This window comes from Gastrolobium bilobum, unplaced genomic scaffold (genome assembly GCF_033153095.1).
Source record: "Gastrolobium bilobum isolate Gb01-03AN ecotype WA unplaced genomic scaffold, APGP_CSIRO_Gbil_v1 utg776, whole genome shotgun sequence".
Classification (NCBI taxonomy): Eukaryota; Viridiplantae; Streptophyta; class Magnoliopsida; order Fabales; family Fabaceae; genus Gastrolobium; species Gastrolobium bilobum.
This window is the reverse complement of record NW_026899202.1, coordinates 709596-763200: the sequence shown is the minus strand read 5'-3', so window position 1 is coordinate 763200 and position 53605 is coordinate 709596. Positions and strand designations below refer to the sequence as shown.

The following is a 53605-nucleotide window of genomic DNA, read 5'->3' as shown; positions in this document are numbered from 1 at the left end:
CATGAAATGCCTTTGAATAATATACTGGAGGTGGAGATCTTTGAGGTTTGGGGTATGGATTTCATGGGACATTTTCCCTCTTCCTACGCAAACAAGTATATCCTGGTGGCAGTTGATTATGTGTCGAAATGGGTTGAAGCAATAGCCACACAAACCAATGATTCTCGGGTCGTGATTGCATTTCTGAAAAAGAACATCTTTGTGAGATTTGGAGTCCCAAGATCCATAATCAGTGATGGGGGAACACATTTTGACAACAGGTTGGTAGAGGCTGTCCTTGCAACATTTTGAGATTTCTAACAGGGAACTTAAACGAATACTGGAAAAGACTGTTGGAAGTGTTAGGACTCAATGGTTCAAGAAACTTGATGACACTTTGTGGGCGTATCGGACAGCATTCAAAACTCCTATTGGAATGTCTCCATTTCAGTTGTTGTTTGGGAAAGCATGTCATTTGCCTATGGGATTGGAGCATAGATCATTGTGGGCTTTTAAGTTTTTAAACTTTGACTCAAAAGCAGCAGGTGAGAAAAGTTACTGCAATTGGATGAACTGGATGAATTTCGTCTTTCTGCATATGAAAGCTTATACAAGGAAAAGACCAAGCTATGGCATGACAGGAAGATCACACCCAGGGATTTCATGGTGGGCGATCAAGTTCTGTTATTCAACTCCAGGTTGAAATTGTTTCCAGGAAAGTTGAAGTCCAGATGGTCTGGACCATTTGTAGTTAAGGACATGAAGTCTTATGGAGCGGTAGAAATTTGTTCTTGGGATTCTAACCGAAGTTTTACTGTCAACGGTCAGAGACTGAAATTATACATTGGAAGTGCAGTGGACAAGCAGCTTATTACAGTTGCTCTGTTGGAGGTAAACTAGATAAGAACCGTCGGGCTCATGACGTTAAACAAGCACTGAGTGGGAGGCAACCCACTATACCATGTATGTAATAATTAGTGTTAATAACATATATAAAAAAAATAGAGAAGAGGAAAAGTTTGTAGAAAATTTTTGAACAAAATTGACAAGTGCTGGGCGCTAAAACTTCTATTCTGGACGTTTTAGCGGTCTAGAGTTGTATCACAATGCAAAACTCTGGCCCAGAGCGCTAAAACGTTCTGACTGACCGTTTCAGCGTTCCCCGATGCATCAGAATGCAAGCACTCTGGCCCAGAGCGCTAAAACATTCTTAGTTACCATTTTAGCGTGGTGCTGCACATAGACGTGTGCACATTTTTCTGGTCTTGGGCGCTAAAACGTTTGGTTTCAACGTTTTAGCGCCTCGTCACTTATTTTGAAATACACGGTTTTTCCCTCACTTCTCCATCACTTTCACATATTCCCTCTCTCCATACTTCATTCATTCTCCCCTCTTGATATTGTCGAATCTCTCCTTTTCTCTTCTACACTCACTTGTTCCTCTCAACATCAAGGTATGTAATCATAATCTCTTCTCTTTTCAATTTTTTTTTTGTATTATTTTTGTATTTTTGTCATATCATCTAGGGTTTCCAACGCTTTCCTCCCATGAACTATCAATGTGCTTCAATGTTTTTAATTGTTATATGTATGTTCATATATGTGGGATGCTGCTGATTTTCCATTTTTGGGGGTAGAGAGGGCTTCCAATTCGTTTTGCACACAATGCATGTGCACACACACACACACAAGGTGTTCGACAAAATGGCTGACCCAGAAAAGCCAGGGCGCTAAAACGCTGGTCACTCCACGTTTTAGCGCTCGACCATTTTCTAACACGCATAAGGCCAGGACGCTAAAACGTTCAGTGTGAATGTTTTAGCGCCTAGGCCCTGTTGCATGCATTATTTAGTCTGCTAGTTTGACATTGTGAGGGGTGTTTACTTGCTTGATTTTGGATCTAATTGAACCACTTCTTCAAAATTAAATCTGGGAATTGGATCCATGAGCTCTCGAATGTTTTGAAAGATATACTGACTTATTCTTTGATATTTCAGGATCATGTCTACCCCACCACCAAAGAAAACTGGCAAGGAGAGGTTCAGGGTGTCTCAGGCATCAGAGCCTACACCACCTCCACCTGCTTTTGATACCCGACTGTGGAAGAGTGCTGCTCATGAGGTCAGGTTCAACATCAAGACCTCTTCTAGACCCTTTGTCCGGGAAAGGAAATTTGTCCTGGACAAAGATGAGTATCCAGAATTTCAGGCCCAGCTGAGGAAGAGGGATTGGGAGACTTTTGGTGACATTCTGGACGACAGCAGCCAGGCCATATGCAGGGAATTCTATGCTAATGCCTACAATGAAGATGAAGGTGGCCAGAGGCATTTTGTTAGTTGGGTGAGAGGGAAGAAAGTGAAATATGATGCCCACATTATTCAGAAGCTTCTGAAAATCCGACACTGTGACTACGTCCAGAACTAAAGTTGTGAGTTCAAGAGGAATTGGCAAAAGGTAGACATTCCTCCAAGGCGAAGCAGCCCAGATTTTGAGAGTTGGACCAAGTTGGGAGCAGCTGAGCCTGTGTTGCACACCATTGCAAAGCCAAATGAAAAATGGAAGATGACAAGGGATGAGGTGAATCCTAAGTTGCTTTGGTTGAGGTAACTGAATGGAAAGGCCAGGGTCTGGTTCCATTTTGTGGTCTCTAATGTTATGCCTTCCTCCAACCAGGCGGAGGTAATTCTGATGAGGGATGTGCTGATCTACACGATCATGACCGGGAAGAAAGTGGAGTTTCCCATCATTCTTCAGGACAACATCTATGACATGGCTCATTCTGATAGCAGTTCTGCTGCTTTGGGTCATAGTTCCTTGATCCAGCATCTGTGTCTGAGAGCTGGTGTTGATGTTACTGATAATGGGGTGTAGGTCAAGTTGCACCCTGCCATTGATGCAAAGCTCATCAGGAACCAGCTTCAGATAGGAGGAGGAGAAGCCACAACTCTGACACCAGGCAGGAAGAATATGAGTAAAGCAGAATCTGCAAAAGAAAGGCAGCAGCGATCTGGGGAACAGTGGCTGGTTAACACTGAGGTTCGTCTGGGGTTCTTACGTGCCGTCTCAAGTTCATGCAGACGGGCAAGCAGACATTTCAGACCCAGATGTTCCGGATGTTGACAGCCCTGTGTGAGGCTCAGGGTATAGAGCCGGTGGCATATCAGCCTGCAGAGTATCCTCATTCGGATGAGGAGGATGCCTTCGAGGAAGCTACCACAGCATTTTTTGAGGAACGTGCTGAGGAGTATGAGGCTGCGGTGGCTGCCATGGGTGCTGGTACTTTGGCTGCTGCTGCTCAGCCTACTGAGGGAGAGACTGTTGATGCCACTACTGAGGCCCAGACTGCTGCTGATCAGACTGTTGGAGATGCTTCCGCTATGGATGAGGACCAGGTTGCTGATGATGAGTACACTCCACTACCTGCTGATGACCCGGGATTAGATCTTCTTGCCTCTGATGAGGAGGATTCGAAGTCTCACATAGACTCTTGATTTTATTATATTTCTGTTTTTATTGTTTTATTTTGGTTTACATTGGTTCCATTTTGTTATTAGTTTTCTTATGTAATTTGGTTTAGTACATTGAGATATTTACTGTTTTGACTGATGCACATTGTGATAGTACTGATGTTATTGAGTTATATGTGAATGTGTTTCAGTGATCAATTGTTGTTTTAGATTTAAAATAGTTCCTGGGGACAACAACGTTTAAATCTGGGAATTGGGGTGTGATTGAATGGCATGCGAACTTCATGGAGATGTCACACAAATTGATGACCCAAAACAGAGAAACATATCAATCTCTTTTCTTTTCTAAATTTTCTGTGAATTAGATTTTAGTGTAATTTAGATGTTAGTTGTGATTCAGAATTTGGATTTCAGTTTTAATATGGAATTCCATAAGGATTTGACTGATCAGAAATTTAGATGATTGATCAAATTAAGGATACAATCTTATGCCTTGCATGTTGAGTAAATGAAATGATTGCATGACTCATTCAATGTGTAAGAGTAGAAACATTAGTTTTGATGCATAAAGAGAAAGTCAAGCATGCACTCTGAACTGTGAGAAAATTGAGTCTATACAAAAAAATTTATTCAGAGAGCACTTCACTGCATGAGTAACTCTAGAACTTGCCTTGTTTATTTTTTGAAATGGTTGATGATGTGTAGGGTAGAAATGATTGAGGCATTTCCTTTTTGAACCAAAAAGTCAAATGGCCAACCCTTAATGTGTACATTGCATGAAACTCTTGAGCCTAACCTGTTGTCTATAAAACCAAGAACCACATTTATTCCAATCCTTCAGATTAAAAGTTTCAGATAAGTGATAATGGATGGAGTGTTCTGTGGGGAGGAAAGTGTTTTCTGCAATAAGTGAATGCACAAGTGTTGGAAATATAGGAAAGAAGAAAGGAAAAGAAAGGAAAAGGTATGAGACACAAAGTGTGTAGAAGAGACAGAGGGAAGTATTAAAGACACAAAGTGTCTGAAAAGAAAAGAAAGAAGACAAAGAAAAAAATGTTAAAGACACAGAGTGTCAGGAAGAAAAGGAGGAAGAAAGGTTAAAAAGAAAAGCACAAGGAATGAAAATGAAGAAAGTTGCGGGAATTAGGAAGAATTTGATAAATACTGTGATCTCTTATCTTATCTAAATCTGATTCATTTGATCTGAACTTCCCCTTTAGCATAAATCCTTACCTCTAGTCAAGCCACATACCAAGCCTTATTACTAATCACACCAAGACCTTTTCGATCTGCCTTATAGATCATTGTTACTGTGGAAAGTGAGAAGATGGGCAAGCCTATGGCAGTTTGAGTGCAGTGAAGAGTGAGTGATAAGTGCATCCTTAAACACTAGTGTGCAAGAGAGTTAAATTCTCACAATTTTTGAGAAGTTCCTAGTGATGGGGTGTTGTTGTTTGGAAATCTCTATATATATCATCTTTACTGATCTGTTGAAAAGTCACATATGATGTTGGGCAAATCATAGGAGATAAGAGATTGCATGGTTATAAGCTTGTATCATGAAATGTGATCTGTTGTTAATTGAAGTCCATCTTCATGAGTTTCATCTGTAAAGAATCTTAAATCCTTCTCTGTTGTAAGTTCATTACTGAGGACAACAATGTCCAAATCTGGGAATTGTGATAAACTCCTAGTTCATCAGGTTTTTAAGCATGAATTAGTATCAGTTTGTGTGATTAAATGGATGGAAAAGAGGTTAATATCCTAGAAAGCCCTAAAGTACAAGTTCTAAAAGCTTTGTTGAAATCTACATTGTTTTGTAGGGAAATGAAGCTCAAAGAAGCAAATGAGAGAAGGAAGAAGATTCTGAAGAGTGGAAATTGCCAAGTGTTGCGTGCTAAAATGTCCACGGAGAACGTTTTAGCGCGCTGCTGCATAAAGAAGCCAAAAGTTGCTGGTGTCGAGCGCCAAAACGTCCAATGCAAAGGTTTTAGCATTCTGATGTGCAAAAATGTTCTAGTCTTGAGCGCTAAAACGTTCAAGGAGAATGTTTTAGCGCTAAAGACAGTTAAAAGCAGTTGAGCATCCGTCAAAGTTGAGCGCTAAAACATCCAACAGAGAACATTTTAGCGCCCAAGTCAGTTTTTGGCTGTTATTCAGTTGTATTTGGTGACTCTATAAAAGGGCAAGTGGCTTCATTTTTTCAATATCCTATTCAGATCCTCTGATTTGACTCTTCACTTTCTCTGACTTTCCAAATTCTTTAGGATTAGTTTTTTGTAATAGTTAGTACATCTTTATGTAATTGTAATTGAAGATTGAAGACTCAACCATCATGACAATGGAGTTTGATATTTCTTCTTCTCTTGTTTATATTTTCATTATGTCTGAGTAGAGTCCTTTGTAGTCTGATTCAATGGAACTCAAGTGTGAATTTATGAATGGTTAATTGAATATTCTGTTTATCTATTATGTGATGATATGAAGTTGTCTTTATTGATTCTTTCTATCAAGGGAATAGTGTAGAACATGGGTGTTTACATTGTTTCTGTAATTGACAACTTCATCATTAGTGTTCTAGTAGTCAAGGGATTGATGCTAGGATTCTGATGTGATCTTAAGATCTTAGTATTTAATGCATGTATTAAGAAGGGAATCACCAAGGGATTGGAGTTTCTGATTAATGTATCAATCAAGGTAGTAAGGGATTACATCTTGATGATAAGAAAAAAGTTGATTAACATCTCATAGTAGATAATTCATTGTAGGAATTGATTCATACATAAGTTCATGCTTGAGGGAAATTGATGACTGACTACTTGTTTAACGTATAATTCACATTTTATTTGTTTATCAAGTTTTACTTTCATTTAATTTAATTTCTGGTGACAAGAAATCAATGCAACTAATAATCTTTTGTTTGATTCAACTGAAGTATATATGGTTAGTCGGTGTTTGAATCCAAATCCTCGTGGGAACGATCTTTACTCTTCATTTTATTACTTGTGTGACTAGTACACTTGCTAAATACACAACACTTACCAAGAACGAAAACTCTGAATTCTTTTGCATTAGATAATATATACTATGTCTTTAACCATATTCAACAATATTTTTGACCCTAAAGACATTATACAATTTACACTTAACAGTGCTCCGGCACACGTCTTACAATAGTGGTCAAAGAAGATAGAATATTGTACGGAAGTGTGCACATCTTTTGGCTACCCTGAGAGAACCTGGGATTGGATCTTATTTAGTCCAAATGATAAGATGGTCTTAGTGGGCATTCACGTGACTTTCTTAGAGGAGGTCTTGGAAAATCATAAGCCCATAAGTAATGTTATTCTTGATGAGACTTAGATCAAGAATTTCTAGGATATCTAGAAGCTCTATCTTCTGTTCCCTTGATTGTTCAAAGAGAAGAAAAAATTCCTCTAGGTGAACAAACACGGGAACCATATTTGAAAATTTAATATAATAATATACAAGAGGAAATAGTAGAAATATTAGTACTACACATAGAAGAGAAATATCAAGGATTTGTTAACACGAAATATGTGAATCATTAAGAAATTGAAGGTCCGCCATCTGTCCTAAACTTGGATCTACCTGTAAATGCACAAGGTCTAGTATGACATATTCGTAGTGGGAGAGAATCTTGTTAACCCGTAAGTTTTCTCTTATTGAGTGACATTGATATCACTAGTTACAATAATACACTAGAAGATATTGTTGATCAAGTGTTGCTCAAAGCTATGAACCATAATGAGGAATACTTGTATTTCAACTATGTTTGGTGATTCAGTTTTTAGTAAAGGCACCAAGAAGGGTAAGGCCCACTAGGTGTATGTAGACCTACCAGACAAAGAGAGGTTAAAGAGGAAGGTGAAAACTTTCAAAATTAGTTTGGAGGCAAAAGATCACACCTAAGAGAGGGTGTGGATTAAGAGAAAAAACTTTGCCAAATTTCATGCTTGAGTTTTTTCAGATTCTCTTAGTTGTTACTACAAGTCTCAATTGTGAGATTTTATTTTAGGAGATAAATATCAAAATAACCTTTTTGAATGAAAATTTCGAAGATGATATCTACATGCAATAACCAAAAAGGGTTTATAACTAATGGGTAGGTATACACGGTACGCAAGTTTTGAAAGTCCATTTTATGGACTTAAGCAAGCATCCAGGTCATGGAACATTAGTTTTGATCATATTATAAAAAAAATTGGTTTTGAGAAAACCGTAATGAATCGTGTGTATTTGTATGTAAAGGATCCAAGGGGAGGCAATAGCTTTTCTGATACTTTATGTAGATGATATATTCCTTATTGGAAATAACGTGGAGGTAATGTCAAGCATAAAGAGTTGACTGAGTAAAAAATTTATATGAAAGTTCTAGGGAAACCAATTATATTCTTGGTATAAAACTCTTACGAGACCGGAAGAATAAGTTGTTGGTATCACCTTAGGCTGCTTATATTGACAAAACTCTTGTCAAAATTCAACATGAGAAATTATGAGAGGGGAATAATATCTCTCAGATATGCAATTCATCTTCCCAAGGAGGTAATGTCAAGCATAAAGTTGTTGGCATCACCTTAGGCTGCTTATATTGACAAAACTCTTGTCAAAATTCAACATGAGAAATTATGAGAGGGGAATAATATCTCTCAGATGTGCAATTCATCTTCCCTAGGAGTAACCTCTAAAGAATCTTGAGTAGGAAGAATGCATGAGTAGGATACTTTATGCTTTGGCAATAGATAGTCTCATGTATACCATGTTGTGAATTAAACCAGACATCTGTCACGCAGTGAGAGTAGTGAGACAATATCATTCTAATCCTAGAGGAACTCTAGATTGATGTTAAGCATATACTCAAGTATCTTCAGAGGTCAAGAGATTATATGCTGATATATTCTAGTGGGGGTCTTGAAAAGCTAAGTTTTCAAGATTCAATTTTTCAAGTGAATATTGACTCAAGAAAATCGTACTTGAGCTATGAGGTTCACACTAAGAGGTGGATCTTGCAGACCCAGTTACTAAGACTTTGCCTGAACTTATATTTGAGAGGCATGTTACTTCTTTGGGTCTTAGAAGGATCACAGACTTGTATTAGGCGAGTGGGAGATATTGTGTTCATTGTGCTCTTGGAGTAAGATAATTAAATAATGTAATCATTTTATGAACTTTACAAATAAGGTACTATTCATTATTTTGTGCACACAATTTACAAACATTAAGGTCCAGATCAATTGTGGAGTGTATGATCATTTGGATATGTTCGTGGAGGATGTGATCATAGGTTCTCACGATTAATGAATTGGTTCACAACTGTTAAATAAAGTTGGGTGCTTTACTAAGACTGCAATATTTTATGAAATGATTTTGTCCAAATCATTGTAAAATACTAGTGTGAGTTAACATTCACATTGAAAAGATCAAGGAGAGATTTGATTAAGGTTGTTTTTCTGTCATAAAATATCAAATCTCAGTTAACTATAGTTATATAATTGCTTTTAATCCTCAGTTTATTATAAATAGATAATTGAATAATGAGTTACATGGTCTTCGGCTTTGGGCTCAAGTTTATATTCAAGAACAAATGAGAGATTGTTGGGTTTATGCTCTTTCACTTAAAGTCCAATTGGGCTTAGTATGTAAGTAAAACTCAAGAAGCTTAAAGCCCAAGCACACTAGGACTGAGATTTCTTGGAAACCATATATATTCTTCTCTTTCAGCCATCAACCTCATTTGTTCTATTGCGTAGGCTGAGGTAAGGTCATCTCCCTGAGAGTGAGAAAGTGCCACACTACCTCCCCATTCCCCTTTGAGAGATAGTCCAGAAGATCTGCTACCACACCAGCCAGCCTCGAGGAGATTGTTTGTGCTGCGACGCAGAGAAGAGCAGTTCGTGAAGAGAAATCAAATACAAGGAGGTTTTGCGCTGATCTATACTACAAGAGGTAAATCTGAGCCATGATGATCTGTTGCATTCCAAACTGTAATGATTTTAATGCTTTTTATTATGTCTCTCAAAGCATCTCCTCGAGACCCTTTTTTTTTTTTTTTTTAAACATGGAGAGACGTAAAGGATTGAACTCTATATTACTTGGTAATAGACTCTAGTCATACAACCAACTCTACGAGAGCTTATGTCAATAGCTAGAGCTATAAATTAATGATTATTATATCTCCTAACAAATAATGCCATTTTTTATTTATTCATTTTATTTCAAATCGGTAAAAAAGTCCCTTCAGGTTGTGTTAACCCCCTTAAAAATAACACAATGGTGAACAGTAGCCATGATGGACAAGAAACAAAATCAATGGCAATAAATATCATATATATCATGCTTCGACCAAAAAATGGCGATAGTCATGAGTAGAGGTGGCAAAGTGGGCGGCCCGCCCCGCCCCGCCCTACTCCGCCAAAAAATGAGTCAATCTGTCTCGTCTCGCTTTTGAAAGTGGGCTCAAAAACTCAGCCCGCCCCGCTCGTTTGGCGGGTTGGGTGAGTTGGCCCGCCAGCCCGAGCCTATTTTACACTGATCCGTTTCGGCCTGCCTATGCCCGCCATCAACCTGTCAAAAAATGAACCCGTCCCGTCCCGCTCCGCCCCGCTTTTGAAATGGGTTGAAAAATTCAGTCCAACCCGCTCCGTTTAGCGGGTTGGGTGAATTGACCTGCCGAGCCGAGCCCGTTTTGCGGGCTCTAATCATGAGTCTATGCATTGTATGCACGTCAAAATAGGAAGGTTTCTAAGAAGAAGAAGACAAATGACATTAATATTCATCAAACTAACCTGTAAGAAGGAGGATTCTTAGGCCAGAAACGGTAGTGAATGGCAGAAGGTGGCCATATAATGTGAAATAAATGGTCCACCCAGCCTTTCTTGTCATTCACCTCTTTCTGAAGCTTTGTGCCATAACCTTCTATAGAATCAGACCCTGCAGGCATAGCATATAGCTCTTTTTCTTCTTGTGGTAGGTCAAAGAACTCTTTACCTACAGTTTGCAATTTGCTTATAACTTGGCTAGGTATCTCATGGTTCACAATTTGGAACATTCCCCAATCCCTACTTGCCTCCATAATCTCACGCATGACTTTTCCTTCATCTAGATTACTGAAATCAATAATGGGAACCCCAAGTTTCACCCCATGAACGGTTGTGATTCCTGGTTGCTCTGTCTCTGGCCTAACAAACATGGCAGGGATAACAGCATCTTTGGACTCGGAAGCTATGGTTTGCACCCTTAGCACCTCCATTTTTTGTTGCTAGCTATTTTCTTAACCCCTCCTTAATTAAAGGATCATTTATGAAATGCAGATTTCTTTAGTCTTAAATTTATAATAAGAAATCACTCTCTACCTACCAAAGAAAAAACAATGTTGCGTTAATGAGCACTAAATGTATGAATTAACATTCCTTTGCTTATTAGTGAAATGTGGTTGCAATCAATGCAATTTAACGGGTTAGTCATTTGCAAGTGGGTTTAACGTCTCATGTTATTGGAGATTATTTTATCTCATACACATACATAAAAGTATGTGGGTTCATGTTTTCTTTTTCTCATTCTTCTTTTCAGATGAACCTTATACACTTTTATAGATGTGTAACAGATAATTTCATCTTCTACAACATAAGAAACATCAAACCATTTACATATATGTGGAACCATTTTTCTCCATCAAAACGGGTTGCATATATATATATATATATATATGGGAAAAATATTTCTCAAGTTGCTTGAGACAATGTTATCTCCGGCCACTCTAAAACTACGTCGTTTTGTTTATTTATTTTCTTATATTAATTGATTTACCTTTGAATGGTTATGATTCCCTTTTTCTCTCTCTTCCTTTATCACCATTAATAAATCTTTGTACGGTTATGATTTTGTAGCCGAAGATAACATTGTCTCAAGCAGCTTGAGAAATGATAAGCCCTATATATATATAGGGAAAAATGTTTCTGCAGTTAATGCAGATAAGTTATCTGCATTTATTCTCAAAACGACGTCATTTTGGTATTAAAATCTTAAAAAATTATAAATATAAAGACTATTATGACCCTGAAATAAATTAAAATTACAAAAATACCATGATTTTCGCCCCAAAACGACGTCGTATTAGCTTACTGCAGATAATTTATCTGCAGTAACTGCAGAAAAAGCGAACTCATATATCTATACATTACAATAACATTGTTAATATTTTTATTATACCATTTTTATATTTTTGTAATAATAAAATTCAAAAAATATACATTTCAACCCACTATCTTTATTTATTTATTTTCTCAAATATAAAAGTTATGAATTTAGGAGTTCATTTTGATATTCATTTTTTAAAATATTGTATACTAACCTTTTATGATTACATATTTAGTAATATAAGTTTGTGTATTTTTATGAGTTTACAATATTTGTTACTTAATATGTAATTTCTGTTATTGTATTTCTAACTTTTGTGGTTAATTTTATAATATTTAACTTTTTTAAAAAAATATATATAATACTTTTTTATAATAAAAAAAGTCGTAAAATGTTATGGTTGTAAAAATAACAAAATTAAATGTATAAGCGGATAATTATACTTATATGCAACAATCGCATTTGATTGCAACATGCAATATCTCAACTGGTGTAATATAAAAGTTGGATTTTGGAAGTAGCTGAGATGTAATATAAAAATACATATTTAGGAATATAAGTTTGTGTATTTTTATAAGTTTATAATTTTTATTACTTAATATGTAAATTCTATTATTGTGTTTCTAACTTTTGTGGTTAATTTTATAATATTTAACATAAAAATTTAATTTAAATATATATATATATATATATATATATAGTACTTTTTTATAATAAAAAATGTCGTAAAATGTTATGGTGTAAAAATAACAAAATCAAATGTATAAGCGGATAATTATACTTTTATGAAACAATTGCATTTGATTGCAACCTGCAATATCTCAACTGGTGTAATATAAAAGTTAGATTTTGGAAGTAGCTGAGATGGGTGTGGTTCTAGTTATGCCACCGATGGCAGGTCGGTGAGATACATTCTAGAAACTCCATTTCAAAGGGTTCAGATTAATGTTTTCTAAGATATGAATATATCCATTACCCAAAAAAAGGTTGATCGTAAACTCGCTTCGCTAGTCGCTATCTACGACCGATTAAACTTTCAGTGCCTGCATGCTGCATGCAAGTAATGAACAGATAGAAGAATTTTCACTCAATACGTGATTTTTCTTAAAATAATTAATTTTAAGGGAAGTTTTCTTTATTACCTTGGTCCTTAACCATGGCTTTACTTATCCATCCCTGCATGTAGCCAAGTGTTTTTCTCGTTTAGATTTTAAGCATGTCAAGCATTTGTTTACTCAACGAAATACTTGATTTTTTTTTTTTTTTTCATTATTGTTTGACTATCCAATACATTGGCAAAACACATATTGGCGGTGGAAAAAAATTAATTCTATCTTTGTTCTATGATTCTGCCATCGTCATGACTCATATTCCACTCTTACCCTTCGCAACATTTTCTTTTCTCACTTGTGTCCCCATGAGATGATGCACCAATGGCAAACTATATCGGGTGTATATCCAACAATGAAGGTTGGTTTAGTAACCTTCATATATTATACCATTTAAACAAAATCAATTTATTCAATTTCCCTTTTAAAATACTATTTTTACATACAAATAATTTTTTTCATATCAATATTTTAAAATTTATGTTTTAATATCTATTCTCTTATAATTAATTATATTAAAATATAAACCAAATGGTGAACATAACTTTAAACTAAGCCATGATACTTATTTGCAAGGAGTTCGCTCTAAGATTGACAACGCCACAATTAATATCTGCTTTGGTTAAGATTTTAGCTGATTTATTTTGTAACAAACCACTCTCTAATTAAATCCGACTAGCGAATGTGGGGTGAAGTCAATACTAATACGCATTCTTATCCTTGCAAATAATTGTAAAAAGACTGTTTTCTGAATTCTAACCGATAACCTTTCAGTCATAAAGAAACAGTTTTATCACTGTTCCGGTTCATTTTCTATTATTTAAAAAAAATAATAACTTAAATAAACTATTTGTATTTTAGAATAATATTTTATGGGTTTAGTGTTTGTCATTTTAAATGACACAACTTTGTGTCATTTTTAATGAAACTACGTTGTTTTGATGTGTTTTGTCATTTTCTCTAAATTTATAAAATTAAAATTAAAAAGAAAATGGAGGAGAGATAATGTAAAAACTTACCGAAACGACGTAGTTTCATTAAAAATGACACAAAGTTGTGTCATTTAAAATGACAAACATTTTTCCCATATTTTAATAGCTAATTTAGAAAAAAAAATTATATCTTAATAAAGCAGATCACTTTTAAAATATAATCATAGGTATCTTTTTAATAAACTTTTTTGTTATATCCAGAATGAATTACATTATTCTCAAAGTGGATTTTTTTATAGGAATAGTTTTTCTCATTTTGTAAAAAAATAATTTTATCTCCTACACACATATAAAAATACGTGGAGCTCATATTTTCTTTCTCTCCCTTCTCTTCATAGTTCATATGACCTTTACACATACTTTTATATTTGTGTAAGAGATAAAATTATCTTCTACAACATAAGAAACAATAATCCCTTTTTTTATTTGGACGGTATGCCACATTAAACTAATTGAATAAATATACAATTTAGTTCCAAAAAAGTAGAGTAAAATACTTTTTGGATCCTCAACAAAAATTACGAGCCCAATTTAATCCCTTAAAAAAATTGACTTGTGTGGTCGCTCTGAAATTTAAAGTAGACCCAGCGAGTCGCAATCGTGGTCCCTATGAAATTCAAAAAAGACACATGTTAGTCCCTCAAAAAGTTTAGTATTGGTCTATTTTAAATTTCAGAAAAATCACGAATCGACTTTTTTTTTTCTAAACGATTAAATTGGGCATGTGATATTTGTTAATGACGCAAAAGTTAATTTACTCAAAAAAGTATTATTTGTGTATCTTTAGTACGTATCTGAAAGCTTCTATTTTTATAAACTAGTCCCGGAAATTGTTAACTTGTTAATAATTAGTGTATATTATCGAAATTTTCCTCGCTAATAATTTTTTTAAAACTAATTTATATAGACCAAACTTTCAGAGATCAACTACCATAAAACGTTTTTCAAGAACTTGAATAATATATTTATTTTAATAAAATATGTTTAAAATCTGATCACACACGATTGAACTTGGTTCAGTTGATGTTTGAGATGAGTCTGCAGCGAGATGAATTTTTGATGCGGGATACTTCAACAGAATTGTTGTACCAGTGCTTAAGGTCTTTGTTTGGAGAGAATAGATAATGAGAGATATCTACAAGGCACTCTGACGCTCAATCAGTATTTGATTAATGAGCTTAAGTTACAATAGAGGAGATGATTATACCTGAGCACTGAGCCTTCTTTATATAATAATGGTTTAGGGTTTAGCCTTCTTAGGTCTAACTGGAACCATGTGTCTGTCTTTAGTCATTAGTCGTTGAGAATGCCTATGAACTCTGTGATGCTGTAAAGAATCATTTCTACTCAAAAGCTTAAGCTGGTAAGTGATGAGTCTTCACTGATTTTATATTATATCTCTCACATTTCCTCATGCAAGAGCTCTTTCGGCTTGAAACATGGATATTGCAAAGACCCATTTTTTTGTTCTACACAGTGCTGACTAAATTTCACAAGAAAGTAGGGGTGATGAGGATTGAACTTGTGACCTCATGGTCATCTTGACTCTGATATCATGATAAGCAACCATTTTACCCAAAAGATTAAACTGGTAAGTGATGGATCTTCAATGATTTTATATTATATCTCTTCAACAAATGTATATGCACGATGAACACATTTCTTAACTCCTTAAGTCTTCTTTATTAAGCTTCCTAGACAATAAAATGGATTGCACCATTGATATTAGGGGTGTTCATAAATCGATCCAAACTGATTCAAATCATGGTGACATAATTGAAAAATCGAAAACTGAAAAACAAAAAAATGCATATTTTAGTTGGATTGGATCGATTTTCGATTTGGTTGGTGAAAATTGATATAATCCAATTCGATCCACTGTATTATGTATTTATTATTTTTGAAAGATGGTGACTTGGAATCTTGTTATTTTGTAGACTTGGAATCTTGGATGTTATTGAAAGAAAACTATCTTATTTTAGTTTTTTATTGTTTATTAATCTATTTTAACTCTTCATGAGTTTTAAGTCTTGTTTTAGTGTCAAGACTTGAATTTTCCAGTTATTTGTAACTTTGAATGACTTTATTTTGATATAGCTAGTGATTTATATGACGAAAATTTTAGGCTTTTTCAAAAATCAAAAATCGATCCAATCCAAACAGAATAAAATTGGATTGGATTGGATCGAATATAAAAAAAATCCAAACTGAATGGATGATTAAATGATCAAACCAAAGGCATTAGATCAGATGATTTTTGCTTCAAAACCGATCCAATCCAGACCGCGAACACTCTTAGTTGATATTGCTTGTGTTGGTCCAGATTAGAATTGATTATAGATGTTCCAAAGCAATTTCAGCCTATGTAGCACCGATACTTCAAAAAATCTAAAGTGTCAATGTCCGACACGCTCTGACATGTGGTCAACATTCTCGACACGTTGACCATTCAGACATGTTGACATGTTTCCCCTATGGGTGTTCCTCAGTAGATTTTGTTCTTCGCTCTTTTCCCTTCGCTTCCATCTGGATCACTCCACTTCATGCTCAAAATCATGAAAAGCAGTTCTTTTTTCAAAAAGGTTGTTCTAGGTTGCACTGAGCTTCGAGGGAGGAGGTGTAAAGGCTTCATTGTGCATACGATGACGTTCCGTGTGAGACAATGGTGGTGAAAATATAAAGGCTACATAGACCTCAGGTTGACCTTAGGAACAAAAGAAGTGTTCAAATCTGAACGGGTCAAATTCATAGTGGCTGATTTCCCATCAGAATATAATATAATTCTGGGAAGACCAACCATACACCAGCGGGACATGCTGGTTTCTACAAAGCACCAGAAGATAAAAATGGTAAGCAGTAAAAATGAAAAAATTACTGTTTGTGGAGATCAAAAGGAGTCCTGGGGATGCTATTTTGACACCGTCAAAGAAAATGAAAGCGGACATTCGAGTCCACCCCGGATTCATCCAGGGGATAAACTCGGCAAGAATACAATTCCTCAACACTCAAGGAAGCTGGTCAACGTGGTTGAACTAGACATGAGAGAAGAAATAATCCTGAGACCAGAGCCTGATGGAGAATTAGAAGATCTTGCATTGGGGAAGGAACCTGGTCAACTTACCCGAATTGGTAAGACATAGATCCTCGAATCAAACAAGAGTTAGTCGGGTTCCTCAAAAGCAACACGAACGTATTTTCTTGGAAGTCATCAGAGATCCCAGGGATAGATCCTGCTTTCTGCTGCCACAAGCTTGCAGTCTATCCCGAATCCACACAGTTTCTTAAAAGAAAAGGAAGTTGGGACTAGAAAGGAAACAAGTACTGGAAGAACATGTGAAGGAGTTGCTAGATGCGGGGTTCATTCGGGAAATACAGTACACAATATGGCTTGCGAACGTGGTTATGGTGAAAAAACCAAACGGGAAGTGGACAGTCTGTACTTATTATACGGACTTGAACAAGGTATGCCCAAAAGACTCTTATCCTATGTCTAACACAGACCAGCTGGTAAACAACTCTGCTGGATTTCAATTGTTGTCTTTCATGGATGCATATTCTGGTTACAACCAGATCCCAATGTACCCGGGGGACCAAGAAAAAACTGCCTTTATTGCTGAAAAGGCTAACTACTGCTATAATGTGATGCCATTTGGGCTTAAAATCTCAGGGTCAACTTATCAAAGAATGATGAATAAAGTATTTAAAGATCAACTGGGCAAAAATGTAGAAGTATACATTGACGATATGATAGTAAAGTCGTTTGATATGACAAATCATGTCCAGGATCTTGAGCAGACATTTCAAAAGCTCAGGAAATATCGCATCCGTCTAAACCCGGTAAAATGTGCATTTGGAGTCCTGGCTGGGAAGTTTTTGGGTTTCATGTTAACCAATAGAGGAATTGAAGCAAACCCTGACAAGTGCAAGGCAGTACTTGATATGAAGGTACCACAGAATAAGAAGGAGGTTCAGCAGTTAACCGATCGATTAGCTGCATTAACCTGATTCTTACCAAAGTCTGCTGAGAATGGCCTCCCATTCTTTAAATTATTAAAGAAGGAAGCAATGGAAGGATGGAACCCGGAATGTGAAGCTGCGCTCGAAAAAGTCAAGAAATGTTTAGCAACTCCACCAGTGCTCTCAAAGCCAAAGCCATGAGACAATCTGATCTTGTATCTGGCTGTGAGGGAGGAGGCAATAAGTGCTGTACTGATTAAGGAAATCGATAAAGGCCAAAAGTCGATTTATTTTATCAGTAGAGCCTTTCTAGGTGCAGAGGTCAGATATCAAAAGCTAGAAAAAGTGTCTTTCGCTTTGTTGATCACGGCTAGAAGATTGCGGCCATATTTTCAGGGACATCAAATAATAGTCAGGATCAATCAGCCTATACGGCAGGTGTTGCACAAGCCGGACCTGGCGGAAAGAATGACTAATTGGGCTATTGAGCTCAGTGAGTACGATATAACATATGAAAGTCGGAAGGCCATCAAGTCACAAGCTCTGGCCGACTTCATAGTGGAGCTAACACCATTGAACTCGGAATGTGAAGAATCTGGGGATGCATGGAAGGTCTATGTAGATGGATCCTCCAACAATAAAGGAAGTGGAGCAGGAATCATACTCGAAAGCCAAGAAGGAGTGACAATTGTACACTCCTTAAACTTAGGCTTCCCAACTTCGAACAAACAAGCAGAGTATGAAGCTTTGATAGCCAGATTGATGCAGGCTAAAGAACATGGAGCTAGGAGGGTAAAAATCTTCAGTGACTCACAGCTGGTGACTTCACAGATAGAAGGAAAATATCAGGTCAAGGGACCTCTATTAATGAAATACCTGAACAAAGTACAGAAGATGATGGCCGACTTCGATGAAGTGTAAGTCACTAATATTCCTCGAGGGGAAAATAGCTGGGCTGATATCTTGTCTAAATTGGCAAGTACCAAAAACTCAGGCAACCACAGAACTGTGGTACAACAAAGCATAATAATGCCGAGCTGCGTGATGGCTATCACCTCGGCAAATGACTGGAGGCAACCCATAGTGGCATACCTTGAGAAAGGAATATTGCCAGAAGATCGACTGGAATCCAGGAAGTTAGTCTGAGATGCAGCACACTACACAATTGTGAAGGATCAGTTGTTTAGAAAGGGGTTGCATGTACCCATGTTGAAATGCTTGAACTCGGAAGAAGCAAAATATGTTCTGGCCGAGATGCATGATGGAATTAACAGCCATCACATGCGAGGCAAAGCTTTGGCTAGAAAGGACCTCTGAGCTAGTTATTACTGGCCAAGTATGGAGGCGGACTCTAAAGAGCATGTCAAGAGATGTGACAGCTGCCAGAAGCATGCCAAGCTAATTCTTTCACAACCTGAAGAACTGAAATATATCTCAGCACCATGGTCCTTTTTCAAATGAGGAATGGATTTGCTGGGACCCTTCAAAGCTGCAGAAGGACAATTAAAGTGGTTGATTGTAGCTGTGGATTACTTCACAAAATGGATAGAAGCAGAACCAGTCACCACGATCACCTCGGCTAGAGTACAAAGGTTCTTTGAACGGAACATAGTCTCCAGATTTGGGATACCGGGCGAGGATGTAACTGATAATCGAACACAGTTTGCTGATAAAAGGTTCGAACAATTGATAAAGACTTGCAATTCAAACATCGCTTTGCATCTGTGGGGCACCCGCAGTCAAATAGACAAGCTGAAGCAGCAAACAAGATAATCGTGGATGGTCTCAAAAAATGAATGTTTGATGCTGAAGAAAGCTGGGTTCAGCAGCTCTACTTTGTCCTTTAGGGATACAGAACGAGTACCCAAACTGCAACAGGGGAAACCCCTTTTCGACTAACATATGGTTGCGAAGCCATGATCCCGATGGAAATCGGAGAACCTTCTTGGAGGAAGATGAATAGTAGCGAGCAAGGCGAGCAACAGAACAATAAGTTACTCATTGCCGAGTTAGACCTTGCTGACGAAGCTCGGGTTGCAGCTCACTGCCGGGATATGATGGCCAAGCGACAGATGGCAGTTAGATACAACAAAAAAGTGAGGCCAAGAATCTTTGAGAAAAATGATTTGGTACTCACGAGAGCGGATATTGGAAATAAAAATGCCATAGATGGAAAGTTAGCTGCAAACTGGGAAGGACCATACCGAGTTAGAGAAAAGCTCAGAAAAGGAGCCTATATCCTAGAAACAGTGGAAGGCAAAGAAATTAAGCAGACTTGGAATGCGGATAAGCTGAAAATATATTACAGCTAAATCTGGAGTCCGCCTTTTAAGTATTTCAATATTTCAATTTGTTTAGAATTTCCTAGATGAAGTTTTTTCCTCTATTAGGGATTTGACTAAAGCTGAATATGCCGGCAAATTCATGTAGCAAACAATTTGATATCAATAAATGAGAAATTTTTTCTTTTTAAAAGATTTGTCCTTGTCTATTTTCGATGCATCAATACGAAATCAGAGATACAAGTACAATTTGTCATAGTGACTCTGATCAAGTCAAAATGCTCCTTATTTCGGTCTAAGAACCAAAAGGGACAGGTGACAGTGTTGTCTTTATCTTAGATAAAGTTGAATTACAAAATTCAAATTATAGCAAATGGTTAAGTCAATAAAGACGAGATCCATTATTAATACAGGCTTACCAAAACGGTAAAGTCAAAACAAACATGCGTCATGGAGAATGACAGAAAACAGAATTCGTACAATGCTTTGACATCGGCCAGGTCAAGAATATAAAACTCGTAAGATGCACGGGTTTAGTAAATTTATTTGAGTTGAAAAATTACCAACAAGTATGGGGTAAAACTCGGATAAAGCTTAACGCATAACTCGGAAAAGCCCGGGTTAAAAAAGCAAAATCAATCCAAGTTGCAACTCAGCCAGGATGGGGCAACTCGGACAAGGTTTGAAATACGCAAAAATTGCCTAAGTTATGAACTTAGCTGATAAAGGCATAAGCCCACTTGTCAGAAAACAAGGTCATGTTAAATCCTTACAAGTGTTCAATGAATGTTCAAGGAAAGTACGAAAAATTATGAAAATAAAAATACCTAGAGAAATGCATCTATGGAAAATTTGGGAAGTAAGAAATGCAAGACGTCAAATCATAAAGCAGAACATGAGAAGAAGATAAAAGGCTCAAATAGCAAATTTAAACCGGAGTAAAACCGACAATATTCAAAATAAGTTAAAAAGGGGCCCAAAGACCCCAGCAAAAAAGATACAAAATGAAATCGGCATCCCGGCTCTTCATGCGGCAGGAGGAGCAGGTTGAGTGCTAACTTCTTCACCTCCCTCTACCATGGTCTCTTCCCCGCCTTCTGTCCGAGTAACAGAGTCACAAGTTGGAGATTCTGGAGGGGGACCTACAATCAAGCCCTTGCTGACATACGCCTTGGGATGTATTCCGGTTGTATTAAATGCTAATTCTGGGTTGACAACCTTCAGTTGATTAAGAGCATTGTTGAAAGAACCCACCACTGGTTTATCGAGTTCGACTCGATAGTTTTCGGCAGTAGACTTAGCTTCCTTCAACTCTGCCTTAACCCTTTCGAACATAATCTTGAAAACAGTCAGCGACTTGTGATTAAAGGCATGTAAGGATTGAAGTTTGTTATGCCCCCATTGAAGGTTGGTGAAACTATCTTTAGTCTCCGCTAACCCCAGAACAGCTTGATCCTTTTCTTCCTTCACCTGCGATAAGTCAGCAATGGCCTTGGCTTTTTCACCCTGGCATGTATTCAGGTCTTTAAAGGTGCGAAGATAATTATCCTTCAAAGACATAAGTGGCCTAACCATGGTGGACATTTTCATACAACCCAACTCCATATCCTCCAATTCCCTTACTTGCGTGGAGGTGAAAGGAGAAGAGTTAAAGAAAATCTTAGGGGGGCAAACGGCATCCCGGAGAGCACCAGTTATTCCGGATTTCCATAACGCATGCTTGGAAATCCCAGAGGACGGTGGAGGCTAGCAAACTTCGACACGCCCTGGGAAGAAACACGAGCATGCTTTCTCAGGATTCCCCTTGGACTTGTCACCAGGGATTCCTTTGTTCTTGTTGGCAGTAAGGGAATGAGGCTTCTTAGATATTTCATCGGGGGCTTTTCTTTTCTTACCCGTCGAGTCAGTAACTGCCCCCTTGGCACCCCGGTTTAAAACTGAGAGCTAGCTAGGCCGGTCGTCCTTTTCACTTTGTTGCTCGCCTGGTTGTTGGTCTGCCATATTAGGAACTACAAAGTAAAGCGGCAATCGGGTCATAAAATGCAATAAACAAGCATTATAAATGTTGAAATAAACATACTTAATTCGACATCAAGCTCCTCTTGAGACTTATAAATGAGGGATGCAACACTGGCATGTTTGTATGACTGCAAATATGTACCAATGGCAATGGCACTATTGATGTCGGCAGGGCTTAACTCTGACTCGTTGAAGCGGTAGCTTGAAGAAGGAAATTGGAAATGGTCAGATGACCAACATAAGGGAAACTTTCCCTCCACGTCCTCGGTACCACGGTTATGGAGAAACCATACCTCTTTACCGGGATGTGCAGAAACTTTAAAGAACTAGTCTTTAAAATTTTTAAAAGACTCAGTATAAACCCGAAAAAGTCTACGATCTGGAACACCCCGGATGATAACCCAACCCTTTCTTTCTGGCGGTTCATGACCAGTTCGACAAGAAACAACTTGGAAAAAATAAAAAAAGACACGAACAGAAGGCTGAAGAGCAAGGTGTGCACAAAAATGCTCAAATGCCTTAACAAAACCCCAGCCATTGGGATGAAGTTGGGTGGGTGATATATGGAGATGATTGAGAATGTCCATTTGGAACTCGGTCAAAGGAAAACGAATTCCAAGTTGAATCACGACATCACGATAGAAGAAAAAGAAACAAGGGTTTTCTTCTGCTCCCCCAGAGCAAACCGACTCATCTTCTCGGGGAGGGGCTATATCGTAATTATCTAACTGCCCAACGGGAAGACCGGCCACGTCATCCGAACTCATTTCGGACGTAGTATTTGAAACCTCAAAAGTTACCCACGGAAACTGGGATACTAAAGAGGCTGAAGGAGACTCAAAACATGACTCAACAGAGCTCGACTCATCAACATCTTCTTGAGGAGAAGATGCCATAAAAACCTAAAACAAGAAAAGAGTTGAATCAGAAAAGAAGGGGCATACATGAATCAAAAATGTTATCAGAAGGTCGTTATGGGATCATCTGCTCCACCAGATGCGGAGGTAAATCCCGGCATATCTCGATGCCAATAGCTTGCCAAAGTAGACTCGGCTAAAGAGTCACATCCTTGCTCGACAAGCTTAGAACTCAAGTAGACACAAGAGTGACATGGGACACTCCTTGGGACAGAGGAAGAATGAGAGAAAGCCCGGATGGTGGAAAGAGAACTTGGAGGAATCATAGGCTGGCTACGGGCTCAGCCCCGGGTTGGGGAAACAGATGCGAACCACATCTGTTTGCGGTAAGACGACCCCTAGCCCGGTTGGATGAACCTCTACCCCAATGGTGCCCTAAATCCCTATTGGACATCCCAGACCTTCTCCGATATCTACCACCACGGTAACCGCGAAGCATGACTTCCCGTTCTTCTTCCTCGGTCCTTGGAATCCCCCAAAGCCAGAAACGGGCACCAGGAGAAATCTTTTTGAAAAAATCAGAATCTTCCTCCTTCTCCCCCTTACAACACAAAGCTGAAGAAGGAGAGTTTTCCGCCTCATTTGGTTAAAAAAGTGAAGACACTAAGATTTGAAACAGTAAGGAAGGATGGCGAAGACAAGGTGACAAACACCAAAATACCAGAAGGGAAGCAATACGTAACCCCCTGAAAGTGCAGAAAATGGGTGTAATCAACGCAATGGCATGCAACGCGCAAAGAATTCATAAATGGAAAAGCATACCGAAGAAAAATTGATCAAACGCAAGCATCTCAAAACAGAAACAACAAAAGCAAAGTATGCTGAAATACCTGTAAATCGAAGATGAAAGAGATGAACTAGCAAGAAAACGGAGAAATGTGTTTGGGAGGCTGACACTCTGGGAAATGCAGCTTCGGCACAATGCTCATAAGGTAAACAAAAGCACGTAATGTGAGACAGAGGCTTATATAGGCATGACTAGTGACCATTAGGGGTGCGAATGGCAAAGGTCAGGGCTATTAAGGTCTTTGCACTTGTAAATAATAACTGCAACAATCATGGATAATAACCGCAATCATCATGGGCGGTAGCCACAGCACGCAGAAATGGCAAGAGTCAGGGTCACTAGTGCCATTTCACTTCAAAAAAGTAATGATTAACTGAAACGATGCTGCAATAAATATGCACGAAACGCAAAAACGGCATAGAACGGCTGCGGCATGCTAAAGCACGCGGGTTATAGCACGTGGCAGAACGAAATGAGTACCACTCATAAACCAACAGATAAGACAGGGAACGTACATATGCAACTACCAACCGGGTTAAACACCTGACGCTTGGGGGCAACTCGCCAGTTGGACTACAACTACTCAAGCACATCTGTTACCCGGTTAGTACGTAAAGTATCTCGCCTAGTTCATGCAAAACCCGTCAACTTGGTAAATAAAGGCATAAAATAATACTCCAGTTAGGCATGATGCTTGAGGGCAACCCGTCAATTGGATCCCAACAACTTAAGCACATCCCCAACTCGAAGTAGGAACACAAAAGGTTGATGCTCGACCTGCCGGTATAAGGAACGAGGAAAAGTCGTCCTTGACGTAAGCTGCAAACTCAGAATAAGCATAAATGCTGATATGGAGGGACAACTCGCCAGTTGGATCCCAATTGCTCAAGCCTACCACCAATCCAAAAAAAGGGATACGAGAAATATCTCCCCGGGTTGATGCTCAGCCCATTGACATAAGGGGCAAGAGATACCCACATGGAAAAAACTCGAAAAACGAGGAACATTGCAAAAGTTCAAAAGTTTGCAAGAACGTAAATATATTCAGGAACACAAACCTGAAGAAACACACACACAAGTTCACCCCGGCAACCCGGATATCCAGGTAGTCTGGCTGAGGGGCAACTGTTATGGACCCATATAAGGGGCCCATTAAGTGATAGGCTCAACAAGGGGCAATCCAAGATCTGAATCAATAATAATCATGGATAGATATCCATCAAGGATACTAATCCTAATACGACAGCATAACAAGCAGGCCTGGGCCCTTATCAGAGGCACCAAAGGCCCATCCACACTACCCACAGGTAACTCTATAAATACATGATAAACTCTAAAGGTACGTTACGCTCTCTCTTACTGTTATGCTGTCACTGTGCGCGCGCACACACCCCTTTGGCTAACGCCGTTATAGTATTCTGTGCACAGTGATCTGCTTGACTCAAGGGTATCTCCTTCATAGATACCTTGGAGAGGGCACGAGATCCAAGAGAAACATACCAGCCTATTGAGCTGGACATCTCTGTCCCAAGGACATAATAGTTTTAGTAATGGTTAATTTCATAATAAATATTTGAAATTTCATTACTTATTATGAAAAAATTGATCAATATTTTACCAAACTAATATGAACAAAATTAAAAACGGATACCGAATAAGTTTTGAATTTGAAAATATAATAGTAAATATTTACATCTTTTTTTCTTTACAAACTTGATGGGTATTATAAGTTTAATTTTTTTTTTGTTAAATTATGAATATTAAATGTAATATACACTATATAAATTAAAAATATTATTTAATATTAAAATGTGTCCTAAAATATCAAATTCATATTTTTTTTAAAATTGACGTACAATATCAGGTCATGTCATGTGTCACATATTAATATCGGTGCTAGATAAATTTTAACAATCTAACAAGTGAACTGAGAATATCGAAATAGTGACCCAAATATCATATTTTTATAAAAGAAATTCTCAAATACCACCTAATTTATTATTGGGAGTAATAAATTAAGTTATTAAAATATCAATCTGTTCTGAATAAAAATATAAAAGTCAACGAAAGATTCGCAATGGGGCACAGTAAATTTGGTTTGGTTGGAACAGGTACCTATTTCTAATATATAAAGGGTAATGTGGGTAACGCACATTTCTTTGACTGAATAATTATGCCCGCATCCATACATCATCCTCAATATTTTTGTGCAGCGTGTCGATATGTTCTTCTACTCTTCGCTGTCTCTGACGAGTAAAACTTGCATACAGTGCGGGTACTCCTTTTTTTAATTTTGATTTTTTTTTTCCTATTTTATTCCATTTCTATTTTTTTATATGTCTAAAAAAAATAAATTCTTTTGGACAAAATGTAGGTGCATATTGGATCCACACAGAATTTTGTCGCCTTCCACATTCCTATACCATATACACATTTTTTAATACTTTTTATATTTGACTGAGCGAATAACTTTGAACGTTGATTCGCTCAAGTGCCCAGCAATTAACGGCAATTTGTAACTTTTAATAAAGGAAAAAATTACTCTTATGCTACATGTGATAAATTTTTCTCCTACATATCATTCGATGATTGTGTCACCATTTTTTTCTTTTCTTTTTATTTTTCAGATAATGAAACCCACAAATTTATCTCTATAACATGAAATAATTTATCTCTTTTAACATAAGATTAATAAAATCCTTTAATAAATACCTAGGAACTTTTATTCATGAGGCGGTAACTTATTAATTAGTTCTATTACTTCATAACATATAAATGAGTGTGCAATTTTTAGTAAAAACCCATTAACTTTTCTCCGTTAGTTTTTCCTTCTCATCTTTTCTGTCTCTGTGTCACTTAATTTTTTTGAGTAAAACCTTTTTGTAGTCCCTAACAAAAAAAATATAATCTTCACTTTAATTCTCTACAAAAAAAACATTAGTCGACTGATTCTTATAAAATTCAAAGTGAATCCATTTTAATTTTTTTGAAGGATTAATATTGGTCTTTTTGAATTTGTGAGGGACCACAATTTCAACTAAATAGGTCTACTCTGAATTTCTTAAGGATCTCAACACTATTTTTTTTTAAAGGACTAAAGTGGGACCGTGTTTTTTCTTAGGGACCTAAAAAGGGACTTTACTCTAATTTTTTTGAGTAAAACTTATTTTAGGTCCCTAACAAAAAATACGGTCTCCACCTTCGTCCCTTATAAAAAGAAATTAGTCCCGAGATTTCTAAGAAATTTAAAGTGGACTCATTTAATTGAAATCGTGATCTCTTACAAATTCAAAAAAAACACCGTAATAGTCCCTCAAAAAAGACTAAAATGAGTAAGGACCACAAGATTTTTTTTTATAAAAAATTAAAATGAGGACCGTATTTTTTATTAAGAATCCAAAAGAGACTTTACTCTAATTTTTTTTTTCTCTTGGTAACATTTTTTTCCCCCTTCTCTATGTCACCAAGACACCAATCATTAACCCTTTTTTTTTTTTAGTCAACAGCATTTTGTTTGGGTTAACAATTTTTTCATTTGAATCAGCATTTCTTTTTCTTGGGATTTGTTTTGGGTTAAGACTTCATATTTGGATTTATAATTGATCATTATCATTTTTGGTCGATTGGATTAAGAAAATTGTTGGATGGACATTAACCATTCACTGGTAAAATTACTTGATCCAATTCATTTAATTTATTAATTTTATTTTATAATTGAATCGGTCGTACTAGATATATACATTAATGGCCCAGATAACTTTTTAATTGTCACTCCAAATTAGACCACAATTTGTTTGCAACTTTTTTCTTTTTTGAAAATATAATTTTATTGACTTTGTATCGATACATTTTAACGATTTTTGTTTCAAAAATAGAATATTTATTATTTGGTTATCATTATCAAAATAAAATATTTATTGGTGACCACATAATCAAAATCAAATATGATGGCTAAAGAAAATACCTGAATTTGATTATGAAAGACTAAATTTTTTTAAAAAAAATAAAGATTTCACAGGACTTATTTTAAAAAAGTTACATTGTTTAATAAGTTTTTTTTTCGGATATAATGAAAATATTGAAGTTTAAACTTATAACATCATATCAATTATCCAAATTCCATATCACTAAATTAATTTTAGGACTTATTGTTTCACAACACTACATACTTAAAATAACTATATATTTTTTAATTTATTTTAAAATAAATTTAAAAATTAAGTAAAAATAAAAATTTTGTGTTGGATTTCATAAAATATGAACAAAAGATAAAAGAAAGGTAATGTTTTTCTCTTTTTACATGACACAAGTCATTTTCCTACACAAACATAAAAATGGACCCATCAATTCTTTTACTTTTCTTTTATTTTAAAAATAATAAATCTCAAAATTAATATATCTATAACATGACCTAAGAATTTTCCTACAACATAATATTAATTTTTCCGTAAAAGAATTATTAAGGTGTGAAGTGTGAACCATCATTTATAAAGCAATTTATTTTTAAAATACAAAAATAAAAAGTGTACAGAATTATTCAGCGAAGACGACGAAGAGCAGATGACCATATCGACACACTGCACGAAAATATTGAGAAGATGTATGGATAAGTACACCTCGCAAAACGGGTTCGGTTCGGTCGGCCAACTTGCTCATTCCGCTAAATGGATAGAGCAGATTGAATTTTTTAATCCATCTCAAAAGCAGCGTAGGATGGAGCGAACTTATTTTTTGGCGGGCTGATGGTAGGCATAGGCGGATCAGTGTAAAATAGACTCGGGCTGACGGACAAACCCGCACAACTCGCCAAACGGGACGGAGAAGACTGAGTTTTTCAGCCCATTTTTAAAAGCGAAGCGGGACGGACTAATTTATTTTTTAGGCCGTCCACTTTGCCACTCTATGGACGGGGCATAATTATTCAGTCATAGAAATATGCATTACCCACATTACCCCTTACATATTAGAAATAGGTACCTGCTTTTGACCAAACCAAATTTAACGTGACCCATAACGAACTTGTCATTGGGTGCGTAAGCAGATTTATATTTTAATTACCTAATTCATTATTATCAGTAATAAATTAGGTGACTATAAAAAATATGATACCTGTTATAATAAATTTGCATGCGTGATATTTAAAAAAAAATTACTATTTATATTATATTTGAAAAAAAAAATGGTAAAAACAGTCACTGTTCCGAGAATACCCTATGTAGGTCACAGCAAGTCAGCAAGTGACAAGCCTGAATCCTACATCTTCTTTTCGTTTCCTATTTCGTATTTTGGGTGCATGCCTCACACGATGTGAATAGTTTAATATTTTGGGACATTGATCATTGTGTCACTCTTTTAATAAAAATTTACCTGATTGTCACATATGAAATTTTTTTGTCAAAATGTCACGTCACAATCTCGCTGGTCTGACAAACGAGAATAGACTTGACACATGTCAGCGTCTGAATAGTCAATCATTCTCGCTGCCAGCTAGAATGACAGAATGCTGATACGTGGCAAAAGTACAGACATCCAGAGAATGCTTGTACTTTTATCACGTGTCAGCATTCTGTCATTCTAGCTGGGCAGCCCAGCGAGAATGATTGACCATTTAGATGCTGACACGTGTCAAGTTCATTCCCACTTGTTAGACCAGCGAGATTGTGACGTGACATTTTGACAAAAAAAATTCAGGCGTAGCAATCAAGTAAATTTTTGTCCAAAAAGTGACAATATGATCATTGTCCCTAATATTTGTAAGTAGTCGTTTAACATGCACTTTGCAATGCCTAACAGCTTCTTTTCGTTTCATATTTCGTATTTTGGGTGCATGCCTTACACGATGTGAATAGTTTAATATTTTTAAGTAGTCGTTTATCATGCACCACTAGGTAGTTTGTAACAAGTCATGACAAGTACCACCTTCATCTTGACCCCACAAGTTCTATGATTCTTCATTTTTTTCATCGTATTTTGGGTGCATATATATTTACGTTTTAAATGATACGGTATCAAATGACGGGGCCAGGCTATATAATTTTAGCCGAATCAAAAAAATTTACATATAAAATTATTAAAATATTAGGAAAAATTCACCAATACCCCGGTGGTTTGCTTCAGAATCATTTATGTCCCTGTGGTTTTTTTCCTATCACATATGTCCCTGTGCTTTGTAAAAAATAAGAAACCACAGGGGTATATGTGATAAAAAACATACCCTTTTACAAACAACAGGGGCATATGTGATAAGAAAAAAACCACAGGAGCGGAAGTGATTCTGAAGTAAACCACAGGGGCATTGGTGAACTTTTCTCTAAAATATTTAACGTAATTATATAAATTTATTAAGAACAACATTTATTATGAATTCTAACATATTAATCTAAATTATTTACTAAATAATGTCACATAAATGTTAAAAAACTTTCGTCTTTCTCTAGCAACGCACAAGAATTCATAAACAGAACTATTTCAAAGGCTCCAATATACCCACTTCGATAGCTAAAAATGTAAAGTTGTAAACAGTTTTAACAAAACAAATATGAGAGACAAACCAGAGCACATCGTCATGATCGCCAAATAGGGTCCTCATGAAAGTCTTGGTCCATGTCCATCTCACAAACTAAGAGAGCCTTATAATTGTAAATTGGAAGGAGAAAAAAGAAGAAGAAAATGTGGAAAAGCCGAAGTTAAAAAATGTCTAAGATATAAAAAAGGAAAAATACTAATTAGGCAAAGCTCAACAACACTCCAACATGGAACTTGCAGATATTGATATTTATGGAGAGAGTTTGACCTTATAATAGGGCAAGAGACAATAGCGGAACAAGAAACCTAAATCGAGAGAATTGTAATTTTATTAAATATTTTTATTACATATTTTTTAATTTTATTAAATATATTTTAAATTATTTTTTTATATAAATAAGAGTTGCACATGTAATCTAATATGATATATTTAAATCCCTGAGAAATTTTAATGGCTTATATATTTTAATTTTTAGATAGGCCAAATTATAATTTTAACCAGAGATAAATTATAATTTTAATTCTAATTAAATTATAATTAATTATATAATTATATATAAAAATAAAATTTATGAAAATTTAACCTGCGCCTAACACTACCCAGCCCTTAAGTGGCTCCACCACAGCATGCCTATTTAATATAAATCAATGGCAATTTGATTTGGTCAAGAGCATGTACCTATTTCTAATTAATATGTAAGGGGTAATGTGGGTAATGCACATTTCTTTGGCCGAATAATTATGCCCTCATCCATACATCATCCTCAATATTTTTTTGGTGCAGTGTGTGGACGTGGTCTTCTAGAGCGCATTTTCAAAATTATAATGGTACTGAATTGAGTGTGATTTTTATAATTTATACTATATATTAGGAAGCAGGTTATATTTACAAATTTTTTTGTTTTCAAATTTTTACAAACTACACTATATTCTTCCGAGAGAATACAAACTTTTACAAACTACATTATGTTTTTCCGAGAGAATATAGTGTCATTCGTAAAAAATTTCAAAAAAATTTGAAAACGAATCATGTCCCATATATTATTGATAGTACATAACATAAATTATAAAAAAAAAATATCTTTAGTATGAAAGCAACTGACATGGCATGCTTTTATTAGTCGATTGCACCTACATTGGTTGTATTTTAGATTTTTCGAGTCTTCGCTGAATAATTATTTATCCTTTTTATTATTTTTGTATTTTAAAAATAAATTGCTTTATAAATGATGGTTCACACTTCATACCTTAATAACTCCTTTATTTTTCTTTCTTATTTTATGAAATCCAACATAGGTTTTTTATTTTTACTTAATTTTTATATTTATTTTGAAATAAATTAAAAAATATATAGTTATTTTAAGTATATAGTGTTGTAAAACAATAATTCAATACCAGTTTTGATATTGAGATTGTACATGCTTCTTTTTTCACCCTAAATCTTGACAGAAAAAGTGGTGCTATTGTTTTGTCCTTGGTGAAGTTTAGGTTTTGTTGTGACTTCGACAAGTGAATCGGCTGTACAAGTAATAATATAGTGAAAATTAGTGGGGTTGTCATTTTCACGAGAATTGATTTATCAAGCAATAACTAATTTATATAACCAAAGTTGGATCAATCTTGAAAGTTTTTAAGAATGTGATTTTGAATTAATTAAAAATAGATATTTAAAAACAACATTTTTTTATTTTCAAGATTGAAAACTAAGAACGATGATCAAGAACGAAAGAATGCAAGAAAGAACGGTTGAAATTACTTAAAAACAAGCATAGCAAGGGGTCCAAGTTTACTTTATCCAATGTTTTCCTAATAAGTTTACCCTTTCATGCAATCAATATTCAAGATTAAATTATCGGCAATTCTTTCTAAACTAATTAAATCCTCCAATCCTTTGGTGATTTAATCATTTACTTTATCCAAAGCTCTAGCCCCTTAGAGCCTTTTTATAGAGCAAGCATTAAGATCAAGAATCTCACACGTCATATAATTTATAAGTCTATGCATAGACAATACAAATACTAGCACTTGATCAATCGGAATCAAGATACCAATACCCCTATTGACATACAAGACTCTATGTGTTTATCTTTGAGTGCACAAGTCATAAACAAAACCAATCATCAGTGAACAGATTAATTGCATAATTCAAATCATAAATATCAATTACAAGAAAGTATAAACAGTGTTCAAGATCTCATTGGTTCCATCTCACTTAACTACATAAAAGAAATTAGCCTAACATGTTCAAGGACACAAGAACAGTAGATGAAAAGAAACTAGAATCCATATAAGAAACTTAGAACCCGGTCACCACAGTAAAGCTTTGAACGTTTCCTCCTCATTCTCCTGCAAAGAGCTACTCCTCTGCCTCTTCCAAGGTCTCTAGCCGCAGATAGAATTATGAATTTCCTCTAAAAATTAGATTAAATATGTGTAGGAACCCTAACTTGGGTGAAAATCTCGTAATAAGCCTTAGTTGGGTCGCAACTGGGCTGAAGCGCGTTAAATCGCGCTATTCTGGCAGCAAAAATATGGTTTCTTATTTTGGCCATAATGTGAGTTATACTCGTCCAATTGATGTGATCTTGGTCTGTTGGAGAGATAAGAGAAAGATCGACAACTTCTATGAAGAACACGAGATCAAAATCCATCATATTCGATGTGAAAATTAGCTGAAAGACAACTTCAAGAATATTTTCACTAAACCATTGCCCCACATTTATTGCTTTAATTTTTTCTAGCTTCCACTTGGCTTCAATGCTCTGATTTAAAAATTTAAACTTGAAACCAATATGTTTTTAAGTCAATATCGTGTCCAATCATTAAAATCCTATAATCTTTTGCATTCATTAATTACTTGATCATATTAATCATTATTTAATCTATTTTTTATCCTAGAAACAAAGTGTTTTTGACACTTATCAAATCATTTCCAGATTTACTCATTGATATCCTCAGCAATGGACTAATTTAAAACATAGGAAAAAGTACAAAAGTATAGTTTGTACTCAATGAATCAACAATATAAGAATCAGACAACAAATCAATCCATAAATAGTCAGACTTATTTAATAACAACAGAGTCTTAAGAAAAAGCATCCAATTAAGTAGTTTCAGAAATCAGACAGGTCATAAAATCACAGTAGGAGATCTATTGATCAAACATAGCAACTGAACTTAAACACACCCATCACTGGAATTAATAATTTCACTCATCACTTAAGTGTCTAAAGGGTAAGTGTTTCACTCGAGTCTTCACTGAATTAATACTACCGTAAGCTTGGTAATATTTTCATTCTCCACAGTAAATAACATGCATAAATGATCAAGAGGCCTTTATTTGGGTTATAATGGGGCGTGGCTAAAGGTAGGATAATCAGGGGAAACGTGGCTAAAGAATTAGAACACTAAAGGATCATGGTATAAGTGTAAACAATTTTAACGTGTAATCTTTTTTTTCTCCTTTTTTCCTTCTTTTCTTTTTCAGCATTTTTATTTTTCTATATCTTTCTATTTCAACCCCAATACTCTTATTTTTCGTTTTCTTTTTCTTTTTTTTTCAACACTTTTATTTGCGTAGAATTTGAAAAGGCAACACTAATTAAATATTTTTATTTTTCCTCACCATTTTCCAACCTATGTTTTTGCTTAACTCACATAACCTCCTTTTCACCAATAAGCAACATAAGACATAATGCTCATGCTTACACTCTACCATGAAAATTCTAAAATCCAATCCTATATAAGGTAGATGTGTATGTGGAGTGGCTAATTAAAACAACAGGTTATTAAGAAAAGACAAAGCTTAAGCTCAAAGGGCTAAACAAAGGATATTAGAATGGGTGGCTATCAGGCCAAGTAGCTAAAACAAAAAAATAAAATAAAAACCCTCAATCATTTCAACAGTACATATTATCAACCATCTCAAGGAGAAACAAAATAAGTTCTAGAATATTTTCAACCCTGAAGGGCACATTGAAAAGAAAAAATTTCTGTTTAGGCTCAAAAATCTTACAGGTTATGAGTGTGCAATTCAATTAACTATATTCTCTTTAAATCACTCATACTGTAATCTTACTAATTCTGCTAACTCTTAGGCTTACTTAATTAGTGCTCGTCCATATAAAACATGGTGTAAGTCATCACATTATGAATTAATTTTACTGAATAACTCCCTATTATTCAGTAAATCAATAAATTAATCCAAGATAGGAAAAGAAAAATTTAAGAGAAAAATAGGAGAAAAATGAAAAGAAAATTCCCTGAAAAATTTTGCAACTGCACACAAAATGGGAATCTAACTGTTACTATATATGGCGGTGCTCCTCATTCCCAGTTTAAAATTTTGTTGTCCTCTGCAATCATTGCGCATCATAAACAAGGAGCACACAATAACAATAATAATAAGTAAAATCAGAAAACTATCAGATACATCACCATGGAGATTAGAAATTAAAACTAAAGAAAATATAACAAAAACTAAATTCAGCAAAACGAAATAAAAGCATAAATATGTTAGGTTGCCTCCCAACAAGCGCTTGTTTAATATCATTAGCTTAACGTGTCAGCTTTGCGGTCATGGTTGCTTATAGTTGGAGCTCAGTGATGATGCCATCCATTTTCTCATAAATTGTGTCTTGCCATAGTAGTACTCACTTGCAAATGGGCGCGAAGGAGCAACCTCAAGAACTCTAAACTTAGTCTTGATATGTTTTCCCTTGCTCTTACGCTTTGCCATCTTCACCTTCGGCTTGCAGCTCTCATCTGGCTCAAGATCTTTCTTGTCTTTCTTCTCAGTCTTCTTCTCATTAATAATGAAAATTTTCTCTGACTGAGTTATAGGTGGTGGAGTCTTTTTTTCAAACACTTTGAGAACATCACTTTCTCCTTCCACCCTTAGGATCAATTCTCTCTTAGGCATATCAATCAGTGCTCCGGATGTCGCTAAGAAAGGTCTCCCGAAGATCATGGGAACAATGTATCCTCCTCTATGTCCAAGATAACAAAGTCCCTCGGAATGATGAACTTGTCCACCTTAACAAGTATGTCCTCTATTAATTCATAGGTGTGCTTGGTGGAACGGTCAGCTAGTTGCAGGATCATCCTGATGGGCTTCACCCCTGTGATTTCCAGCTTCTTCATCATAGATAATGGCATTACATTGATGTTAGCGCCAAGATCACATAAGACCCTCTCTATTTTCGTTGATCCAATCATACAAGGGATACTGAAACTCCTTAGATCCTTTATTTTCGGAGGCAAATTCTTCTGCATAATTGCATTATACTTCTCTGTCAAGATAGTGGATTCTTCTACTATAAGCTTCTGCTTCTTGGTTAGAATCTTTTTAAGAAATTTAGCGTACGAAGGCATTTGCTCTAAAGCCTCCGCAAAAGGGATATAATTTGCAACTTCTTGATTATTTCCAAAAATTTGGAATATTGCTGCTTTTGTGCCTTCTGCTTTAACCTCTGAGGATATGGAGCCTTAACATAAGGATTGTCTTCAAGTGATTTCTTCCTTTCCTCTAAACAAGATTTCTTCACTCTCCTCCAAGAGGTGTCAACTTTCTCATTTAATTCTCTACCAATAATGATGACATCATCATCAACAAGTTCTTCCTCTTTTTCTTCAGTAGGCTTCTCCTCCTCAGCTTTACCGCCATTACTTGATGCAACTACAGGCTTCTCCATAGGATGGATTAATATCCCACTTCTTGTAGTGATGGTGTTACTGTGCTCTCTGGGATTACCAATCGTATCGCTAGGAAAAGTGCCTGGAGCCCTTTCGGCTAATTGCCTAGCAAGCTAACCAATTTGATTCTCCAAATTCTTTATGGAAGCCTCTTGATTCTTTCTCATCCATGAAACTTGCTTGGGATTGAGTCATCTTTTCAAATGCTATTTCCCAAGCTGCTGGCTGACTGGGTTGCACTGGCTGAAATGCCAAATTAGCTTGTTGTGGTGCCCCTTAATTATGTGAGAGCGCGAGATGATTCCTCCAGCAAGATTGTAAGTGTTGTTGTAAGGATTATTCTCCCTACGCTGGTTGTTCCAAATTCCATTGACTTGGGCAGGATCCACTGTAACTGTAGCATCACAATTATCAGCACTATGTGGTCCGCCGCAAGTGTCGCAAACTACAGGGAACTGGGTATTAACTGCAGAAATCTGAGTCCGAGTAAAGAGCTTCACAAGCGGCTCTAGCCTTTGATCCATCTTATCTTGCTTCGCTAACATGGCATTGTATCCCTCTAGCTGCATGATTCCTCTCTTGGGTTGTGCTGGTGTGACCTTAGTGTCCTCAACTGCCATCTTCTCAATTAATTCTAAAGCTCTGGTGGTTGTGATTTCTGACAGACTTCCTCCAGCTACATCATTGAGTAATATCCTATAGGTCGCTGAAATCCCTTTTGTAAAAATGCGAACCTTTTCACCGTTTGAAAGCACGTATTGTGGGCATCTCCTTATGAGTCCCTTGAATCTTCCACAATTGATACTTAGAGATTCTCCTTCGAGTTGTTTGAAGTTGTCAATCTGTTCCTTAAGCTCGAAGATTCTAGATAATGGGAAGAAATTCTTCTGAAATTTGACTACAAGATCTTCCCAAGTGGTGATATTGTCCGAAGGTTGCAGCTCTAACCAGCTTTTTTCTTGTCTTTTCGAAGAAAAAGGAAATAATGTCAGGTGAATTGCCTCTAAAGGTACTCCATTTGCCTTTATCATATTGCACATCTGCAAGAAATACGCGATGTGTTGATTTGGATCTTCAGTTGGGCTTCCCTCAAATTGTTTATGCTGAATCAAGTTCAAGAAGAAAGCCTTGATCTCAAAAGTGTTGACCGAAATGTGTGTTCTCATAATACTTGCAACATGATATGAGAAATTTGGATTCAAGTATTGCCCGATCAGCTCATCCAGAGGATTTGATGGATTTTGATTATTCTCGGCCATGACTGGCTCTTCAGCAAGACTAAAACTCGATGCTTCTAATACCTTCTTTGCGAAAGTACGCTTTCTATTGGTTCTTTCTAATCTTCCTAACTCTGGTTCGTACTGTAAATCACTAGGGCCAATAGTACCTTGCAAATGCATAAATCAGATAAACTAAGGTTAAGTGGTCCAACTAATGGAAACCACTAAAATAACAGAAAACAAAATAATAAAAATAAATAAAAAATAAACAAAAGCAAAAATAAATAAAAATAAAATAATAAAAAAAATAAACTAATAAAAATAAAAGTAAAACAAAATAATAATAATAATTGATCTGATCTATGATTTAATAGACGTGGTTAATGTTGATAAAAAAAATTTGATCTAATCCCCGGCAACGGGGCCAAAAACTTATTGCGACTTCGGTAAGTGCACTGATCGTACAAGTAGTATAGTAAAAATGAGTGGGGTTGTTGTTCCCACGAGGTTTGATTTATCAAGCAATAACTTATTTATATAACCAAAGTTGGATCGATCTTGAAAGTTTTTGAGAATGTGATTTTGAATTAATTAAAAATAGAAATTTAAAAATAATATTTTTGATTTTTAAGATTGAAAACTAAGAATGATGATCAAGAATGCAAGAGTGCAAGAAAGAACGGTTGAAATTACTTAAAAACAAGCGTAGCTAGGGATTCGATTTCCCCAATATTTTCCTAACAAGATTACCCTTTCATGCAATCAATATTCAAGATTAAATTATTGGCAATTCTTTCTAAACTAATTAAATCCCCCAATCCCTTGATGATTTAATCCTTTACTTTATCCAAATCCATAATCCTTTAAAGCCTTTTCCTAGAGCAAGCATTAAGATCAAGAAGCTCACACGCCATAGAATTTATAAGTCTATGCATAGATTATACAAATCCTAGCAATTAATCAATCGGAATCAAGATATCAATATCCCTATTGACATACAAGACTCTATGTGTTTATCTATGAGTGCACAAGTCATAAACAAAATCAATCATCAGTGAACAGATTAATTACATAATTCAAATCATAAATATCTATTACAAGAAAGTATAAACAATGTTTAAGAATCCATTGGTTATATCTCATCCTAACTACATAAAAGAAATTAGCCTAACATATTTAAGAAAACAAGAACAGTAGATGAAAAGAAACTAGAATCTATAAAAGAAACTTAGTACCCAGTCTCCATGGAGAAGCTTTGAGCGATTCCTCCTCCTTCTCCTCCATAGAGCTGCTCCTCGGCCTCTTCCAAGGCCTCTGGCTACAAATAAAATTATGAGTTTCCTCTTAAGATTAGATTAAATATATGTAGGAACCCTAACTTGGGTGAAAATCTCATAATGGGCCTTAGTTGGGTCGCAACGCGCTATTTTGGCAACAAAAATATGGTTTCGTATTTTGGCCATAACGTGAGATATACTCGTTCAATTGATGAGATCTTGGTCTCGTTGGAAAAGTAAGAGAAAGATCAACAATTTCTATGAAGAATACGAGATCAAAATCCATCATATTCGATGTGAAAAATTACCGAAAGACAACTTTGAGAATATTTTCACTAAATCATTGCTCCACATTTATTACTTTAATTCCTTTTAGCTTCCACCTCGCTCCAATGCTCTTATTTAACAATTTGAACCTTAAACCAATATATTTTTAAGTCAATATCATGTCTAAACATTAAAATCTTATAATCTTTTGCATTTATTAATTATTACTATATTCTTGATCATATTCATTATTATTTAATTTATTTTTGATCCTAAAAACATAATATCTTTGACACTTACTGGATTCAGAGAATTGTGTTTCCTAAAAAATTTCAGTTTAAAACGTAAATATGCAAGCAAACAACTTTAGAAATTAAAAGAATCAAATTGTACCAAGCGAAATTAAAGAATATGTCCTTCTAGAGGACAGAAAAAGATGGCTGTCCTAATATTATAAAGTTAATGGTACATTTATTTGTCCTTTACAAGAAAAGGATGGCTAACCAACTGTTTTTGAGTTAACGGTACGTTAATTTGTCCTTTACCTTATTTTATTTGATTCCTTTTAATTCATTCATTAACTGATTACATCTAATAATTAATAGTTTATTTTTCATATATAGAATTGATTGTATATAATAATATTTGAATTCAAATAAAAAGATTTAATTCCAAATTACAAAAGGATTCACAGAATAGTTTTCTTTGGTATTTTTCATTTATTTACGTTGAATTATTTCATTTACGGTTTCAACTTTTTTTTATTTTAGTTCAATGCATTTTTTATTCTCTTTATTTTCTTTTCCTGACGTAATTTTTTAATCTTTTTTCTAAAAAATTTATAGTATTTTATATCTACAACTTAGTTACTAAAATGGCGCAAAAGGCTTAAAAAGATATTTCATGGAGGATGAAAATGAGTATTGCTAGTCCAATTTTGGAGCAAATGGAGGTCATCGTAAGAATATTTTCAATTGTATTTTTGCATACATTTTTTTTATTACTATTAACATTATAATCTAGACAACTTATTAAATTTAATTTCTTCGTACACGAACTTTAATAGTATTATTTTTTTTGAGTTTCCTTAAGGTATCTTCAACCGACAGCCGAAGATTAATCCTTTCGAGGTATAGAGATCATCGAAGTAGATTTTACTTCTACCAACAAGGTTTTTTCATATGTACGGTAAGGAATCGAACCCCTATCAAGATGCTTAAAATATCCAACTATCTATCAATTGTGCTGAGCTTTATTGGTACTTTAATAGTATTTTACATTGATAAATATATCCAAATCATTTAGATAGTTAAATATTATTAAAAAAAGTTAATTTAATGAAGAGGAAGCTAATACTTACAATCTATTGTCGTTTACAACTTCTTGTTCGTCTTCCTCCTTCAATGCAAAGCCCAAGCCCATTGAGGGGTTTCCTAAAAACTCTAAACCTTAAACCCTAGATCTCACCTCCTCTATATATTCATTAGTTGTGGATGGAGGTTAGGTTAGAGATTTGAGAAATTATTTGAGAGATTTGTGAGCAAAGCTTTAAGCTTTGTATTTGAGAGATCTCTAGAGAGAGTTTGAGTGAAACATCTCTAGGTAGTTTTATTATCTCCATTGTTGGAGAGGTTGTGTTAACCACCACATTGGTGTATTTTGATTCTTTGCATCCATTATTTTCATAGTGGACGTTTGATCTGGACTAGGTCTCGTGGGTTTTTACTTTTTCATTGAAGAAAGTTTTTCCACGTTAAAAACTGTTTGTGTTCTCTTTCTCTCTTTCTTGTTTGTGTTTTTGTTTTTCGCTACGCTGCCCGACCTGGTAAAGTTCAGGCCGAGGTAATTGCCGAGATCCGAGATCCAGGATCTCATTGACTGACTTCCAAAAAAGGTTGTTTAGCCGACTTGAGGGAACCGAGTTCCCAACAGTGGTATCAGAGCCCGAGTTCGACGGGTTCTGAGGGAGACGAGATGGAGACCAGGGGCATAACCCATGATAGAGATATGTTCAAGCCGACCGCGGATAATTTCACCTATTGAAGTCCGACGATGGAAGATCATCTCTACGGCAAAGATTTACATGAGCCCATAATCCTTGATGAGAGACCAGCAGGCAAGACCGATAAAGAGTGGAAGATTCAGAGTCGTAAGGTGGTAGCTACAATCAGAAAATATATAGACAAAATCCTCTTTGAGCACGTGTCCGAGTTCCCGAACGCGTACGAGTTGTGTACGAAGCTGGAGTTCATGATTCAGAAGAAGACTCCCAGGAACAAAGCACACATGGTTCGCCGACTTGTGAAGCTGGAATACAAGGACGACATGAGCATGATAGAACACCTCAACACCTACAACGGTATTGTGAACCAGCTGTCAAAGGCTGAGATGAAAATTGATGATGAGATGCAGGCTTTGCTGCTGTTGAGCTCGCTGCCAGAAAGCTGGGATACTCTGGTGGTGACCTTGAGTAATTCGACTCCAGATGGAAAATTGAAGATGGATATCATGACAGACAACCTTCTGAACAAAGAAGCCAGGAGAAGAGAACGAGGTGTTTCGAATACGTCTGAGGCCAACGTTGCAATAGACGAAAATCCGACTCCTGGGGTAGAAGCAAAAGTCGGGGTCGAAAAGTCCAGAGGTCGGACAAAGCTGAAATATGAGTTGAAGTGTTTCTACTGTAGAAAGACAGGTCATAAGAAGCCAGACTGCTAGACTCTGCAGAATGACAAAAAGAACGACTCTGTGAAGCCGGATCAGATTCTTCCCAAGAAGAGGGAAGACAAGAGCACCACTGCGGTGGCTGCCAACTCAGATGCCGAGATATTCTTCCTTGGTGAGGATAATTATTTGAATGTTGCATACGATGACTGCACCTGGATTGTTGACTCTGGTGCCTCCTTCCACGTTACTCCATACAAAGGTTTTTTCTCCTCTTACCGAGGTTGTGATTTAGGAGTCGTGAAGATGGGAAATTAAGTGACCAGCAAGATTGTTGGTGTCAGTGATGTGACCCTGACCACAGATGTTAGGTGCCGACTTGTGTTGAAAGATGTGAGGCATGTTCCTGACATGGGATTGAACCTAATCTTGGTTGGCAAGCTTGACGATGTCGGGTTAGTGAACTACTTTGGTAGTGTTAGATGGAAGTTGGCCAAGGGAAACTTGATTGTTGCCTGAGGTAAGAAGGAAGGCTTCTTGTACGTGATGCAAGGAAAGATCAATGGCGGAGAAGCCAATTTTGTCCGAGATGGACCTAGCTTGGAGCTATGGCACAAGCGCCTCAGCCACATAAGCGAGAAAGGGCTCCAAATCCTGAACAAGAAAGGATTATTGACTGGGTTGAAAGGCCAAGCGTTGGAGAGTTGCACGCACTGCCTAACTGGAAAGCAGCACCAGGTTTCTTTTGTGAGACCGGATCAACTCAGAAGACGCAGGTATATTCTTGACCTCGTCCATACTGATGTTTGTTCCATATCGCAGAGATCACTTGGAAGAGCTCAGTATTTTGTTTCATTCATTGATGACCACACCCGCAAAGTGTGGGTTTATTTGTTGAAGTCTAAAGACCAGGTACTCCAATCCTTTAAAGAATTCCATGCAATGGTTGAAAGGGAGACTGGCAAGAAATTGAAGGTGGTCCGAACTGACAATGGTGGCAAGTATTGCGGCCCATTTAATGCATATTGCAGAGCGGCCATGATCCGACTTAAGAAGACGCCCCCAAGACTCCACAGTTAAATGGACTTGCTGAGAGGATGAACCGGACTATTGAAGAGAAGGTCCGAAGTATGTTATCCAATGCCGGATTACCGAAATCATTCTTGGGAGAAGCCGTCAAAACTGCTATTGACTTGATCAACTTCTCACCATCACGGCCACTTGAAGGAGAAATTCCAGAAGAAGTCTGGACAGGTCGAAAAGCGGCCTATGATCAATTGAAAGTGTTTTGATGCCGAGCTTTCATGCATATCCCTAAAGATGAGAGGGCAAAACTTGATGCGAAGACAAAAGAATGCATCTATCTTGGTTCGCCGAGATGTGAGTTCGGGTTCCGACTTTGGGATCCAATCAATAAGAAGATAGTGAGAAGCTGAGATGTGATCTTTCATGAAGATGAGAACATTCATGACATCTCGAAGCCCAAAGTCTGGGTTAATATCAGAAGAGAAGAATCCATCCCTCCTGTCCGAGCTGAAGCAGGGGGAGAAAATCAAGAAAATGATTATTAGAAACAAGCTGACGATGACCAAGATACTGAGATCCGAGTTGATGATGAAATTCAGGATGAGAATGATGAACCAGGTTCTCAATTTGAAGAACAGCCGAGATATCCAATTCGAGAAAGAATACCCTCCACAAGATACCCATCTGATGAATACATCGTTGTTGCTGAAGACGGTGAGCCTCAGAGTTATGATGAGGCTGTGACGATCTCAGAGAAAGAAGAATGGAAAAAGGCAATGCAAGACGAGATGAAGTCTCTGCACGAGAATCAGACTTACGAGCTGGCCAAGTTGCCAGAAAGAAGACGAGCTCTGAAAAAAATGGGTCTACAAGATTAAGAAAGAAAAGAACGAGCAGAAGTCGAGATACAAAGCCCATATCGTAGTGAAAGGATGCAATCAAAAGAAAGGAGTAGAATTTGAGGAGATCTTTTCTCCTGTGGTGAAAATGACCTCGGTCCGAACCGTGTTAGCCATGGCGGCTTCGATGGACCTCGAGGTAGAACAAATGGACATGAAGACGACATTTCTTCACGGTTATTTAGAAGAAGAGATATATATGGAGCAACCCAAGGGATTCTGAGCTCCAGACAAAGAAGACTTAGTATGTCGGTTGAAGAAGAGCCTTTATGGCTTGAAGCAAGCGCCTTGGCAGTGGTACAATAAGTTTGAATCCTTCATGACTGATCACAAGTTTGAGAAGATAGAAGCCGACCACTGCGTATTTGTGAAGAGGTATGAGGCCAGAGATTTCTTGATTTTGTTGTTATATGTTGACGACATGCTTATTGTAGGGAAAGACAAATTGAGGATAGCCGCCCTGAAGAAGGCGTTGAGCTCGTCCTTCGCAATGATGGACCTCAGCGCTGCAAAGCAGATTCTCGGAATCAAGATCATCCGAGATAGACAAAAGAAGCTAATGTAGCTGAGTCAAGAGAAGTATATTGAGAAGATTCTAAAGAGATTCAGCATGGACAAAGCCAAAACAGTGAGCACCCCCTAGCCGGACACATAAAGCTGAAACAAAAGTGATGGGACGTAAATTCATTCTCATCTAAGCCCATTTTGATGGCAAAATACCACATGTTCCGTCATCTGATGAGCAACTTCAGCACGAAAATCACTTATTTTACACATTTGTGACAAAAACACAGTGGGGAACGTATGGTAACGTATTCCTTTAAAATATATTAAAAGGGGAACGAACTAAGACGCATTTAATGCACCTGCTCCACTCATTTAATGCCTCTGTACACTTTGCAGGTAACGTGGAGTTAAAGTCTTCTAAAAGCAAGGCAGTGCACCAACTGAGCAGCTGGAAACGTGAAGAGCAGAGAATCAAGAGTTCTCATTGGCTAAAAAAAAAAAGCAAGGCATGGGGAAAACTGCAAACAACGGCTAATCATCACCAAAACCTGTTCCATCCAGCAATCTGCGCAGTCTCCACACTCTGCTTCCACCATTCCGTCCCCTCATTCAAGCAACTTGCTCTAAAGGATTTACAAGACTGCCACTCCTCTTCCATCTATAAATAGGACGACCCACACACAAAAACATCATCGAATCCTGGAGGGTTTGAAGTCCGAAAGGAAGAGATCACCTAGTAGTAGTAGTTAGTAGCTTAGATTTATTTTAAGTTGTAATTATAGTTAAGTGACAACCCCTCTTCTCTTCTCTGTATCAACCATTAAGACTCCTCACAAGCAATAACCCATTTTTCTCCATTTTCTGTTTCTTCTGTAAACTGTCTTTTAAATTAATATAAGTGTTTTTCTCTTCGTTCCATTCGTTATCTCTTAACTGAATCTCGGGTCTATGGGACTTTAGTTGGGAATAATTATGTTTAAAATATCAGCCATGAGCTGAACTATCTATGGAACGGGTAATCTGTGAAACTCTTAAAGAACTGTTTTCAAAACTCTTGACTGAAGCTTTTTGTATTTCTTTGGCTAAGTGAGCTATATTCATTGTGTACCAATGGAAATTGGGCACATACTGAGAAAGGAGCTTCCATAAGGAAGGGATTTCAGACAGCTTAGCCATTGGGGGAAGGTAGTGTTATGACAAAAACACTACTGGTCACCTTAGGAATAAGGGGCCAACTCGTCCATTTTAAGGTTCTGTACTAAGTACCTGTTGGAGTCAAAGGAGCCGTAGGAATATGGAAACTTGTGAGCCATCTAGTCCATGAGCTGAGGAATCAGAGTTGGCAGACAAGAAACTGGGACAAAGCCAAGAAGTGTTAAGTCTTGAGTAGAGAAAATAGCTATTTAAGAGTGAATCAGTGAATCCGTTCCTTCTGTTTAACTGTTATAAAACATCACCTTGTTGTCTCTTGATTATAGTTATTTCTGCTTTAGTAGTTTTTTTACTTTATATAATTATAACTATCAACTCCAATGATTATTATCTCACCTTCTTCTAAACAGGAAGGATTACATACATAATGCAGCGAGTAATTGTTTGCCAGCAGATTGAACCTACTGTTCCTGAGGAACGTTGTCAAGACAGTATGGAACGTTTGACCAGACAATTTATTTACTAACTTTTCTTCTCATTTTCATTCTTTATAAAATAGTGTAAGACAATAATTAGGATTCTATCCTCGTGGGAACGATAATATGGACATTAATACTCCCTTTATTACTTGATGCATGCACTTGCGCACTTGGGTTGGAACTTAGGGAACGAATCTGTGTTCTGCAAGAACAGAGGAACGTCCCCTATCAGAATTTATAATTTTCCACCATCAGCAAACCACCCAACAAAAAGCAATGTTCGAAATCTGATGAAGACAAAGATGAGATGTTGAAGATCCCATACCAATCCACCATCGGAAGTTTGATGTACGCAATGGTTTGCACTAGACCCGACTTGGCGTATGTTGTTGGAATGGTAAGCCAGTATTTGTCAAACCCCGACAAAAAGCACTGGGAAGCAGTGAAGTGGATCTTCAAGTACCTCCGAGGTACGACTAATTTATGCCTTCGATTTGAAGAAGGCAAAGCCGAGTTGCAAGGCTACTCGAATTCTGATTTAGGGGGAGATTCTGACTCGAGGAAGTCGACGACGGGATACATGATGAGATTTGTCGGAGGAGCTGTCTCTTGGCAATCAAGACTTCAGAAGTGTGTTGCACTATCGACAATCGAGGCTGAGTACATTGTCGCGACTGAGGCAAGCAAGGAGATGCTGTGGATGAAGAAGTTCCTCATGGAACTCGACCATGATCAAGACAAGTACGAGCTGGGTTGTGACAATCAAAGCGCAATCCATCTTGTGAAGAATTTGACCTATCACTCCCGCACTAAGCATATTGATGTGAGGTATCACTGGATCCGGGATGTGGTGGAAAGTGGAGAGCTCGAACTCGTCAAAGTGCACACTGACCAAAATTGGTCCGACATGATGACAAAGCCGGTTCCAGTAAGGAAATTTGAAAACTGTTGTGAAGGAGCCGGGTTGATGCTGAAGCTGACGCATTGAAGTCGGAGGGGGAGATTTGTTGGGCTTCCTCCTTCAATGCTAAGCCCAAACTCATTGAGGGGTTTCCTAGAAACCTTAAACCCTAAATCTCACGTCCTCTATATATTCATTAGTTGTGGGTGGAGGCTAGGTTAGAGATTTGAGAAATTATTTGAGAGATTTGTGAGCAAAGCTTTAAGCTTTGTATTTGAGAGATCTCTAGAGAGAGTTTAAGTGAAACATCTCTAGGGTAGTTTGATTATCACTATTATTGGAGAGGTTGTGTTAACCACCACATTGGTGTATTTTGATTCTTTGTATCCATTATTTTCATAGTAGACGTTTGATCTGGATTAGGTCCCGTGAGTTTTTACTTTTTCATTGAAGAAGGTTTTCCCACATTAAAAACGGTTTGTGTTCTCTTTCTCTCTCTCTCTCCTGTTTGTGTTTTTGTTTTCCGCTGCGCTGCCCGACCTGGTAAAGTTCAGGCCTAGGTAATTGCCGAGATCCGAGATCCAGGATCTCATTGACTGACTTCCGAAAAAGGCTGTTTAGCCAACTTGAGAGAACCGAGTTCCCAACACTTCTTACAACAATATCTTAATCGTTGATTTCTGTCGATTAACAGTTATATCATTTATTGTTTCTCCTATCACACTAGAAAAAATTATTTCATATCACTTCAAAACTATTTCATTTAGAGGTTGTCGAATTTTTAATCAAATTTGACATAATCTACTAGCAGTTTCTCCAAATTGAGGTTTAAACCACAAAATTAAAAGGTCGAAATCTAGTTAACATATTCAAAGACGGGGCATCAACATTTTTTCCCCTCCTGATCCGAAACGAAACAAATCGCACCGCAATCACAGAAGTTGCACAAGCAAAGACGAGGAACTTCGACGGATAGAATTCACGGTGCAGAAAAAGTAATCAAAGTGGAGAAACTGTAAGAGAGAGGAAACAAATTCTAGACAAACATGGAGATGATGGATGAACTAAGAGATAGATAGAGAAAAAAAATTATGACATTTTTTTTTTTCAATCCTAAAATAAGATGACATAAAATATAGCGAGTTCAATTTTATAAAACTAAACTATAAATATAAGCAAAATTTTATAAAACTAGACTATAAATATAAGCAAATCCATTCACTTAATTGTTTCGTTAGAACTCAGTCATAGTAGGTTTTACATCCACTACCGAAAATGGGAGAAAACCCGTATTATTTTGCAAATAAAAAAAGTTCTTAAGAGAAAATTATATTTAAATACTGAAAGCACTTTTAAGCCCTGAACCCAAGACCATGAGTCCATAATTGAAGAAAGAAGTTCAAAGAAGGATAAACGATTAATAGGACGACTTTCGAAATTGTGTTTTGAAAAATAATTTTTTAATTTTAAAAAAGAAAATAAAAAAACTCATTTGACAAAACCTGTTTTGTAAAAAATAAAAATAAAAATTATAATTGCTTTTTTGTATTATTTTTATTTTGTATTTTGACTTTTAACTTTTAAAACAAAACAAATATAAAAAAATACATATTTCATTACCTATTCTACGAGAAGAAAAAAAATCAGAACACATATATCCGTAATTGCTCATTTGGAAATTATCAATCACGTTCGATTTTTTTGCTATTTTAACATATACCCACACACATAGCTTGAAAGTCGTAACGATATTTGCATAATACACCAGTTCAACACCGTATACAGATCGTAACCAATAAGGCACATACACAAATGACATCTCTAACACTCTCAGCCACAGCAGGAGCCGCAGGCAGGCAGCGAACCTGGAAAAGGAAAGGAAATTATTAGCAAAGAAAAACTGGAAAAGCAAAATAAATATCTAGTGTGACGTTTGGTCTGTTTTTTTATTTTTTATTTTCGGTTAGTATGTTTTTGTTTATAATTATAAAAAGAGATTAATATTTTATCTGCCAACAAATAAAATTATCTCCTACAAATCTAAAACGATATCATTTTAGGTTTTAGGGGAAAAAAAATAAGAGTACTATAGTAAAAAGTTTATCATTTTCCCGGCCATAAGAGATAAATTATCTATACCAACTTTAAAACTATATCATTTTTCCGGCCATAAGCTCTCGATCCCCCAAAATGACATAATTTTAGAATTGCTGGATATAACTTTATTTCCTATGACATGATAAATATTTTTCCCTTTAAAAAAATTCATGATATAAGAGCAAAATAAAATTTCCAAAATACTTTTTTTCTTCTTCCTAAACCATCAAAATAACATTGTTTTGGAGTTGCAGGAAATAACTATGGCAAGAGAAATATTTTTCCCTTTTAAAAATGCTATTTTGTTTTCAGTTTCTAAGATATTGTGAAGGAAATGATAAAAATAAGATTTTATTGATCTTAATCTTATCAAATTCTTGAGATTAAAAAACAAAGGGAAAACAATGTGATATTTTTATAATTATCAATAAAAAATATATCAACTATAAACGAAAACAAAAAATTAAACCGAACACCAAAACAAAGCTCAAGGGCAAACGCAGACAATATAAACTTACTATGGTCACGTCCCCTAATACTATCTAGCCCACGAACATTGTCAAGACCACCACGAGGAGGGCCCCTTGGACCACCACCATATGGTCCACCCCCACCGCCACCACCAGGACCTCCGGGAGCACCTCCATCCCATTTCTTACTAGCAGAACCTTTCCGGTAGGCATCTGACTTTTCCATCTAGGGGATGAAAACATCATGAGCATACATCAATTCGTTACAAATAGATTCCTCATAAATTCTATAATAGGAATCAAGAAATATTACCGAGAACATGGTAGCAAAAAACACGCCTATGATGTTAACAACGGCCCAGAAAAAATCAGTTATTGTTTTAAGCCGCCATATTGATCGCTTTGATTTAACAAGACCTGCACACAATTGTACAAGCTCCAGTAACAAATCAATATCAACCTACATAATCATTTTGTGACGTCAAGAAAGAAAGTGTCTATAACAGATTTGTTTTAGACCCATCATAATACAAGCTGAAAAACTCAGACATGAATGATAAGTTTTACAAGCACAACAGCACAGCTGGTAGCCTTAGTTTCATTCTGAAGTTTCAATCAGTAATGCTGTCTAATCATGCAGCAATAGCATAAAAAACACAAGACCACCAGCCTAAAGACCGTGAGATGAGTTAGGATTACAATTTCTTTCTCTTCTTTAAAACTCTAACCAGGCAATGAAAGAAAACAAGGAAACAAGATTAACAGACAAATGAGCACCCAAAAATCAGATCAACAGCTTTCACTAGCAAACAGAGAGGCCATTCCACCCAGAAATGAATGGTGAATATCTACCCATTTTTACATCATAGGAAATAAACCATATGGTTGAAAAAATATTAGAAAAGTTGAGAACTACAGTAAGAATAAAATTAACCAACCAACTTCTCTTGCAAGCATATCAATAACTTCCAACCACAAATTTGGCCAATTCAAGCACATACTTTTTGCATAAGTCACCACAGACATCTATGCCAAAATTTTGTATCTTAATTAACAACTAATGCAATGGCTAAAAAACAACAACTAATGGCCAAATCAAAAACTAAATAAGAATTGATATCACAGGAAATATGAAAGATTTCAGCTGTCTAATATAATATCCCTACTCAAGTGATCAATTTCCAGCATTACAAAGGGTAACGTTCAACAAAATGAGAAAGGGAGGAATTGAAACTATCATACAGAACTAAAAAAAAGGATAAGAAAAAAATGCAAGAGGGTAGGGATCATGCAGAAGGAGCAAGAAATGGTAAAGAAAGACATCCCAAAATCTTTTATCTTGTACATTGAAGATAAATACCTAAGCACAAAAGAAAAGGAGTGGATCGTACTTCATATCTATACCTATATTCTACATTGCTACAGAAAGGTGATTCACTAATTTCACAACACATTTTGCTTTCCAAAAACACCTAACATTGACTGTTTACCATAGTTAAATTAAAAGGAAAAATAGTTATGTCATTTACCCATTTTAGAATAACAGATTTACAATACCTAGGACAAAACATCTCCCGAATTTGCTCCAAAACTTTTTCAATACCTATGATAAATACCTGAGCGCAAAAGAAAAGGAGTGGTTCGTACTTCATATCTATACCTATATTCTACATTGCTACGGAGAGGTTATTCACTAATTTGATAACACATTTTGCTTTCCAAAAACACCCAACATTGACTGTTAACCGTAGTTACATTAAAAGGAAGAATAATTATGTCATTTACCTTTTTAGAATAACATATTTACAATACCTACGACAAAACATCTCCCAAATTTGCTCCAAAACTTTTTCAATACTTATGATAAATACCTGAGCACAAAAGAAAAGGAGTGGTTCATACTTCATATCTATAACTATATTCTGCATTGCTACAGAAAGGTTATTCACTAATTTGATAACACATTTTGCTTTCCAAAAGCACCTAACATTGACTGCTTACCGTAGCTAAATTAAAAGGAAGAATAATTATGTCATTTACCCTTTTTAGAATAACAGATTTACAACACCTATGACAAAACATCTCCCAAATTTGCTCGAAAACTTTTTCTAAATAAAAAATGTATTCTTAGAGAAAAGAAAAGAAGAGGTATAAGACACGGTATCTGTTGGAGAAGTCAGCATCCTACCTTGGCAAGGCCTAATGTGGGGTTGGAGTCAGATTCAACCATGGCGCTTGGGCTGATAGGGATAAGTAGAAAGAGTTATGCCTTGACTAACAGCTATAGCTTTTGACCTAGTGGTAAGTAAGTGCTCGATCCAACACGTGGTATCAGAGCCAAGGTCATGGGATCGATTCCTCAAGATAACACTTTGCTCGAGGCATGTGCTGGGGTTGGGGAGGGCGATGGATTGTTGTAGAGGTCAACATCCTGCCATGGTAAAGCCCAATATGAGGTCAGCGTCAAATCGGACTATAGCGCTTGGACTGGTAGGGGTAAGTAGAAAGAGTTGTGCTCTGACTAACAGCTATAGCTTTTTGCCTAGTGGTAAACACTCAATTCAATAGTATCATGCTTGGCAAAGGCAGAAAAATATAATATAAAAAGACAAACAGGGTCATTAACACAATAAAGCTTTCCAATCCCTTAGTACATCTAAGGAAGGCTCCCTTTAAGAGATCACGACCTGAACACCAAAGGGAGGCCATAAAGGCTATCCTGTTCAATGTCAGATTTAAGAGCTTAGAAGAATTCTTGAAGATACAGGTAAGCAGGTCAAGCCAAATACACCACCATAAGGCTTTCCCACCTCATTCTACCAATGGCCCTGAAACTAATCAAAAGAAATTGATTGAAATTGAAAGCACACGCCCTTGATTCAACAAATAACCTCTTCCAAATGGAAGTAACTGTGATTTATTCCAGCACCTCTGCTATTTAGTATTCATCGTGACAACCACCTTCCCCACAAATATATCTATGCATTACTATCATCAATTGGACCTAAACTAACAGAAAACAAAGAGGCTGTTAACCTCAAAAAGAAAGTTCAAACAAGAACACCCTCCCGTGTGTCAAAGTTTGTGTCTTCGAAATCCCGGTATACCCATTGGAAATTCACAACCTTTTCAAAGTTAAAATTGAAAACCCCTCAAGGTAGAGATGAGTTCCACCTGTTCTACAGAGACAGCAGGACCATCCTCTTCTCTAAACATCAATTGATTAGTGTGTTCCCGTTTTACTTAACTGTTTCAGCAATTTAGATCCATATGCTTAACCATCAATTATGCTTTGTGCAGCTTTTCTACAATTCTCTACACAGAATTACGTGAGTTCACACCAGTCTGCACTACATAACTAGGAATCATGGGTGATTACGTTTTTAAGAGCTTTATCAACAAGGACTCAAGGAGTGAAGCTATTGGGTATTTCCAGTGATGACTTTCAGAGGGTGTTGATAAGAATTATTAATTTCATTGACTACAGAAGCTGACGTTTCTATCCATACAATTTGAGAAGCATGTGAAATCAGTACTGTTCGAGAATAATATGAAGTAAAGTTCCACGCAGATAAATGAATTTGCAACTACTAGTTGAAACATGGATGCAATATTGCCCAAAGACCTCAACAATTTATGTCTTAAGACATGTGACATGGAAAACTGGAAAATCAGGGAACACTGATATAAACACCGTTAAAAAAAAAAAAGGTATGCTAAATTTTATTTAATAAATTTAAATAGAGAAATAAAAAGAAACATCATCATTATGATTCTCAAAATATAAATTGATAGCAAACATCGAAAGTTTGGAATTCCAAAATTTCGCGATTCGGAAGCTTGTTTCGAAAAGAATACATGAAATCACAAATAAAAAAATATAAAAAGTTTGATCTAAAAGCACCAGATAAGAGGTTCTATAAATCCAAGTCCCAGAGAGGAATCAGAACCTGAAGCTAAACGGTAATGGCAAAAAGAAAAGAAAAAAAGAATGATATGAAATGAGAATTGAGAATAGGAAGATACCTCCCTCAACGTAAGCCATGAGAGAGAGAGAGAGAGAGAGAGAGAGACGGAGATTGCTGCAATTGAATTGAAAGAGGAATTGGTGATAACGGTACCAATATATTATTATTCTACACTTCAATTCATTCATATATTGTTTTATATTACATACCTACGCTTATTCAATTCAACGCGACTTCTAGACTCTGAGTCAATTCTAATTGCATGCCAACGCGATTTTCCACTGTGTCATGCTCTCATTGGATAATTAAGCGCCAAGGTGCCATTCGCTTTTGGGTCATAGCCCGTGGCCCGAAAGAGCGCCTGCCCTTTTAAACACGGCCCAGTATAATTTCCGTATTAGTGCCCCTTCAATGATAAAAAAAGAAAAGAAAAAGCATTGGTATCTAAATTTAATTATCAATTATTTTATTATTTATTAATTATATTTAATGATCTTTCAAATATTTATAATAAATCTCACCTTACATAAAAGATTGTGATATCATATATGAATAACATCTATCAGTCTCACTCTCATCTAAGAGCTCAAAATTTGTAGTAAAAGATGTGTTCTAGTAAAAAGTTGGCTCTGTATGTATCGCTGAGAAATTCGTGTCATTGTAGGAAGTTCCAAAGTAGGCAATGAACCTTAGTGTGAGCTTTAATCTTAATTAGTTGTTATTGAGTTATTCTTAACTTTTTTTTAATATTGTACAGACTTTTCTCATTACCTCATAATGTAGATATAGAATA

At 36.2% G+C, this 53605-nt stretch overlaps 3 protein-coding genes across 3 annotated transcripts; all 3 read right to left on the bottom strand.

Annotated features, from left to right (window-relative positions):
• Positions 1-9126: 9126 nt before the first annotated feature.
• Positions 9127-10716, bottom strand: LOC133288243 (flavonol synthase/flavanone 3-hydroxylase-like). Its single transcript, XM_061485959.1, has 2 exons — positions 10253-10716; positions 9127-9337 (listed from the first exon to the last, which is right to left on the bottom strand). The coding sequence occupies exons 1-2, from the start codon at positions 10714-10716 to the stop codon at positions 9127-9129; spliced, it is 675 nt and encodes a 224-aa protein (XP_061341943.1).
• A 24440-nt stretch (positions 10717-35156) lies between these two features.
• LOC133288242 (uncharacterized) lies at positions 35157-35564 on the bottom strand. Its single transcript, XM_061485958.1, has one exon. It carries the CDS (start codon positions 35562-35564, stop codon positions 35157-35159), a length of 408 nt encoding a protein of 135 aa, XP_061341942.1.
• A 12355-nt stretch (positions 35565-47919) lies between these two features.
• LOC133288220 (uncharacterized) lies at positions 47920-52985 on the bottom strand. Its single transcript, XM_061485937.1, has 4 exons — positions 52871-52985; positions 49158-49261; positions 48893-49070; positions 47920-48142 (listed from the first exon to the last, which is right to left on the bottom strand). The coding sequence occupies exons 1-4, from the start codon at positions 52887-52889 to the stop codon at positions 48108-48110; spliced, it is 336 nt and encodes a 111-aa protein (XP_061341921.1). The 5' UTR covers positions 52890-52985; the 3' UTR covers positions 47920-48107.
• Positions 52986-53605: the final 620 nt, after the last annotated feature.

What these genes read in the sequence shown, in the direction of transcription:
- LOC133288243 (XM_061485959.1), bottom strand. Translation starts at nt 10,716, where the DNA reads ATGGAGGTGCTAAGGGTGCAAACCATAGCTTCCGAGTCCAAAGATGCT. An exon ending in AAGAATCCTCCTTCTTACAG is followed by an intron (nt 9,338 to 10,252) that starts GTTAGTTTGATG and finishes TCTGCGTCGCAG; the next exon opens with CACAAACAATCTCCTCGAGG.
- LOC133288242 (XM_061485958.1), bottom strand. Translation starts at nt 35,564, where the DNA reads ATGCCTTCGTACGCTAAATTTCTTAAAAAGATTCTAACCAAGAAGCAG.
- LOC133288220 (XM_061485937.1), bottom strand. An exon ending in TTTTTGCTACCATGTTCTCG is followed by an intron (nt 49,071 to 49,157) that starts GTAATATTTCTT and finishes TTCATCCCCTAG; the next exon opens with ATGGAAAAGTCAGATGCCTA. An exon ending in TATTAGGGGACGTGACCATA is followed by an intron (nt 48,143 to 48,892) that starts GTAAGTTTATAT and finishes TTCCTTTTCCAG; the next exon opens with GTTCGCTGCCTGCCTGCGGC.